Genomic DNA, 72,089 nt, shown 5'->3' with positions numbered 1-72,089 from the left:
GAAAACCGATTTTGAAAAATCCTTAGAATTTCTTGAGAAATCGATTTCTTGAGAATGAAGTTTTCTTGAGAAAATCTTGAGAAAATCAATGATTCTATGATGCAAATGACATAAGTGAATGAATGCACTTTGAAAAGATTTTCTAAGGGATTTGTTGGAAAATGTACATTAAGTCAAGATAAATCCTTCACATATCCTGACTGTGGCCATGAATATGTTCAGAATTTAGTTGATTTGATGCACATGATTTTGAAAACTTTGGAAATATGATGTGCATTTTAAGATAGCCTAAGAGTGTAGGCTCAATGTGACTAGTAGAAAGATGACGGATCTGGGTCTCGTCCATATTCCGACTAGGGCCGTAAATATGGATCCCACCGAGTCCATCAACTCCCTAAGAGTTGGTGTACGTGCCATTCGTGAACATCCATAGTGCTTTTGAAATAAAATGCATGAATCATATAATCAGGATATTGCATAAAATCAAACTATATGATATGCATCCTAGTCTAAGCAGGAAATTAAATCTCTTATTCCAAAATTTACATTATTACATCACTAAATGAAGGAAATAAAAGAAATTTTGCAGACTTCAGCTCCTTCTTTTGAATGTCCCTGCCAAACTTGAAATAAGGTTAGCTCAAATATGTGGGTTTTTCCAAAATTTTCCAATAATATTATGAAATTATTGGATTTAATTGGATATAAACCCTATTCTCATGCTTCCTTGATGTTTGAAATGATGAAAATGCAAGAAATTCAGTGGAAAACAGTTTGAAATTCGGAATTGGGGTCAAAATGACCAAAATACCCCTAAAATTAAAGTTACACCTTTAAAATCAGGGTTTTTTGAAGGAAAACTTAGTAAAATTGGGATTTCGAAATTCAAATTGAATTCAATGATGATGAAATGCAATATGACATGCTTCTAAACACATTAGTACTGTAAAATCAGAATTTGACATTTTGAAATTTAGCCAAAATAACGAATTTCGCTTGTTTTTCGCTTGGATCTGGGTCCTGCGGGACCCTGTTTTGGTATTATGGATGATCCGAACCTCAAATGGATTCCAAATTGCACCAAATTCGGTATGAAGCATCTACTTACTTTGATAAACAACCTAGAATGCTAAAAATCATGAAATGATATGATTTAAATGCCAAAATTCAAAGAAAGTCCTAAAATGATGGATTTTGCCTATGGATCCGAACCAAATGCAATGCCTAATATGATAATGCAAGATTTACACCATGGAAACTTCTGATATTTTGCAGACTGCTAAAAGACCCGAAATGGAACATTTTTGGTTTTTACAGCCTCGGGATTTGAGCCATGGTGAGTTCAATAACAGGGATTTAGTTCAGACAGAGGTAAAAATCACACTAATCTGATGTAAAATGCTAAAAAAATATCAAATAGCCATGGAAATTTATGCAATTAATCAAAGTTATGCATGACATCTACATGCACAACTTTCATGTTTATGACTTCGGCATTTGATCAACGTAAACACAGATAAAAATATACCTATTTCTGCCTAAACTAACAGAACAGACAAATGTAGCAAAACAGGGGGATGACAAGAAAAATCCGAAGCAGGGGTCAACACTATTCTAAAAATTACAGGCTTTTAGATGCAAACAGAGGACACCACGTACATAACTTTCACTTTTTACAGTTTCGGATTTGGAGCAACACACAAAGAGAAACCATAGACCTAAGTCGATCCAAGATCTCAGAGGCCCAAATTAGGCTCTGACACGTGTACCGACATCTCGGATTTTTTCAGACATTAAAAAAAATCAAAAAAATCTGATAAAATCATGTTAAAAACTAGACATTTTCCCGAGTTCAAAACATCTTTCGGATCGGAAATCGGATCTCCCATGAGGGATATCTCGATTTTACAAGTCGAAAAATGACTTTCAAAACGTATCCCGGGTAACAAAACCCGACTTGCCATTTTGAAAGTTTACCACAGTAAACAAATTCAAATGCCTTTGAATTTTTGGCAAAATTTCAGGGATACCTAAGGGCGCATTCCGTGATTTGTTTGGGATTTTTAATAAAAAACAAATGCATGAAATGACGTGTGGACTGACTGACAAAAACAGAGACCTACTGAAAATAAGCAGAATTGAAATAAAAGCTAAATTAATCCTAATTAATTCATGAAATATGCTAAATGAATGAAATAAAATGCAAATTAAACCTAGCTAACTATATGAATGTTAAAATCATCAAGGAAGCATAATGAAACATTTTTATATATGTCGTTTTATGAGAATAGCTCAATCCATCCCTCGGATGAGCTTTTTCTTCAAACGACTCCCGATTCGGATTATAGAATCACATCAAGGGGAAAAGAAGTGCACCTTGTTTCGTTACGCAGCGTAGGAGCTCTTGAAATGGGCAGCTATCACGAGCTTCCTTCGTCCTTCGCTCCAAGCTTCGGATGGTTCACAAAAATCGACCTCTGTTGGAATCGAATTCGCCACAGCACGAGCTCTACTCCACCTTTCTTCAATGAGCCAAAGGGGGGCACGATTTCCAAGGTTCAAAATCGGATTTTAGGAAGGCTAGGTCGGATTTTGCAGATTCACAAGAGCTAAAAAAAAATCCTCCCTAGGCTGGGCGTGAACCCTTGTTTTTATAATTTTTCTGAAAATTTTTGAAATTCAAACAGGTTCAATCTGAGCCCTCCATGTGGCGCCATCTCAGAGGGTGCTATCTGGGGGTTTTGAAATTCGAATTTGGCTTTTGCAGGGAGCCCTCAGGTGGCGCCACCTCAAAAGGCTATTTTGATTTTTTGAGAAAAATAAAAATGGAAATTTTGTGGGTGAGACACCTCAGCAGGGGGAATTTGGAATTTTTTAAAAGTTTGCTTGATTCTCTCTGCAGGGAGCTCCCAGAAGGCGCCACCTCAGAGGGTGCTCTCTTGGAATTTGAAATTCAAACTCACCTTTTGTAGGGAGTCCTCAGGTGGCGCCACCTCATGGTGGGCTACCTTTATTAAAAATAAAATAAAAATAAAAATGGAGCCAAGTGGAGTCCTGGAATGGTGCCACCTCAAAAGGTGTTTGACACATGTCAGAAGGACAGAGCAGTGGGCTCAGAAGGCGCCACCTCAGAGGAATTTGAATTTTGCTTTTTTTGGTGAAAGGAGATCTGGACATGTGGCAGTCTAGGATGGTTCCAAGTGTCAGCCTGCTGGAGAGGCTTTCTCAAATGGCGCCACCTCAGGGGGAAGTTTGAAATTCAAATGGAGGTTGGCCCTGGAGGAATGGAGGATGGACATGTGGCGCCACCTCAGGGTGGCTCCTACAATGCCATGTGGCAAGAGGGAGGAAAAAGAGGGCAATGACATGTGTCTCCTACTTTTCTAAAAAAAGTAGGGAGAGGACATGTGTCCTCTACTTTTTCTGAAGGAATGAGAAGGAGACATGTGTCACCTTCTTTTCCTGAAAGAAGTAGAAGATGACACGTGGCAGAGGGATGAGAAGGAGGGAAGGGACATGTGGCGCCCTCATAGGCCATCTGGAAAAATCAGAGCTCCGGATTTTTGCCACCTAGTGCCTTGTTTGAATTTTAAATGGTTTGCTTTTTCTGAAGAAGGCCAGGAGTGACATGTGTCTCCTACTTTTCTGAAAGAGGTAGGGAGAAGACATGTGTCCTCTACTTTTTCTGAAAGAAGCAGAGAATGACACGTGGCAGAGGGGAGAGAAGGTGGGCCAAGCCATGTGGCGCCATCTCAGACAGGATGAAAAAGGTAGGAGTTCTTGATCTTCGCCACCTATGAGGAGGTTTGAACTTTTGAATTCTAGTTTTTCTGAAGAAAGCAGGAAATGACACATGGCACTTGCCTTTTTCTGAGGAAATGAGGGCTTGCCACGTGTCCTCTGCAGGAGACACTCCAGATGGCGCCACCTCAGAGGAGACAAGCCTACCTTTTTTGTAGGAATTTAGGAGTGACACATGTCTTCTACTTTTTTGAGAAAAGTAGGAAGAGACATGTGTCAGGCCACTTTTCTAGAAGGAAGGAGGGGTTGACACGTGTCCCCTGCAGGAGACACTCCAGATGGCGCCACCTCAGAGGAGACAAACTCCATTTTTTCTAGACAGGACAACCTATGACACTTGGCATCTTCTGGTAGTCTTTGAAATGACACATGGCGCAGGATGGATAGGGTGACATGTGGCACCGACTCTAAGTGAACCCTATGCTGACACATGGCATGTAAATGGGAGGAGAGAGAAAGGACAAGTGGCACCAATCCAGGGGACAAGGCTCCTATATTTTTGGGTTTTTCAAAATTCAAATTTTCAAAAGAAAAGCTTGTGTGACACCACCTCAGTGTGGGTCCCACATTGCTTCTTTATTGGAATAAGGATAAAGCAACAACTTCTTTTTGGAATTTTCATAAAATCTGGACTAATGGGCAAAACAGGAATTTTGGAAAGAGTTGGCCATTGTGGGGCGATTTTGTAAAAAGGAGATATTTGAAATTGGTGAAAAGGGCAAAATCTGAGGTGAAGTGACTGAAATCCATATTGAAAACTATCCAGATGGTTTTCCTGAGGAAATATTTTGAAATTCAGAGTCCTGGGGGTAAAATGGGAAAAATTGATAATTTTGAAGACCCAGGGTTTTGAAATCAATTTTGAAAAGAGTTGAAATTCTAATCTGGATTGAAAATTTTGAAATCAAGAGTTCTGGACCTCGAAATGACATGCTGTGCAGTGTAGTGATTTGAAATGCTCATGCAATGATATGCAATGTCATGTCTTATGAAATGCAATCTTGAATCAAGACTTGGAGATGTCTGTCTCCTGTCAGGAGTAAAATTTTGAACATCTGAGCTAAAATTAGAGAAATTTTGAGAGTTTCAGATGAAATTTAGACTTTTGCAAGGTCCGGGTCAGAAAATGACCATTTTGCCCTCCAGCGATTTCAGAGGCTGGATGTTGATGCTTGGTGGAAATGTTGGGGAGGTGAGTGAAAATTTGGGGTGTTTATACTTTGTCAAAGTAACAACGCAATTGTCCCAATTCCAGTAATGATCCAATCCCAGGTAATGGAACATCCATTCAAAATTGCCAACCTAATCTCATCAGATTTTCCTCTTATCCTTTTCATTCAAATTGTTGTCCTCAATTATTTTTTCCATCCTGACCATCCCCTTTGTCCTACAGAGAGTATCAACATTATTGAATGGTTCAGACCAGATCAGGCAAGAAGACTGCACCATATCAGCGCGTCAGCGATATTAGCAGTGAGCAAGAAATGATGAGTTCCCCAAGTTCGGCCAGAGGACAGAGTCAACAAGATGGCGACGGCATCAATCCCGCCATATATACTTTATTCCAGAAAATGATGACCAAGATGCAATCAGAGCAAGCTGAGACTAGCTCAGGAAAGGCATCATCCAAGAAGAAGACTAAGGGCAAAACCATCAGGAAACACATCAAAATCACCTAGAAAAAGGTTCAACAGGACAGCGAGTCTGAAGGGGCAGATTCAGCGGAAGAAGATTCTGGAGAAGAACAGGAGTTGTTCATTCAAGAGACCAAATCTATTAACTAGTCGAAGAAGCAGACCCTAGAGGTCGATGATTCAATCCAGCTTCAGTTGAAGGAAGTGACCAGGATGGTCAAGGACCTACAGGCCCGAGATAAAAACAAGAAAGTCTACACTAGTGAAGACTTCTACGATGGCCTTGAAGGGGACGATGGTCTGGAAGATCTTCCCCGTAAATTTGTCAAATTCGATGGGACTGGTGATCCCAAGGCTCACTAGACCATGTTCTTTGCAGAATGCAATCGATTCAAGAGAGATAATCGGGCTTTGTTTAGATGCTTTCCGCGCAGCCTAGAGGGCACAACAACCAAGTGGTACTCTAAGCATATCAATCCAATCGAGCTGCGAGAGTTTGATAAGGTGGTCAACCTTTTTATCAAACGATTCCTATTCAATACTGACGCATTGCCCACATTGAACTATCTCTGCAGCCTGAGACAGAAAGAGGGCGAAAAGGCCAGAGATTTCATTCACAGTTGGAGATCCACTTGCAATCGGATGAGGGATCCGATATCAGAAGGGCATGCATTGTCAGTGATCCTAAATAATTTCTCTCAACCCTTGAAGGGCCTGATATCTACCTCCTCGGTACGATTCTTTGTCGAATTAATAGAACGAGCCGAATGGCTCCAAATGGGGATAAAAAATGGTGTATATGAGAGCCTCATGCTCTCGAAGAATAGCCTAGATGCCAAGGGAAAAGTACAAGCCTCTTGCGCAACCAACACCACGGGCCAAAACAATAGCATCGGCATAAAAAGCAAAAAGGGTAATGCCCTCAAGCATGATAACAAGTCTTCTGGCTCCCCGCAGAAACCAAGCACTCGAGAGAAGATAAAGCACGATGGTTGGGGTTATGACCGTAAATTCACCCCTTTAGAGCAACCGCTTGAGGAAGTTCTTGAATACCTGCTAAAAAAAGATATGATCAAACTTCCAAGGGTTGTTGATCCTCCAGTCACCCTAGAGAAATGGAAAGATCATTTCTGTAAGTTCTACCAAGCAATGGGGCATGATATTGAACACTGTTTTATCCTCAAGAACATCATTCAAGACTGTATCGACAAAAAGCTTCCTGTGGTAGATGAAGAAGAAGATCAGTCGACCCTCTTGACCAAGCCTTTCCTTGATCATTCAAAAAAGTGACAATGTCAATGCTCTCCCATCTTGCTTTTTTCGTTTTAAAGGGATGATGCAGTCTCATTTCTTTTCTTGATTTGTCATTCTTTCTTTAATGCATCAATAAAATTATCCATTTTTCTCATAACCTGACACCATCTTCTTTTTGCAAAATATCTTCTTGCGAGGAGTGCCCTCTTTCAGAGTACTTCCCAAGTCAATCAAGAAACACAATGTCAATCTTTCTCTTGTTATCTTTAGAGAGTGTTTGTCAAATACCAATTATTTATCCTTTTGTTCAATGTTTTATTCCCTAGTCACACTGAGGTATCTTTTGAAAAATTATTTTTACCTCAAAACGTCCTATATGCAGGCAGGATCAAACAAAATCTTTCATTGATCATTTGCATTTATTTGCATTCATTTACGTCTATTTGCATTCATCTGCATTTTGCATTTATTTGTATCCATTTGCATTTGCATTGAATTTTTACTCATTCAGGATAAGGGATAATCCTGAGGCTCCGGGCAGTTGTCCAAGTAATTGTGAGGCTGAAGATTGAAAATCTCCCATCATAATCAACAAGCACTTTTCAAAACACCAATCTTTTTCAAATTTGACCTTCGAGTCGAGTCTTTTATCAAAACCATTTTCGCCGGTCATACCAAAATCAACCTTCGAGTTAAGCCTATTCTCTAAATCTGGTTTTTACTGGTCAAACTTCCTAAATCTGGTTTTTACTGGTCAAACCCTCTAAATCCAGTTTTTACTGGTCGAACTCTCTAAATCCGGTTTTCACTGGTCGAACTTCCTAAACCCGATTTTTATTGGTCAATGTCTTCGAACTCAGTCCACACCCATCTAGTTTTCCTTTGAAGATTTGAGTCTTGACTCAAAATTTTCCTTCTTTTAAATTCCAGAATTGGTCTAGAAGATCCGAGTTTCGACTCACATTTTCTTCTAAATCCAATTCATCTGATTCTCTTTCCTTCAAAATTAAGAATTAGTCTAGAAAGTCTGAATTCCGACTCGAATTTTCTTCCAAATCCAATTCATCTAGCTTTCCTTTGAAAAATTGAATTTCTACTTAAACCTCCTTTTAAATTCAAGAATTGGTCTAGAAGATCCAAGTTCCGACTAGAATCTTCTTTCAAATCCAATTTGTCTAGTTTTTTTTTGAAGACTCGAGTTTTGACTCAAACATTCCTTCTAAACCCACCTTTACGTTGGTCCTTTCACCAACTCCAGTGTTCATGCTGGTACTTTTTTTTCAAAACCCAGTGCTCGTGCTGGTACTTTGTTTTTAAAAGATCAGTACTCGTGTTGGTACTTTATTTTCAAAACCCAGTGCTTGTGATGGTACTTTGTTTTCAAAACCTAGTGCGCGTGCTGGTACTTTATTTTCAAAACCCAGTGTTCGTGCTGGTACTTTTTCAAAACCCAGTGATGGTACTTTTTCAAAACCCAGTGCTCGTGTTGGTACTTTTTCAAAACCTAGTGCTCGTGCTGGTACTTTGTTTTCAAAACTCAGTGCTTGTGCTGGTACTTTGTCTTCAAAACCTAGTGCTTGTGTTGGTATTTTGTTCTCAAAACCCAGTGTTCGTGCTGGTACTTCTTCAAAACCTAGTGTTCGTGCTGGTGCTTCTTCAAAATCTGATTTTCATATTGGTCGCAATCTAAACACTAATCTTGCATTAGGATCCAGGCTCAATGCCAATCTTCAGATCTGTGAGCCAAACGATTTTTATCAGACCCTCGGGTCACTCCAGTCAATCATTTTTAGGCTTCTAGGTCATCAATTTATATCAAGCAAACCTTTGGGTTATCAATTCTATCAAAGTCAGTCGCGCTTTTCTGACCTTCGGGTCGCATCCGTCAATCATGGTCTTTCAAGATTCGACCTCTGTGTCGAACTCGTCTGTCAATTAGCTCAAAATCAACTATCAATCTTTTCTCTTGCCAGGGACCCTTTTTCCAAGGAGAGTTCGAGGAAGCTCGCTCCTTTCGCATGTCTTTATTATTCGTTTATTGAACCCCTTTTTTAGGAAGAGTTTGAAGGGACTCGTGCTTCATGAACAGTTTGCAAAACAATCTTTATTATCAGACAATGAACCCTTTTTCCAGGGAGAGTTTCGATAGAAGCTCGTTCCCCTTGTGACCTCAAATGTCTTTTGTTAGGCCATCTCGTCATCGAGGCCCCTTTTTTCTGGGAGAGTGTGATGGACTCGCTTCTCTATGATATCTTTCCCGACCTTTGTCATCAGCCACATTTTCATAAGAGAAGCCTAGAGATAGAGAGTTTTGACGAAAACTTTATTTCTCTTCGAAAGTTCGTTTTGCAAACACCTCCTCTTCAGGGAAGAGAGAAGGAAATGTTATATCCATGGTCAAATAGTTGAGAAACAGATAAGAGATTGAGATTTAATTTGAAAATATATCTAATTTGTGGAATATGAAATCCTTTTAAGTTTTAAGAAACTTTTTCAAAATTTTCTATTGCTTCGATTTCTAGTGATGTTCTATCAGTAGTAAAAACATTCAATCCTTTTGAGTTATGACATTCGGATAATATTTCAACATTTGGAGTCATGTAAAAAGAAGTGCCTGAGTCAAGAAGCCATAGAGTTTTACCTGGATCGGAGGTGCTCACGAAAGAGACTGTGGCTTGTGTAGATGAAGATGCTCCCTTGAGTAGAGGTCCAAGTGCTTCCACTAATTGAGCAAGAGACATACTTCTAATGAAGGTTTCACTAGATTCTTGTGGTGGTCCGACGGAGGTAACTTTTTTCTCTTAAGGCCTCTTTTGTTTTGGACAGTGAGTTTTCACATGTCCAGGTTCACGACAATAGTAGAAAATGATTTTCTTTTTATCAAAATCATCATTTCCTCTTCCATAGTTGGGAGGTTTTTAAGTCTTGAGAAAGTTTCCATGTTTTGAGACGGCTAGAACTGAGTCGTCATTGCCTTTAGCAATTCTACTTTTTAGTCTATTCTCTTCCATACTCAATTCATCTATTGTATCTTTAATTGAAGGTACTTTTCCACGATGGAGCAGAATAGACTTACTGGATTCAAATTCTGGTCTTAATTCACTAATAAAATGAAAAAAATGCTCTGTATTGATTTAGTTTTGGCGGATTTCAATATCTTATGGACAATGTCACTTTGGTTCAAGAAGAGCTAATTCTTCCCACAACTCTGACAAGTCATTATAATACTCTCTAATGCTCTTATCTCTTTGAACCATGTTTCTTACTTTAATTTGAAGATTGCACACATGTGCAATATCCTTAAGAGAATACATTCTCTTAAGATAGTCTCATGCTTCATTTGCATGCTCAAATTTTGCTAAACTTGAGTATTTTTTTTATATCAACACTTAAGATAAGCCAAGACATGATCTTGGCATGTCCCATACGCCATTTTTTTCACTTTTTCTCATAAGTGGATATGGCCTTAACTCTTTCTACTTTCGTGAGAGGTATTTCTCTTTCCTCTTCATCCTTTGTAAGAATTAGAGTAGGTTTCTCATCAGTTTCATCTACTAATCCCCACAAACCCTTCCCCCATATAAGATGTTTCATAATAGAAGCCCATGTGACATAGTTGGAATCATTTAGTTTGATGGGCTTAATGGTGACATTATCATTGTCATCCATTTACAAGTTTTGGGAAAAGAGGTAAGGGAAGAAAGAGAAGAGAAAAAAAAGAAGGATACTCTACCACAAATGGTGAGTATAAATATTTCTCCAAGCTTTTTACGCCTCCACATAATCACCACTTCAAGGGAAATCACTTTCTTACAAAAAAACCGTGTGGCATGTTTCCCAATGCACTGATAGAACTTGCTTCAACCTTGCTCTAATACCATGTAAGAAAATAGAACTTCAAACTAATCTCCAAAAGCAAGCTCACAAAAAGATTTCTTAATGAACACAATAGTTCACTCAATATACTCACAAAAAATACTCAAAAGAGTATATACACCAAAAGAAAAATATCTCATTCAAGTGGGAAAAATCCACACCAAAAAAGCATACTAATACATGGGGTATTGCCCCATATTTATACAAGTTAGAGAGAAGCTTAGAGAGAGTCGTTGGACTCTCCAACGGCTCTAATAGAGCCATTCGAGTGTCCAACGACTCTTTCTTTTGGCAATGCTTTTTGACTTGGTCAAAAAGCATAAGTCTAGAAATGTCTTAAGATGCTTTTGCTTTTTGACTTGGTCAAAAAGCATAAGCTTAAAACAAACCTAAAAGAAAAAGGATAAAACTAACCTATTGTAACTAGCTATCCTATTGTAACTAAACTAAAAAATACAAGATTATATATGATAGAGTATTTACATATGAGATTGTCTATGAGATTACAACTTTTAACACAAATTTGGGTCTAAGCTCATTAACAAATTGGTAGAAATGTTCCATTCTAATTTATTTTTCACGAAGTTCTACATCTTGCAAGCAATGTCATTTTGGCTCTAGAAGAGCCAATTCATCTTAAAGGAGAGAGATTGCATTGTAATATTCCCTAATGCTCATCTCTTATATAGTCATAGTCTTCACTTTGTTTTGCACATTACATATGCGAGCAATATCCTTGAGACTATACATATCTTTAAGATATTTTCATGTATCACTAGCGAAATCAAATTTCGCTAAGCTAACGCACTTATGGATGTCCACACTATTGATGAGTCATCCAATTATCTTGGAATAGCCCATCCTCCACTATTTTCATTTCTTTTCATAATCAGAGACAACCTTAGACATATCTTCTCCTTGAAGTGCTACTTCCTTTTCATTCTCAATTTTGGTAAGAATGAGTTTAGGCTCTCTTTCGGTACCATCAACCAAACCCCATAGACCCTTTTTTCATATTTTGTGCTTCACTATAGATGCCCACATCACATAGTTTGCATCATTGTGTCGCACGGGAATGGAGACAATTACTTCTCTTTCATTCTTCATGCTTTACAATAAGGAGAGGAGAGAGAGAGAAATAATGGAAGATAACACAAGATTTGTTGAGAAGCTCTTCGATAGTGTGCTTCCCGATGCAATGATCCATGAATCGATGCTTCATCAAGCTCACGATCATCTTCTTGATATTATATGAATAAATAATACCTCAAGAGCACCAAAGCTCTAATACCATGTAATGAAATGAAAGAAATATAAAAAGGTGTCACTTATGGACTTGCAAGAATACATCAAGCCACACCACCCACACAAGGGTCAAAAACTATTCTTGTATTGCATAGAAAATACTCTCTTAAAGAGTTAAAATTACATGGGCCTTAGAGCCCTATTTATAATAAAAGGGGTCTCAAGGGAGCAGTTCAACTAGTTGGGCTGTTTGTGACAGTTGGGAGCAGCTCCAACAGCTAGTTGGAGCTGCCCAATTACTTTATCAAAAAAGGTAAAAAGTACAAAAATAAAATAAATCAAAAATAGGATAGTCAACTCCTAATGGGCTGACACCAATTACAACTAAAATGATCGAAATACCTCTAATGGGTATTTCAGTTTATATATATATATATATATATATATATAGAGAGAGAGAGAGGATGTATATTTATTTTTTGAAGTCTGTTTGTTGCAGGTTTGGATAGGATGTAGGAAAAAGGGGTAGAGAGGATGTATATTTGTTTTTTGAAATGTGTTTGTTTTCAGTTTAGAGAGGATGTAAAGGAGGGGGTTGGAGAGGATGTATGTTTATTTTTTTAAGTGTATTTATTTTTTTTAATATGTGTTTATATTTGAATGTATGTTGAAGTTGAATGTTTGAGGGGGTTGGAGAGGATGAATGTTTGAAGAGGTTGGAGAAGTGTATGTTTATATTTGAATGTATGTTTCAGGATATATAAATACTAGTGTATGTTTATATTTGAAATGATGTTTGAAGTGTATGTTTATATTTGAATGAATGTATGTTTGAGGATGTTTGAATTGTATTTATCGTTTTGTTTAATGTAATGTAAAACAATTTAAAACTAATATAAAAAAATTATTTTTGTAGGTTTAAGGCCTATAATAGTGACATTCCTGTGTCACCGTTACCGGCCTTAACCCTATGTCAACGTTAAAACCTATAACGATAACTTAATTGTCACCTTCATAGCCTATAATGGTGACTTACTTCTTATCGTTATCGACTATAACGGCGAGTTAATTTTCCATGTTACATGTTATAAAGGCACGGCACAGAAATGTCATTGTTATAGGTATGGATCAACGCTATTGGTGTTCCTAGTTCCGGCAAGATTTTTTGCCGGTGTTGGGTCACACAATAATGGCAACCTATAAATGTCACCATTACTACTCAATTGAGGCCAAAAATTAGTGGCCATTTTTTGTCACTGTTATAGACCTATAGCAGTGATATATAGGGCAATAGCGGCAAAAAAAGTTACCGCTATTAACCCTCATCCATGTGGTGTGCTGCTGAAAATTTTCCTCTTCTGTCGTTCTAACCATGTTCCAGTCCCCTAACACAGGCCAAGGGACCTCTAATACAAGAGCAGCCAAATAATTCCATGAAGACCTTCTATTGATCTAAGCATAATTTGCAGCATAAATACCAGTGATCACAAAACAGCTCCTTAACTTGTTCCACCGAAATAGTCATCGCCTAATCCCAAGCCCACAAGAGTTCAACACTCACCCGTCTAGCATCCCATAAACAAATAATCAATATGACACAGATCACAGAACTCCATGTTACTAATAAAACTGTGCTTACCAAAACTTCTTTGAACTGCAGCTATAGAGGAGCGTTTAACTTTCACCTCAAGAAGGAAAACAACTTCAATACGATGAGAACTCAAAACACAATCTCTCTCTCTCTCTGCACCCAAGAGCAGTCCGAACATTCCATGAAAGAACTTTCATGGAGAATTGGTAGAACTGATGACATTGTCCAAGCCATGACAAGCATGACCCCTGTCAGAGTTAATTATAGCACTATGATTCTGATCATCACCAATAATACACCTGCACTAACCCAACCACCTTGTTCTCACTTCGATTTTGGTCCAATTCAAGTTGGAGAGCCCTCTAGGAGTTCACTGTCTTCTTTTTCCTTAGACCTGACCCAACTCTCATTTCTATAGGAACAACTCTTTGCAGTTCTTACGGAGTCTAATCTGACAGTTTCTCTTTGTGTTCGCTGCCTCAAGTTCCCTCATTCCTCTCACAATTTGAACTACATTGTTGGCCCAAAGCTTTCGCTATTAGGAATATTCAACTTTGAAAAGATCCATTGAACATTCCTCATTCGAGCATTGGAAAAGGTGAAAATGTTTTTGGCTAGTATCGTACTACCAAATTAAAAGTTTGATAAATATATACTAAAGGGGAATTTTTGCTACCCTCGTGGATAAGGAACTCTCTAGAGAAAATATAATTTTTTAGTTTTTTTAGATCTAACCCTCTAGATGTGATCTACATTTGGATCATGTTTTTCTTAGGTATATGTCAGATTTTACGATGGTTGAATAATCAACAGCCTACAATGTATCAAACATTCAAACATCCAAAAAAATTATTATGTCCAAAAACTATGATTCAAGAGTTGATTTCTACTATTTTGACAATGTTGAACACATCCATGATATCAAATTTGATCAGAACAACTTTCCCCTATGAGTTCTAACTAGGGGTTCCTTACCCAAGAGGTAGCAAATGTGATCCCTATATTAAAAAAGGTTACATAATAAAAGCAATTTCAAGACACAATTGGGTAAGCAAGCAAGAGGCTTCCTGAGGGTCGAGAGGGGCTCCCATGGAGTTTTATACGGGAGAGTGATTGTAGGTATGACCATCTGCTTTTAAAAGTTATATTTCAAAGATACACTTGGTCTTGAAAACTATTTGCTCTACCACCGCTTCCATCTCCGCCCCTTGCAACCACCCGCTTGTTCGCATCACTCGCTGAGCTCCTCACCAAGTGCACTGCCCCCAGCCCTCCTCCGTAGGAATGAGGGTGGACCAGGATGGGTGCGGGGGACAAGGTCTCTACCCTGACCATGTCTCAAAATTTTGCCCTCCATCCCCGGTCCATCCCCCATGGCGGGAGGTCTTTGGACCTCCAACCCTGCCTGGCTCAAAATAACTGTCCTAAACCCAGGCCCCATCCTTGTATGGATGACATAGGATAATTACTTACTGTAATTACCAATGACTTTTGCCATAAAATGCCAGAAAAACACATAATAAATGAAAAGTTTATATAAAATAAACAATTTTATGGTAGATTTGAAGGTTGAGAAGTAAAATTTATTAAGTTTTTAAGAGGAATAAGATAGAAACAAGAAGGATAGAGGAGAGAAAGGGTTTAGGCTCAAGAATATATATAAATGATTTTATAATATACATAAGAGGATATTTATATTAGTAATTTCATTGAGGATAGAGGATGGGGCATGGCGAGGCGGGGGAAAGAGTAAGTTCATCTTGCCTTCAAATTTCACCTTCATCCCCCCGATCCATTCCCCGTTTTGTGTCCTCCATCCCCCATCCCAACGGGGCAGGTTCTAACAAATCTCCATTTCCCCCCATCCACTATCATCCCTACTCCTCCGCCAGTCTGCGTCATTGTCTACACTCTATCAGTTGGGTGGGTGGTGGTAACTTAAAGGGATAGATGAGGAGATGAGCACTTGTGCTTATTGTTGCTTCTGTGGGCATCATTTAATGCAGATAAAACTGAATTAGAAAGTTGCCCAGAGAGTGGTGCAAAATCAAAGATGACTCAAAAGAAGTGTAACGACCCGATCCGGGGCCTCTCAAGCCTGGGTTCGTGGATGTTAGTTTCCAAAGAAAAAATACTCAATAATCTCAAATATAACTTCAAACCATGTCTGAATTATTTTTATTTAATAATTAAAGGTCCATACATCCATTTTTTTTCAATAACCATCCAAATGCATAAACAAAATAAAAGAGTAGAGGCAAACCATACTTTAATGTGGCTGATATGGCAGAGTCGTACTAAGTCCTGTGAGTGACGACAACAGTCCCTGAACCTACAGTTGCAACCAAAAGAAGGGGGTGAGTCTACAACCCAGTAAGATTCCATTTGCAAATAGACACGACCATTGTAACTGTAGTGATCTCTAAGCTCCTAGTCTTAGTTTAGTTTTCTACTTTACACACATGTTATTTATGAGTTTTACCACCCACCCACCCACCCCCCTTTACCGCACATCTACCATCATTGTCAGATACCTCTATTCTATTCGATTATTTTGGACATAGCCTTCTCGGGAATAGCAACCCATGTAGATAACTCAGAGTCTACGATGTTGGTCAGACATATGAACCACTCACAACAACATAGTCCAAACCGGCCTAGACTATGGACACAGGTGCTGCAGCAGCTCACCGATTGCAAGCCGGGAGCAAAGGAGCTCAAACGATAGCTGGCCGAAGAGCAAGGGTGGCTATACCTGCCCCCAAGGTGTCTCAAGGAGCTATACCTGCCCCCAAGGTGTTACAAGGAGCTATACCTGCTCCCAAGGTTTTTTGGTTCATGTTACATGCTACATGTGTCTAGTGGGCAATGTTTTAACCCCTAAGGGTCACCTAGAAACATCTGAGGTATTCTCAAGTTGCTCAAGAGGTACACACCTCAACATTGCCCCAGACCATGCCTCCTAGCAGAGTTTTCCATCATATTCTGTGTGGTCATCCTATACACAACTTTCTTTTAATATTCAATCTTGAAGTCAGTGCGTTATATAATTATCAATGTATGTCCACTAACTACTTTTTAACACATGTTCATATCTCTAAACTGTTAAGGATGGCAACCCACAATAGATTAATTCACGATACTTACAATGCCTCTCCTAAGGCATAAGCATGACATTCTCAAGGTAATACTTACCCCGAGACTCTGGAACTCTACCCTTAATTTTCATGAAACACATCAATCTCATACATGCAATCATGTCATGCTACATTTAGTTCATAACTTAAAAATTATGCATGATCAGGTTTAAGCATCACACTTGAATTTTATAGATTCCTAAGCATGCAAAATAGTGTCTATTCATAATAACAAAACTAGCATAATTGAAGCATTGAAATCATATTAAAGAATGCCCAAACTAGCTAGCATGTGTTTTAATTAACTGAAGATGAATTTGCAAATGTTCACTTACCTGGAACGCTTAAATTCTAAATTCTTAGTTTTACACAACCTTTGATCTAAAATCAATAAATACCTCATATTACCAAAATACCATTAGACTTAACCACCAAACTCTGATCCCATTCTTTCAGAGTTTGTCCTTACATCCCCTACTAATGGATTCTACTCAAGCAGTAGAATCCAAGGACTCCAGAATCATCTGAATCCAACTTTAGGGTACCAAATTATGTCTTGTCTATTATGTAGGCATACTAAGGGTAAAATGGTCTTTTTGTTCTTTTAACTATTCATAACGATATATTTTCATATTGGTGTTATGTCACCTTAAAATTCACATCCAAATTTTGATTTGGACCTTGTATCCGATATGCCTGATCCAAACATGTTTGTAATGGTTTGGCATAAGCATAGCATCTGTGATGGGCATTCATGGATTTTGGACTAACTTCACTAAGTCCACTTATTTTTTGATCAATTTGGGTATCCGTAGTCCAATTTGCATTTTGCAAGTTGGAACTAGTGCGTATTGGAAAAATCAAGGTCTTTAGACTCTTTACTATCTCGATTTTTCCACTGCACTTGCCCACTCATGCGAACCCACATTTATATATTCACACACATGTATATATATATATATATATATATATATATATATATATATATATATATATATACATACCAAAAATCAAATTTTGATTTGACTAACATCGAGGCCCGACTTGGTGTAGACCGCGTTGGTCTACCCTTAGTATCATTAGGGCTCAGTCTGTCTATATCGAATTATCAAGAAAACAAACCCTGACTCGGTCTGTCCAGACCGAGTTGGTCTACTATGGCCAAAAAGACTTGAACCGGTTCTAACAGACTGAGTCAGCCTATCATAGTATACAGACCCGACTCAGTCCGTTAAGACCGAATCGGTCTGTCAAAGCACTCATGGCTTAGTTTGTGCTGACCTGGCTCGGTCTGAGTCATGCCCAAACTGAGCAGTGTGGCCAACTTGGTCTGTAGGAAACGCAGGCCGAGTCTGCCCTGCACTTTTTCTACAACAGTTCTGGCAACACCATTGTTGTCGAACTATTGCAGTTTCTGCAGATGGGGTAGTGCCGCTGGCGATCCTCAATCGCATGCGGCTACTGTTCCCTCTTTTATTTTTTTTCTTTCTGGTGCCTATAGTGATGGGGGTAGTGGCCGGACCTACTGCCTCCTTGCAGCAGTCGGTCCTTCCTTCCCATTTGTGTCACCAGCGGGTGGCAATAACAGAGGGAAAACCCCTTTGTTGCCCCCTTTCTTCAATTGTAATGCAGAGATAGGGTTTTCTCTATCCTTATTTTGCTACAACTCGCTGACAACCGTGAGGTTGTCAGCAACCTCTGTATTAAAAACAACGAGAGGAAGAGGGGACTTATCTGTCGGTGACCGGCGGTGTGTCCTCTCTCGCTTCTCCCTTCTCGCTCCCTCTCTGCTCCTCTGGTGCTTGAGTTGGAAAAGGGGAGGAGGCCCCCCCATGGCTTTTATAGCCATGGGGTGTCGGTTCCCCCTCCTTCCAAATTAAATGGGGGCACCCCTCTTCCTTTCCCATGAATCAGATTCGTGGGAGAGGAAGGGGAATCATTTCCCCCTCCTTCCGTAACCCCCCCCCCACGATGGGGGGTGCATTACAATTCCACCCTCCTTACACAAAGATTCATCCTGAATCTTTCTAAAAAATAATTAGGGAAATTATGCGCGCATATCTGCCTCGTTCTTTCATGTAGCTTCATCCTTACTGTGATGCTTCCATCTTACCAGGACCATTGGGACAACCTTGTTTTTTAACTTGTGCTTCTTAAATTCAAATACCTTAAGTGGTTCTTCCCGAATACTAAAATCTTCTTGGATATCCAACACTGATTTCACTGTATCCAGTATACGTGAAGGATCTGACACGTACTTTCTTAAAATAGATACATGAAATACGTTATGTCTCCTAGAAAGCGATGGGGGTAATGCTAATTAATAAGTTGTAGAGCCTATTTTTTTCAAAATTTCGAATAGGCCGATATATCTTGGACTTAGTTTGCCCTTCTTTCCGAACCTCATTACCCCTTTAAACGATGATATCTTCAAGAAGACGTGATCACCTAACTCGAACTCTATCTCATGTCGCCTCTTATCTGCATAACTTTTCTGACGACTCTGAGCTGCTTGAAGTCTTTCACGAATGAATCTGATTCGCTCCTCCATTTGTCGAACCAACTCAGGTCATAAGGTTTTTCTTTCACTAACTTGATCCCAACATAGAGGCGTTTTACATCTCCCATATAAGGCTTCATAAGGAGTCATTCCAATACTAACTTGGAAGTTGTTATAGGGAAATTCAATTAGCAGTTGAATTTTGTGCCATGAGTTGCGATACTCCAATATACAGACTCGCAACATATCCTCCAGTGTCTGGATAGTTCTTTCTGACTGCCCATCCATTGGTGGGTGGAAAGCTGTGCTCATTTTCAACTGAGTTCTCATTGCTTCTTAAAAGCTTTGCCAAAACTTGGAGGTAAATTTTGAATCTCTATCAGAAACAATGGAGTCTGGCACTCTGTGCAATCTCACTATCTCTTTTATGAAAAGATGAGCCAACTGTTCAAAGGAACAGGTTGCCTTGCATGCGACAAAATGCGCAGACTTGGTCAATCTATCAATAATTACCCAAATTATATTTAATCCCTATCTTGTCTTAGGAAATCTTGTAACAAAATTCATCGTTATATCTGCCCACTTTCATACAGGAATAGGTAGTGGTTGCAATAGTCCACACAATCTCTGATATTCAATCTTTACTTGCTGACATATTAGGCACTTACTTACATACTCAGCAACATCCCTATTTATTCCATTCCACCAGAAATTATTCTTCAAATCCATGTACATCTTTGTACTTCCAGGGTGAATGGAATACCTAGAATAATGTGCCTCAGCAAGCAATTGTTTTCTATGTTCCTCATCCTTAGGAATATATACCCGATCCTGAAATCTCAGCATACCTTGGTTGTCTACTTTGAAATTTGGATCTTCACCATTATTTGTTGTTGACCTGATTCCTTCTAACTCTTGATCTAAGAGTTGTTTTTCTTTTATTTTGTTCCAAATTTTTTACTCTAAGGTCATCTGGACAAACATCAGCCGACCCAGAAGACATTGCACTTCTACTATTTGTTCTATAATACTCACCAATAGACTTGATATGGATAGTCTCATGACTGATTCTGCTTTTCGACTGAGTGTGTCAGCTACTACATTAGCTTTCCCTGGGTGATACTTCAGTTCAAAGTCATAATCTTTGAGTAATTCCAGCAATCGTCTATGTCTCATATTTAATTTCTTTTGAGAGAACAAATATTTTAAACTTTGATGGTCAGTGAATACCTTAAATTATTCTCCATATTAGTGTCGCCATATTTTGAGTGTGAACACTACTGCAGCCAATTCTAGGTCATGAGTTGGATAATTTATCTCATGCACCTTTAGCTGTCGTGTTGCATCAAGACGCAACCCAATCTTTTATGTGACACATCGCTATAAATGGTAAAACCCCTAGTGCTTGAAGGCAAAATTAACACTGGTGCAATGGTTAATCGCTTCTTAATCTCTTGGAAGCTTTTCTCGCACTTTTCATTTCATTCAAACTTCATATATTTCTTTGTCAGCTTAGTCATGGAAACTGCCAATATAGAAAATATATCCACAAAGCGCCTATAATAACCAGCTCACCCCAAGAAACTTTTAATTTCTGTGGCATTCTTGGGTATAGGCCAGTTGGTTATCGCTTCAACTTTTGTTGTATCCACCATCACCCCTTCTTTACTAATGATGTGTTCCAAAAATGAGACCTGATCAAGCCAGAACTCACACTTAGAGAACTTAGCATATAGCTTATGATTTTAAGTATTTGCAAAATGATTCTCAGGTGTTCTACATGTTCCTTACTGGTCGAATATATGAGGATGTCGTCTACAAACACCACCACAAACTTATCCAAGAATGGTTTGAACACTCAGTTCATTAAATCCATGAATGCAGCCGGTGTAAAGCCCACAATCTTTCTGAGATAATGGAATATGATGTGTTTCAGTTAATGAAATTACAAGAAATTTTCAAAAATTACATATATATGATATACGAGGCCTTAAATCGGGTAAGTGAGATGAACATAGCAATCAAAGGCAATCCATGACGAATTAACTTCTGCGAATTCTAAGATGAATTCATAATATATAGATTTAATTAATCCCCAAATTTGAGGCCCAAACGAGGAAAAAACCTTGTTATTTTATGTGAATTACTGGAAACATGTATCGATAGAACGAAAGTCATAACGAGAGCAAATTTTGTGAGAGATGAAATTTTTCTTGAGATAAGCTTGAGGATTTGATTGTAATTGGGAATTTAAAATAAAAATATATCATGATATTTTAATTATAATTGATTACTTAAATAAAAAATTTAATTATGAAGCATTACCTCGTTTTAGCCAAAGGTTCGACTAAAGGGTTGACCCAAGCCCATGGTCGACAACTCTTGGCAAAATTGGATGTCTCTAGCCACGAAGACCAGCTGGTCAAGTTGACCAGCTAAAACAATGGCAATCTTATAAGGGATGGAGTGTGATCAAAAGGGAGGACCATGATTGGCCCTACCCATAAGAACGACCTCATAATGATGTAAGGAGCATCATCATGAGGGTAGGGCACCCCTCCAAGCATTAGCATGGGGCTACGCCCCATGAGATTTTTGAAATCCCATCTTGGATCTTTCCAAGAAGGAGCAATGGTGAGTAGGGAAGCTCTCATTGGGTGCATGGGACGGCAGCCCCATGGCACCCTTGTAAATTTTATTAGATTTTTTTAAATCCTAAGGGGAGAGTGGGGGATGTTGGGTGGCTATGCGGGGGCGTGTTTGACCCCAACCATTAGATCTCTCGAGGAGATCATGGCCCTTCATTCCTCATATAAGGCACATTTAGCCTTTTGAGAAACAGGAGGGAGCCAAAAGTGATGACTTTTGGGCTCTCTTCTCTCTCTTTCACTCTCTCACTCTTACCCTCATTCTCTCTCACTCTCAATCCCCCTCTAGCCATATGGTGTGAGTTAGCCACCACTTAAGTGGAGCCCTTGCAACCGAGCGTCACCTTCAACCAAATCAAGGTGAAGCTTCAACTCACTATTTTTGGTTTCTCAAAAAAAAAAAATTGTACAAGGTATGAACATGAAGCCATGGAGTCGGTCGCATCCATGGATGTGTGACTCTTGGAGGATTAGCTACTCTAGTGGATGTGTTTAGTTGTTTGAGCACCCTCCCTTTTCGTTTCATGGAACAGGAAGGGGCTCAAGACCACCGACTTCATACTCGGTTTGAAGGCTTTGTTTCATTTCATTTTGTTTTTTTTTGTTGTTGTTTCAAAAAAAGAAATCTGTAGAATCGCCTTATGCCTTCTAGTTTCATAAAATATTTTTGGTTGGAATGCATCTTGAACTTTGTTTTTTCTTTTTTTGTGTTGTTTCTATTCAATAAGGCTGGATGTTGCATTTTCTTTTATGGCACGCATGAAAATGTGTGGTTCTTGCTATTCAGTTGGGGTTCGTATAAGTTTTTTTTTCTCTCTTCTTATGTGCGCTTGAGTTAATGAGTCTTCAGCCCCTCCAACTATCATGAGGAGGTTGGGACCATCCTTGAGCCTCCGTGATGGCTGAAGCTTTGGATTGGACATGGGTGTAGTCCATTCCAGCCATGGCTACTCCTTCCCATTTTGCTTTCCTTCTCGCTCAAACCCCCTTTCCAGCAGTTTTTCTTTATTGTTATTTTCTTTTTTTTATTACAGGGAGTTCGGTTGGCCTGTCCCCTACTAAGACAGACCCAGCTGGGTGCACTCTGGTCTGAGCAGGGCTAGGCCAGGTACACCTAGTTACCTTGGTCATTGAGGTCTTTTTCTCTCTTGACACGTATGGCAAGCCATCGGGTGCCAACAGCACCCGGGTAGCCCTGTCGCCTTGGGGCGCTGGGTTTAGACCCCTGTCCCAAGGTTAGGTCTGGTCTGAACTCTGGGCTTCAGACCAAGGCCACGTCTTGGCTAAGGTCTGGTCCAGAGGACCAGACTCGTGGCCCTCTTTTTCCTACATCTTTTCTTTTTCTTTTTGTCTAAGCGCTTTGGTTGTAGCCGGGTGCTAGTTGGACCTGGGCCTCTTGCCCCGGGCTTGCTGCTACTTGGCAACCCAGTCTGAACCTCTAGGTTCAGACCAGAGTTAGTCCTCAACTGAGGTCTGGTCGAGAGGACCAGACCCCCATTCCCCACGTCCTTTTTTTTTCTATAGCCCTTGTTAGGGTGCGGGTTTTGGCAACGGGTGCTGGAGCACCCGGGTGGTCTAGCAGGCCCTGCTGGGCACTAGCCGGACTGCACACCAAGTGTTGTGCCTGGAGTGAACCCTTAGGTTCAGTCCAGTGCCTCTTGTGACCCCTCAGGTTGGGTCTTGTTTTGAGTTGGAACACCCGGACTGCACCAGTCCGGGGAGTTCCAATCTACCCACTCTTGTTGCACCACTTCCGGTGGTCGGATCTAGGCAAGGGTGAGCTAGCGGGGTCTGGTCCCATCTGGACCAGATTAGGTTGAACTACTGCTGCTCTCTTTATGAGGGCCGCCACCATCCCCTCATTGCCGCAAGCTCACAAAGTGATCCATTAAAATAATAAAACACACACACACACACACACACACACACACACACACACACACACACATATATATATATATATATATATATATATATATATATATGATGAAAGAAAGAATTTAAGTTGACCACAACCAAGTAGAGGTTGAAATGTGTGGGTCCGCCGTTCAGCAGACCCAGTTGGACACTTGGCACATTTTGTGCCGTGTTCAAGTATATGATCTGTGACCCTACGGGTCCCAATTAGTGTTTTGGACATGTCGGTGCTTCGTACCTCATTTTTGACATTTGGGTACCCAAATGAGTGTCAGATCTGGAATAAACCCTGTGTTTTCTCATTGTCCCATCCTGGCAGCATTAGTATGAGTTGTTGGTTGAGCTTTATGCTGCCCACACATAGGTAAAGATCTTCATTTGTTTTAAGTTTTTTACAATTTCATCAAAACCATCATTGTAGCATCTTTGAGTTTCGCAAGCACGGAAACCATCCGTGGTAATGCTAATGTAATTCCCATAAGTTAGAAATATTCTAGACTTCATTCTCGACACGTAAGTGTGTCGAATTCATGAATCCTCTTATGGAATTTGTTCTGCGTTGTTAGCATTGAAGCAGAGTGTTTGGGGAACATTATGTAACCCATTGATATATATATATATATATATATATGTCCTTCGTATCGTATTTGCATCATTTTTTTCCGTAAGTGCGGCGACCAATCATGGAAATGCGAATGTAATTCTCATACAAATGGGAATATTCTATATTTCAACCTTAACAACACGTGAGTGTGTTGAGAATCATAGAAATGGTCCTGCTAAATGGAAATGGTCAAGGTATGACACTTAGAAATCCTGAGCTTGGAAAATTGTAATTTGGTTTGCGATATTTGTTATAACTTAATGTTCACATATTTCTGATATTGTCCTGCTATCAGAATTGCTTATTTCTCTGGAATGCGAACTGGTATACTCACTCGCACATTGTCACTTGCTAGAATAATTATGCACATGTAGCTTTGTGAACACCCCAAATTTTTCAAAATGTTGTAAATATCCCCTTTTCTGCCCTTTGTCCCCATTTTCGGGGTAATTGAGTCAGTTTTAAATCTAAATCCCCTTTTGTTTCTCAAAATTTGGTTGAAATTAAATTCATTTTCCATACCTGACTCAATTTCGGATCCGGATCCATTATCAAAATCAAAATCTGAGCTTCATTATCCAATTTTAAATTAAATTCTCAAAATTACCAAAATAATCTTTTGAAAAGCTCAGACACTTCATCCAGTATCCGTTTGGATCCATCGAGTTGTATTTCTCGATTCGAGGTTTAAAACTCGAACATTTCCTCAAAACCTGGGTCCAAAACCCCTTTTTCTGAAGAAATTTTCCCCAAGATGGCCCGAAATTCTTGAGAAAAACATCTTTTTAATATTTCTTAGAAAAGTACAAAAATTTAGTGTTTAAACTTTAAATCTTAGTTTTTCTATTACAAAAATACAAAAAAAAAAAAGGAAAAATCATGCAAAAAAAAAAAACCCAAAAAAAATTAGAAAGACTGCGTGGATTTCAAAGATTTTTGTCGAAAAACTCATCTTTAACCATCTTTTTAGAAAAACTTGAAAAGAAGGTTTTCTTTTGGAAAAACTAACTTTTTAAGATTTAAAGGTCGAGTTAGGGTTTTTGAAAACCCTAACTCGCCTTCCTCTCTCGCCCCCCTCACTTTCTCTCTCTCTCCCTCCATGGCCGACCACCCCCATGTGCATCCTTCATCCTCCAGCCATCCGATTTCCGCCATTTTTTCCTCAGCCCTAGATCCCCGTTGATCTCCAGAGGCTTCCAGGGCCAACGGCCTCGCACGCCTTCCTTCGATCACCACGGCTCTTGGTCTGAGCCCTCCATCACCAACAGCTTGCCGCACCTCCCTCACCTGCCCTTCATCTTCAACTTCCCCCCCCCACCTTCACGAAGCTTCCTTCGGCAGCCCCATGTGCAACCTTCCTCAACCCTCGATCGCCAACCATCGCCTAGCTTCGAGTTATTTCGATTCCTCTCTATAAAAAGGGCAAAAGGAGGAAAAGGAAGAGGATCTATCTCCTGTCGAGCTATCCATTTTTCGCATCTGATCATCCGCCTGGTCATCTTCTCCAGACCGCCCTTTTAAGGAAAAGACCTTCAGCTCCCAGCAAAGGCAGCAGAAGATCATCCATTCCTCAGTTTTCTTCTCTTAAAGTCTCCCTGGAAGAAGAAAAGCCCCTTTCCCACCGTGCGGTATAAAGTGATCTGTAAAAAGATCAACCATCCCTGCAGAATCTTCGATGAGTCTCCGCACCTCCTCTATCCTCGGTTGTCCTCTTATTTTTCTTTTTCTTTTTCTTTAGATTTCTCCTGTTTTATCGCCTCATTGACGCACTATGAAAAGGGTTGATTTGCCTATAGCAATATCAACCCTTCCTTGTATGCAATATCAATGGAACGAGTGGTTCCAACACTTTGATTTCAAATTTATGATTACTCTTATCATATTTGTTCAGTTTAGATGAATACAAGTCTCTTTAAAACTTATGCTCCTTTTTGCAATCTGCAGTATTTTTTTCCCTATTTCATTTTTTTTTTCTTTTTCTTTTTCTGTTCCTTTCTTTCTTTTCGTTTTTGCTTTGTTTTGTTTGTTTTCCTTCCCTTCCTCTTCGATCTTTTCTTCCCCATCCTATTTATCTTCCCGCATTACTCTCTGTTATATGTTTCTCTACTTCTGTAAATTCGCAATGTGAAGCGATTAACCTCATTTTAACGAAAGGCATTCTCTGAAGTTATATTTTTGCAATTAATGACAGAAAGATATCGCTCATTCTAGCGATTTCATCTTCTGAGAACATATTTTGCAAATGACAGATTCAGAAGTACCTTCTCCTTAGTTTGTTATTTCCTTTCCATCTCATCTCCGGTTGGTGGTTGTATCTATATTTTATGCCCATTATGTTGATTCATCACCTATATATTTTATTCAGGAGTTTTTAATTTAATCATCCTCGTTTTAAATCTCCTGCATTAAGTATTCAAGTAGATATATCAGCATTGCGTTCACCCTGTATCTGTATTTGAGTATTTGTGCATTAAGGATATCATTTGTCTGTTCCCTCTCATTTTTTTCTCAATACTGGGAATTATTGTTTTAATGTAATCTGGGAATTGGATCAGCAATGCAAAAGCCCCAGGTATGGCTCAAACTCTGCCAAATTCCCTATTTGTTATTTGCTGTGGAGCTCCCTAACTCATTAACACCCTCAGGTTTGATCTCTCGTTTGAGTAAAGCATCACTCATCACCAGCAATCATCCGAATCGGTAAGTCCCATGGAAGTCATTCCATCTCACGTTATTTGGAATTATCTGAGTAGTCTCTGATTCATGTTTTTTTGCAACATAGACAAATCTCAGATTTTAGTTCATTTTGAATATTATGTTAGATGATCATAATTGACATTTCATAAGATAGGCATTTCGGATGTAGTATTACTCCCGTATGCTCCTTTTCTCCGCAGCTTATTCCCATTTCAGCATCTCCATCCGTCCCTTATGTTGGGGTCAGTATCACTGTAGATGGTATCGTGGTGAGTCTTGCATATAATCATTCATTTGCCTATTGTCTTTCATATCATTACATCATACTTACAGCAAAGATCCATGATCATAGTGTGTTCAAAGCAAACTGTTGGAGTATCGACTGTTAGGGAAACTCACATGACTAAGCCAGTACCACCTTATGGCTCAAAAGGCAGAAAAGATGGTTAAGCTACTCAGCCTGACCAGTGCTGATAGCGTGAGCCTGGGAAATTTGTGAAGAAGCCACGTCCTGAAGTTTCTATTGAACCCAAAACCCCTTTAAGCAAATCTTCTTTTAAGGTTGCTCTGAACCATATGGGAAATTTGTCCCATAACGTCTGCATATGCCCATCTACAGGGCTCAATTCATATGAATAATACCCAGGATCATTCATTATATGACCCGTATCGTTCGGGCCATTTTTTTTTTAGCAAAAGAATGACCCACACCTCTCTGTTTCTACCATGTAATATTACCTGAGAAATCTTCACATAGCATGTTCTGTGTTCATTGTAAGGCCAAGGGCAACAATTCCATTCAACCTATCTTTTCACCTCTAGTTTATGAACAGCAAAATGCCTCTAGTGACATGAAATAAATTTTTTTTTTCTTTCTTTCCTACAGAAACTAATCTCTTCAAATAGAGATCTTGATGAAAGCCTTGACTTCATAGCTACTATTGGTATAAGTTTGGTTCCACTCGATTATGCCAGGGGATAAACAGAAATAAGAATGGGGCAGTAAAAAAAAAAATCGTAATGTATACAGCAGTGCTTAGCACTGCTGTAAGTCGTTTGCATATACACAGCGGTGCCTAGCATCGCTGTAAGCTGTTTGCTTATACACAGCAGTGCCCAGCACTGCTGTAAGCTGTTCGCAGGAACACAACAATGCCTGACACTGCTGTAAGTATTTGCATATTTGCAGCAGTGCCCGACACTGTTGTAAGCCTTTTTTTTTTTTCACAGTGTTCGGCACTGCTGTGATTGGCATACAGCTATAACAGTGCCCACACACTGTCATGGTCCTCCCATCTTCCCATGTATCTTCAACAAATTCCCTCATTTTCACCATTTGTGCATTTAAAACATTTCTCTGTACAATACCCATGTACCTTTTTGCTACATTAAATCATTTTTTGGTTATATTCTACTCTGTATATACATTTTGTAGTAAATGGTGATTTGGTTCAATATTACCTGTACAATAACATGCCTTCAACAGTGTCTTCATTTCATCATTTTTTTTTCCCTAAACATATCAGCTATCATAAACATTCGTTTGATTTGCTTATGGCTTCTCATTCATAGCATATACCCGATGATTAGTCTGTGTATAACAATGATATATTTCTCCCATTTTGCTGACATGTTAGACCTTATCATGATCTTGCATATATTCCATTCTCCCAAGTATATATGCATATCCCATTGTATTTTTATCATATCATGCTAATTCATCTTCTTTGTAGGAAATTTATAAGAATTGTTATTCTCTTTGCTTAGAATCAATAACTCTTGTAATCTTGAGTCAAACTCAAAACATTGTAATAGTTAGATATCCATGAGAAAGTTATATTCTTGCTTTAGATAGAATGAATGAGCATTGTAGATATCATGAATTACTTGTTCTTCATGCATTTTTCCTTTATTCCTCAAAATCTCACAATGGTGAAACACGGATGGCACGTGCACCATTTCGTAAGAGGTAAATTAATCCTAAGTTGATGATCCATATCAATGGCCATAGTCAGGGTATGGACAAAACTTAGGATTTTTATCTTTTACGAAATAACACTGGACCCATACTGGATCCGTTTTCAAAATTCATCATATTTTCCTTAAATATCTTCTTCTTTTATTAGAATTTAACTTAAAATTAATTCAAAATATATACCAATGGCCATAGTCAGGGTATATTGAGAGTTAATTTCATTTTAAATTCTATAAAAACACCAAATGTGTTTTATTCTTCACCTGAATTTAAATATAGATTATTATATAATACATTCAATGACCATAGTCGAGAATGTATTATATCTTCAATCTTATTTTAATTCATTTGAAGAATGAAATAGCTTTTCGAAATCTAATTTCGAAAATTTTAATTCATTCATCATTTAGATAGAACTGCATCATATTTCAAAATTACTTTTTCAAAACTCCAAGTGATGTAAATATCTTCTTCAATCAAATCTTCAAATCCTGTTCATCTTTTTCAAATTCTATTTCATTTTCCATCTCAGAGTCCAATTTAACTTTGAGATTTCAATTTCATTCCATATTCAAAAATCCCAAATCATTTTCAAAGTTCAATTTTACTTTGAAAATTCAAATTCTTTTTCAAAAGCTCCAATCAAAAGGTTCAATCTTAAACTTTGAGATTCTTGATTCATTTCAAACTTCAAATCCCAGGACTAAATTGACTTAGGATTCATCTGTATATTCAACATTCAACTTCTAAAAATTCCCTTTTCCCAAATTCAAGTCAGACTTAGAAATTCTTGAATTAACTCCAAGTCTATTTTTTTCTAAAATTCAGCACTCATATTGGATCTCAGACTTCAGATCCAATTTCTCTTTAGGATCCAGAATTCAATCACACTTTGGATCTCAGATTTCAGATCCAGTTCTCCTTCAGAATCTAGACTCCGATTTCACTTTGGATCTTAGACTTCTGGTCCAAATTCCATCTTAGGGTCTAGAACCCAACTCTACTTTGGATCCCAGACTTCATATCCAAATCCATTCTAGGATCCAGAACCCAATTCTATGGTGGATCTCAGATTTCAGATCCAATTCCATCTTAGGATCCAGGATCCAATTCTACTTTGGATCTCAAACTTCAGATCCAATTCCATATTAGGATCCAGAGTCCAACTCTATTTTCATATCCAAAAACCATCTTGGATTCAAAACCTTGAATCCAATTCCATTCCAAAAATTCCAGATTCAAATCCCATCTTGAATCCCATATTTTAAATCAACTTCTCAAACCAATTCCACTTCATTCAGATTTCAAGATCAAGTTCCCATTTCGGATCCTAAATCCAAAAATTCAACTTTGAACCTTATCTTAGACTCAAATTTCATCTTGAAAATCCAACTTTTAAAACAATTCCTTCTGATTCAATTCCATTTTTTTTCTAATTCAAAGTCCATTTATGACTTTGAAAATTCCTTTTATCTCAAAACTTCAAAATCAATTTCAAAATTCCAGATTCATATTCCAAGCTCTTGAATATTCTAAAACTTAGAACTTTAATCTTAAGTTCTAAGTTAGGAATTATTTCTTCACTTTATCAATTTCACTTGGAAATTCTTCAAAACATTTTCAAAAGGAGCATACATCTTTGCATTTGCACAAGCATGATTCATTGTGCATCTAGACTTAGGATAAACACTTAGATAATTTCTTAGCAAAGCAAAAAGGCATTAATTCGACCCTTGGTTCGATTACCCCTGGTAAAGGCGCCAGGAACGGCCGAACCTCGTACCGACGAGCGAATCCCGTCTCCCGATTTTCCCGCAAATATTTCAAAAACGGAGGCGAGTTATTTCAAAATACTTTCAAAATTAAGGTCAAGTGAGACCGCGCAAAATAGTTCATCTTCTCTCTTTCTTTCTTTCTTTTCTCTTCTCTTTCTCTTTTCTTTCTTTTATTCTTCTCCCTTCAAAAAGGAGGAGAATAGAGGTTAGAAAAGGAAAAGAGAAGGAAGAGAGAGAAACCACAAGAGAATAGGAAAAATTTTGCGATGATCACAGGTTTGGCGACCGTGATGGGACTCGTCTTCGTCCGGTTGGATCTATGCCTTTGCTTTGCTTTAATATTTTCTAAGTCTTTATTCTAACATATGTCAGCTACTTTTTTTATGCAAACCTTAGAAAGCCTAGATTTTGTCCTAAGCTGACATCATTGCATATAGGATCTAAGTATGGTTTGGTAGGACCTTATTGAGGAGGTTATTCCATGTTCACATTAGACTTAGGTCTTAAATACAACTCTCCTCAATTTTAGGGATTGAATGTAAACAATGTATGCAAATGTATGCTTCTTTTTATTTAAATCTATCTCTTTAGGACTTGCATTAGAGCCTTCTGATTTTATTGCATGTTAAATCATATTTTTGAAAACATCCATACCTATATTGTCCCGGTCTTCACGTTGCTGGGCTGTCTCACTGAACCATAGTTTGGGAGAGAGCCTCACAACTGGACCACTTATTTGGGTTCGCGCCCCCCTACCACGTACCTAAGGGCCATAGTCCGAGGTATATCGGTAGGTGCTCAAGGATGTTGGGAAGCCTTTACCTTAGAACCGGAGTAAATACTTTATATGCCACGTACTTCGAGCTTCGGCTTGAGTATATCGGCACACCTTGATTGGAATCAGATGATCGAAACCATAGAGTTAGGATTAAGGTCCTACAAGCTATTTTCAAATATTGCATATAGAGTCAGACTTTAGGGAGTGCTGTGTGTGCATCCTTGTTTGTGCAGCTATGATTATGCGATATTTTTCTTGTGTTCTCCTATATCGACCTCTTTTAAAAAACCTGGGTGTACTATTTAAAACTTCCTCTATTTTTCAAAAACCACAGGTGCATATTCTTCCCTTTACCTATATTTCTCTTTTTCCCTTTTGTATGTCAAAATTTTTCTTAAAAACCCTGGAAAGTCTTTTTCGAATCTCCTGTTCTTTTCAAAATTTCCAGGATTAATGTTTGTCCCTTTCTTTCATCGAAAAGTCTATCCGTAAGTCCTGCATTCTATCTGACTCTCTTCCTTTTGCTACAGTATTACTCCGATGGCATCAGAATCTCCTGATGCTATCTTTCCTTGGGATCATGTCTTCTATCAAATAAGGGATGGAACCCCAGATCATCGGGTCATCCAGTCTTGTACCTTCTTCCCTCGGTGGTACTATTCTTGGTTCACCGCCTTCTCGCGTATGTTCCCAGACCACTTGGATGATTGTGGATTGGAGATGGCATCGGCAGTTGGCAAGCGAACCATCAACGACAGTATGATTCAAGCTATGGCAGAGCGATGGAACCCGCGTACCTGCACGTTTTGGTTTCCGTGGGGAGAGATGACTATGCTAATGGACGAGTTCAATGATATCATGGGATTTCCAGAACTAGCTGGTCAGCCAAATGATCCCGTCGAGCAGCAATTTTTGATCAATGTCAAAGGGGTAGATGTTCGAGAAGCATTGGCAAGAGCTACAGGGAGCAGATTCTGGCCTCTCACAGAGATCAGCGGAAATCAGTTCATCGACCTATTCGACCTCTACAACAAATATGGGGCCTACGAAGAAGTCGATACCTTATCTCGGACAGCGAAAGAAAGGATCCAGCATGCCATGGTCCTATGCACAGTGGGGATGGCATTCTTTCAGGATGGTCAGAATTTCATCGATATCAGAGTTGCCCAACTTTTTCGAAGATGGGGAAGCAAGCAGACCCGTCAGCTTTCAATATCCATGGCAGCTCTAGCTTTTCTCTACAGAGGATTAGCGCGTTTCGCCCTCGGAGAGACCATTCTGGTGGAAGGATGCACGTATGCCTTGCAGTCATGGTTCCTGCGACATGTGCCAACAAAAGCCAGTTCTTTCAGATTCAGCAGCAAGCAGCCGAAGTCACCCATTCAGTGCCGAGTTTTGATCGAAAAATTGCATCAGGAGGAAATCGTTTGGGACTTCTTCGACAGAAGAGAGACCATTCCTTGCTACACCTATGCTCGTGACAAGCGCTACAAACTGCTCAGCCCGTTCTTTTGCGTAGACTATCAGCCAGAGAGATGCCTCAGACAGTTTTCGCAGCGGCAGGTTCGTGCCAACACTCGCTTCCCGACAGGCCGCATGCCAGAGTTCGATCTACGGTCAGATCAGTGGTCTGGAGCATACCACGTCGCCAAATACACTTGGGACTCCTTTATTCCTTTGTCTATATTTTCTGGTCCTAATGTATCATCAGAGCATCAAGAATGGTGGCAAACTGTCTGCCCACTTTCTCTTTGTATTTAAAATTTCATCATCAATGAAAATGCAAGCTTTTATTCTGATAAAAAGCCTTTTTGCCGAATCTTATTTTATGTTATATGGTTATGGATTCATCCCCAACAATGAGATTCCTTTTTTTCTATTCTCGCCTGGGTCATAAGGTGCATTTTGTCACCATAAAAGGATAATGCAATCATTAATTTGCTAATTCCTTCCCTCATGCTTTTTTTTTAAAAATCACATTTTCAAAAATTTCCTCCGAACCCTAAGTATTCTTTTCACCTTCACAGGAAATCACTAGCATTTGCATTATGGTTGTAACAAGGGTAGGAAAAGAAACAGTCCCTCAACACAGCGACAGCGAGGCCGAAAGGATGGATTCTCCCAAATCGGTCAGAGGACAGAATCAAACAGATGATATCGATCCAGCCATGTATAATCTGTTTAAAAGAATGATGACCAAAATGATGGCTGAACAGGCCGAGGCCAGTCAGAAAGAAGCTGTTCCAAAGAGCAAGCCAAAGAAGAAGGCTGTAAAGAAGCCAGTCAGGATTGTTAGAAAGCAAGTACAGCCCGACACCGCTTCTGGAGAAGCAGAATCAGTTGAGGAATCGGAAGAGGAAGAGCAGCTTGTCTATCAGAATCCTCCACCGCAGTTTGCAAAGACCGCTGCAGAGCCCGAATCAATCAACAAGCCCGTTCCGGTTAATGATCTGATGCAAGAGCAGATGAAAGAAATGAATAGGGCCATCAAGAATATTCAGGCTAAAAGTAAAGGCAAGCAGACCTACTCCGGTGAAGATTTTTACCATGGTCTGGACGGGGATGACAATCTAGAGAATCTCCCTCAAAAGTTTCTTAAATTCGATGGAACCAGTAACCCCAAGGCTCATTTGGCCACCTTTTATGCTGAGTGCGGCCGCTTCAGAAAAGATAATCGGGCGTTATTCATATGCTTTCCTCGCAGCCTTGAAGGGGTAGCGTCCAGGTGGTATGTAGTCCACATTAATCCTATCGAACTACGAGAGTTCAATAAAGTTGTCAACTTATTCATTGAGTGCTTCATGTTCAATGTTGAAGCCTCACCAACCCTCAATCATCTGTACAATTTAAAACAGATGGAGAATGAGAAAGCCAGTGAGTTCATCCACAGGTGGAGGAGCACCTGTAACAGAATGAAGGTCCCCATCCCGGAGGAGCACGCCCTGCAGATTATTCTGAATAATTTCGCTCAGCCTTTGAGGAACCTCATTTCCACTTCACCTGCCAAGTCATTCATCAAATTAATTGAAAGAGCCGAGTGGCTCGAGACCGGCCTGAACAATGGTCTATACGAAGGATATCCTTTTGTCAGAGGAAATCCTGATCAAAAGAGAAAGGCGCACGTCGCCTATACCGCAGAATTGACAGATCAGGGCAGCAGTAATTCCGGCAGAAAGAAGAACAAGAAGGGCCGCAACAAGAATTCAGGACATCTCAGTGCCGAAAGGGCAAACTCGGCAGCCCAGAAAGGAAAATTTGTTAAGCCCATCCAACCAGCGCCCCAGCCAGAAGCGAAGCAGCCAGAAAAGCCGAAGCACGAAGGTTGGAGTTATGATCGGGAATTTTCAGCATTAGAGCAGTCCCGCAAAGACATCTTAGAATATATGATGTCGAAAGGAATGATCAAACTTCCCAAGGTGGCCGATCCTCCTGTCGCTATGGGTAAATGGACTGATAAATTTTGCAAATTCCATCGGACTGTCGGACATGACACCGAGCACTGTTTTGTCCTCAAAAACATCATTCAAGATTGTATTGACAAGAACATGTTAATTGAGGACGAGGATGAGCAGCAGCCAGAAGTCTTGTCCAAACCGTTCCCTAAGCATTCAACTTCGGTCATCCTAGAGCAAGCATTCTCTTTGCAAGACAGTATCCAACCATGTTCTAGGCAGGACATTCAGGATCAACATCAGGTCCTAGTCCTTCGCCAGGCACATTCATCCGTCAAGAGGGCGGATGTCACCCCATTTTCCAATGAATCAACAAAGGCAGCAACAGGAACTGCCAAAGTAGTCCCCAGGATCCCGAAGCGCTTTATCAAGGCAGCTTCGAAGAGAGAAGAGGCTTCAGGGTCAGTTCAGAAGCCGATTACTGCATTATCCAACATCTCTATCCTGGACCTGACTCACGCTTCATCTGAGCACCAACAAGTGCTAGAAGATCTTCTTAGAAAGATCAAAGTCAAGCCTAGCACAACCCCGCAAGATATGGCTCAGATCGTCAATAAGGCCATGACGAATGCACCAATCACTTTTTCTGATGAGGATTTGCCAAAGCCTCATTCGTTTCACAACAATGCCCTATACATAGTAGTGCGGACCAGGGGCATGACAGTCCCTCATGTGCTCGTTGATGGAGGCAGCAGCCTCAATATCTGTCCAGAGATGACAGCCAAGGCATTGGGCCTAAAGGAAGAGGAATACACCCCAGATCCGATCACTATCTACGGTTTTGATAACCACGGGCAGACAGCCAAGGGGAAGATATTTCTCGAGATTTTCATCAACTATTCAGTGCATACTGTACTCTTCCATGTGGTCAATGTACCACCAACATACAATCTGCTCCTCGGACGCACTTGGATTCACAATGCCAATGCAGTCCCATCAACCCTGCACCAGTGTATCAAGTGGTCGAAGGGAGGCATGATCACCACGGTCCTAGGAGAGGATCCAGAAGAACGACTCCCGCAGCCGATGATTCCCCGTCCCACTTTCACTGCCGACATCCCGAGCATCCGGGAAGCCAAAGAGATTGATCTGAGTGAAAGCCTGGATATGCTGAATCTGAAGGAAATCCAGCCAACAGAAAATGTCACCGCAGTTGTTCAGTGGCAGGGACCTCGCTTCTTCAAGCTAGGAGGACGCCTCGATTGCACCTCATTTAGAGATCATCCTCTGTTTCCTCGATTCTCCAAATCAAGGAAAGGATTTGACCTCCTAATGAAGCACGGATATCAGCCTTTCAGGGGCCTAGGCAAAGATGAAGACGGCATCCTGGAGCCGATCATCCCTATTCAGCATGTCACCGGCACGGGCTTGGGTTTCACAGGTCAGTCATCTGGCAGAAAGACCATCTTCGTCAAGGGAGCTCAGTAATGAAGACAATGTCAGTGTTTTCTGTTCGCTTTCCTTTTTGTCATCTTGTAAGGGCAAGATCCGCCCCAATTTCTTTCCTTGTCTCAAACAGTCGCTTGTAAATATCAAAGTCTACTTAATCTATGAAAAGTTTGTTTGCTCTGTTCATCTTGGTGTACACAAATTCTCTGCTTATACCCTTATCTATGTTGACATTCTCTATCCCTGTACAAAAGGCTATTTTTCAGATATTTCCCCTTTTTCTCAAAAACCTCCTTTTTACTTACAGGACTGCCGTGATCATGGCTCCTAAATCATTCAAAAAGCTCGTTATCAATGCCAACCTTTTTCAAAATAAACCATCCAAAGCGTGCAAAGCGAAGGCAAGGGCAGAAGTCAGCATAATGACAGAGCGGATTGAGGGGTTGGCAGAATTCGACTCAACGATTCAAGATTTGCCAGAATTTGCCAGCATTCAGAAGCAGGATGAACCATCGCCATTGGTTCAGGATCCAACAGAGGATGTCAATATTGGTTCAGAAGGTGATCCAAGAATCCTCAAAATTGGTTCCAGTCTAAGTTTTGATGAGAAGGAAAGGCTCATCTACTTCCTCAAACAGCATCAGGAAGTCTTCGCTTGGACTTATGAGGATATGCCAGGTTTAGACTCCAAGTTAGTCGAGCATCGCCTTGTGTTAAAGCCAGATTGCAAACCAATCAAGCAAAAACTAAGAAAAATGGATCCTCGAGTGGCACCACAAGTTAAAGAAGGGCTTGAAGAGTTATTAAAAGCAGGGTTCATTCGGACCATCGAATACCCAGATTGGTTGGCGAACATTGTGGCAGTCCCCAAAAATAATGGCAAAGTTCGAATCTGCATCGATTTCCGAGATCTGAACAAAGCAACCCCAAAAGATGATTATCCACTCCCCAACATCGATCTTCTGATCGATAGCACGGCAGGCCATGCCATGTTCTCCTTCATGGATGGATACTCGGGCTACAATCAAATCAAATTGGCTGCTCGTGACCAATCCAAAACTTCTTTTACCACGCCTTGGGGCACCTTTTGCTATACAGTCATGCCGTTTGGACTCAAGAATGCCGGGGCAACCTATCAGAGAGCAATGGCAGTTATCTTTCATGACCAGATGCACAAGAACATGGATGCCTACATGGATGACATCCTGGTCAAATCTAAAGAAGGCGAGGATCATCTTGATGCTCTTGGCCAAGTCTTCGAAAGACTTATTCTCTACAAGTTGAGACTCAATCCGCAGAAATGTGTCTTCGGGGTAGAGTCAGGCAAGCTGCTTGGCTACATGATCAGCTAGAAAGGCATAGAAGTGGATCCTGCCAAGGCAAAGGCGATCATTGACATGCTGCCTCCCACCAATCTCAAAGAATTAAGGAGCCTTCAGGGGCGCATTCAGTCTATTCGACATTTCATCTCAAATTTGGCCATGAGATGCGAGCCCTTCAATCACTTGCTAAGAAAAGAAGTGAAATTTGAATGGGGACCAGAATGTCAGCTCTCATTTGAGCGCATAAAACAGTATCTTCTCAATCCACCAGTTCTAAAGCCACCCGAACTTGGAAAGCCGTTGCTCTTATATATTTCTGTCAACCACAATGCTTGTGGCGGATTTCTTGCGCAGTATGAGGAAGGCAGCCGGATAGAGCATGCCATCTACTACATCAGCAAGACCTTCATCGATTACGAGAAGAGATATTCTCAGATGGAAAAGACATGTCTAGCCTTAGTGTGGATGTGTCAGAAGCTCAGACATTATCTAATGGCATCAGAAATCAAGATCCTGTCAAGACTCAACCCTCTCAAATACATCCTTGAGCAACCTTTTCTTATAGGACGGATTGCAAAATGGCAAGTCCTCCTGATGCAGTATGATTTGGAGTACGTTTCTCGGAAATCGGTCAAGGGTCAGTCCATCGCAGATCAGTTAGCAGATTTCCCGTTGACAGAAGAAATCAAAGCAGAAGATGATTTTCCTGACGATCGCATCTACAGTATTCAGGAATCTCCACTCTGGACTCTATTCTTTGATGGAGCCAGAAATATATCTGGTATAGGAATTGGGATCTTGTTAATCACTCCTGAAAAGGAGATGCTCCCTTATTCCCTCAAGCTCAATTTCCAATGTACTCACAACATGGCTGAGTATGAAGCTCTAATACAAGGCCTCAAAATTTTGCAAAGCTTTGATGTCAAAAGAGTACACGCCTTCGGCGACTGATTACTTGTTATCAGCCAAGTTAATGCTGAATGGCAAGTCAAGGATTCAAAGTTAATCCCTTATTAGAAGATTGCCTTAGCTCTCATAGGCAACTTTGAAGAATTTCAGCTCAATCATGTCAAGAGGGAATACAATCACATAGCCGATGGTTTAGCCTGCTTGGGCTCTATTTTGTCTTTCAAAGACAGTGAATCCTGTCGTTTCTTCGAAATCGGCGGACTTGATCAACCTGCCTACATTCCAGTTGAGCAAGTGAATCAGGCCGCTCAGAAGGAAAAGCCTTGGTATCAAGGCATCAAAAGCTTTATTGAAACCGGTGAGTTTCCAGCAGAAATGCCAAGAAAGGAGCAATATGCGATTTAACGCATGTCAGTCTGCTATTTTATCCTTGCCAATACTCTCTACCGTCGTGGGTTCAGTTCTGAGTATGCCATATGCTTAGACAAAGACGAAGCCATGGAAGTTATCCAAGAGGCACACGAAGGAATTTGTGGTGGCCACGTCGGCTACCAAACACTCGTCAAGCAAATTATCCGCGCAGGATATTATTGGAAAACCATGCAGCAAGATTGCCATCAATTTGTAAGGAAATGCGTCAAGTGTCAGATGCACGCGCCTTCCATTCATGCGCCCGCTGCATACTTGCAATCCGTGGTCTCTCCTTGGCCCTTTTCGATGTGGGCCTTCGACGTAGTTGGTCCGATCACTCCTTCTGCATCAAATGGCCACAAATACTTTCTCGCGGCTACAGAATACTTCACCAAATGGGTCAAGGTTGTGACTCTGCGAACAGTAGAAGGCCGGCATGTGGTTTCATTTATTCATAAAAATCTTCTTTGTCGCTTCGGCGTCCCACATGATATTGTGTCGGACAATGGCAGTCATTTCAAGAATGAGAAGATAAAATCCTTCTGCTCGAAATTCGGGATTCATCATCACTTCTCGGCTCCTTACTATCCCCAAGGGAATGGCCAGGCTGAGGCCACCAACAAGATTTTGATCCGCATTCTGGAAAGAACGGTGGAAACGGGCCGTGTTTGGCACAAGAAGATATACGACGCACTCTGGGCATACCGAACCACCATTCGGACCCCAACCAATGCTACGCCTTCAGAGCTTGTTTATGGGACGGAGGTAGTGTTACCTCTACATGTTCAGAAGCCCGCACTCAAGTTTGCGTCGCTCATTGAACTTCCACTTGATCAGTATCAACAGCAGAGGATGATACAGCTTGATCTACTAGACGAGAAAAGACTCAAGGCAGCAGAGCACGCTCAGGCCTATCGTCAGAGGATAGCTAGGCACTATGCAAAATCCGTTATTGAGAGAAGATTTCGAGTCAATGATCTTGTGCTCAGATCAACAGCTCATCTCAAGCATCGGCCAAAGGGCAAGTGGTCAGCCAATTGGGAAGGCCCTTATGTGGTTAAGGAAGCATTGCCCCGTAATTCCTATCGTCTGATCAATGCAGACGGAGCGGAATTGTCAGATCCTATTAATGCTTTACATTTAAAGAGATTTTACACTTAAATTCCTAGCCTTTTGTACTTTTCAAAAAAATCTCTCTCAATAAAGCGACGATTTTTCTATTAAATTCTCATATCTTCTCCCTGATACTGGGGCATTTTTATTTTTGATCTATACGCATCTTCCTTCGTCATATGCAGGCAGGATTAGATGAACTCTTTTTCTGAAAAACTTGTCAATTTTTCAGTTGATCTATTTTTATTTGGCATCTATTTCATTATCCAATTTAATTGAATTTTCATCCATTTGTTCATTTTGTCAAGTTTTTATCAAGTTTTTATCAAACTTTTAAATTTTATCGATCTTTTATTTTACATCCCTTTCAGGTTAAGGGATAAAACCTAAACTACTTCCCATAAACTCTTCAATCCATATCAATCTTTTATTCATTCTTCCCCAGGATAAGGGAAAATCCTGAAGTAATCAAAGTTCAGACCATCTTGGGTCAAGAGTCTTGAATAAATCTTTGTAATCGGCGAGATCTATTCATGCTTTTTGTCAATCCTTTCAAATTCGACTCTTGGGTAGGAATTATCTCCTTCTCATCTGGGTTCCGACTCGGATTTTTCTTTTTTGTATATTCTTATTTTTGAAGTCTCAAGTTCCGACTTGAACTTCCTTTTGAATCCAACGCTCGTGTTGGATAATTCTTTGTTTTCAGAATTCGAGTTTTCGAACCCGATTCTCACTTTCTGTCTTGTATTTAAAAACCGGGTTCCGACTCGAATTTTCCCTTTTGTATATTCTTATTTTTGAAGTCTCAAGTTCCGACTTGAACTTCCTTTTGAATCCAACACTCGTGTTGGATAATTCTTTGTTTTGATAATTCGAGTTTTCGAACCCGATTCTCACTTTCTTTCTTGTATTTAAAAACCGGGTTCTGACTCGGATTTTCCTTTTTGTATATTCTTATTTTTGAAGTCTCAAGTTCCGACTTGAACTTCCTTTTGAATCCAACACTCGTGTTGGATAATTCTTTGTTTTGAGAATTCGAGTTTTCGAACCCGATTCTCACTTTCTTTCTTGTATATAAAAACCGGGTTCCGACTCGGATTTTCCTTTTTGTATATTCTTGTTTTTGAAGTCTCAAGTTCCGACTTGAACTTCCTTTTGAATCCAACGCTCGTGTTGGATAACTCTTTGTTTTGAGAATTCGAGTCTTCGAACCCGATTCTCACTTTCTGTCTTGTATTTAAAAACCGGGTTCCGACTCGGATTTTCCCTTTTTGTATATTCTTATTTTTGAAGTCTCAAGTCCTGACTTGAACTTCCCTTTGAATCCGATGCTCGTGTTGAGAATTCGAGTTTTCAAACTCAATTCTCACTCATTTCTTATATTTGAAAAAACCGAGTTCCGACTAAGATTTTTCATTTCCCCTAAATTTGCATTAAAATGTCCATTCTATTTCCCCTTCAGGATAAGGGATAATCCTGAAACACCGACAATCATTCTCGCTTAATTCTCAAGTATCTTTGAATGTCGGTCTCATTTTCAAATTCTCCTATTAAACCATCCAGTGCTCATACTGGTGTGCGTTTTTCAAAACCCAGCACTCGTACTGGGGCTTTCTTTTTGAAATCCAGTGCTCGTGCTGGTACATCTAGCGCTCGTGCTAGTGTTGGGCTAACTAATCAGTCAGCCATCCAGGTTCAGCCTTTGTGCTAACCAAACATCATCATTTCAAACTATAAATTTTCAATTTCAACCTTCGGGTTATCATTTCATCAAAAATCAATCTTTTCTTGCGAAGGACCCTCTTCAGGGAGAGTTCGAGGGAGCTCGTTCTTTTCGCATGCAACCATCTTTCGTTCGCAAGGACCCTCTTCCAGGGAGAGTTTGAAGGGACTCGTTTTCTTCGCGAACAGTTTGCAAAACGACAACCAACTTTACACAATAGAACCCTTTTTCCAGGGAGAGCTTCGACGGAAGCTCGTTTCTTTTGTGGCCCCTGTTTTTATCATCTTTGGCCAACCTCTTCACAGAGGACCCTCTTCTAGGGAGAGTGTGATGGACTCGTTCCTCTGTGATACTTTCTCAACTTTGTTTTCGGCCGCCTTTCCATAAGAGAAGCCTAGAGATAGGGAGTTTTGACGAAAACTTAATTTCTCTTCGAAAGTTCCGTTTTGCAAACACCTCCTCTTTCAGGGAAGAGAGGAGTATTTCCAACTTCCCATTCAGGTAAGGGCTTAAGCCTGAGTCTCTCTTTTTGGGGAAAAAGAGAGGAGAATTTTGTCATGGATGTGTCGACTCGATATCAAGCGACCTTCGTCAAGGATTTATAGAATACGTTGCCGATTTGCTATCAAAAGTCATTGTTGATCTCAAAATTTTTATCGCACAAAGAATTATCTCAAGCTACCTTCAGTATCATTTTCAAAAGAGCAAGACTCTTGCAAAATAAGAGCTAAATTCAAGCTTATTCTGTTGGTCAACCTAGAGGATGAAGAAAAATCTTCGATATGATCGGCAGAGGAAAATTCAATGATGATGAAAAGCCATGAGTGAGCTGATATTGATCATAGCTATGGTGCATGCTTAAAGAGTATTCTTTTGCAGTAAGACAGTGGAAATATCCTGGGCAGTAAAAAGAACCTACCCAATCCATATATCCTCAGTCATCCAGGTTAAGCTGCAATCAAATATCCGCAAAAGGGATCTCTCAATTGTCGTCAAGATGAAGGCGAATTAAGCGAGTGGACCCCTGGGGCCAAAGAAGATTTGAAACATCTCCAAGATGACGGAGTTTGCGACAGATCCTTCCAGGGAAAGTTCGGATCACCGTCGAGATGAAGGCGGATGCGATGGACCTACCGACAAACCCTAAAAGATATTTGATTTCTGCTATCATTTAGAGATTTCAACCCAAGGACCAATGTCAAAATTCCTGAGAAAGAAAAAAGAAGGATCGGAACATCTCCAAGATGAAGGAGTTTGTGACGTACCCTTCCTCGAAAAAGAGAGAAAAGTCAGGACATCTCCAAAATGAAAGAGGACTTAAAAGAACCCAGAAAAGATCCATGGTTCAAAAAGAGTGCAAACAGATCATCATGGGAAATGCCCAGGATATCAAACTGCCCGAAACTGTCAAGAATCATCTTTATCTATGTGAAATTCTTTATCAATGTCTTTTCACTTAATTGCTTTTATGAAGCTAAAAATGTTTCCTCTTCTTTTCATATTAGGGAAATTGATATCTTCCTTGAGGAAACTCAACAGCAACAAATTTGAATTTTAGATCTCAAAATCTACAGAGTTAGCCCAATTGAAACTAATACTCTAGGTAGAAAGAGGTGATATCTTCACACATGAGCACAATTCAATCATTCTGAATCAACTACAATTTTTGGCATTTTATTGGCAATATTTTCTAATTATCCCAACATGAAGTGTGAACTTGAGATCGTTTTGACGTATCCTGACATCATCCCTCCTTAGGACTGAAAAGTCCTTTCCTTTCGTCTGATCTGAGCGCTCTCAGATTCGCACACTTCCCTGTGCTCCCCACTGTCCCGCCATAGACAGTTCCCGCTCAGGATAAGGGTTAAACCTGAACTTTTTGCAAAAGATCTGTTATTGTCAAAAGCTATTTTCAGTCTCAGCAATGAGGCGCCCAAGAACAACCCCTTTTCAAGCTTTAGGGACCCTCATTTTCATTCTTTTGCAAAAACCCCTCGTGGACTTGTTGTGCAAAAGTCTAGAGGCCCATCACAGTTTCCCTCGCTCCTCGAGGATTCTATGTCCATTCAGGCTAAGGATTAAACCTGTTACCTCGCCCCTCGAGGTACAAACCCAAACCTTCTGCGAGAGGTCGTCTGTTTTTGAAAGCTGATTTTAGTCTCAGCAATGAGGCGCCCAAGATCATCCCTTTTCCAAGCTTTAGGGAATCCCTTGATTTTCTCTTCTCGCAGACCCCTTTCGGATTTGTTCATCCAAATTCTGAAGGTCCCATCATGGTTTCTTCATCCGAGGATTCCGTATGATCATCCCTTTCAGGTTAAGGGTTAAGCCTGAACCTCACTTCACGAGGTACCTTCCGTTCAGGTTAGGGTTAAGCTTGAGTCCCATTTCCGACTAGATATCTTTTCTAGTCCCACCACGGTTTCTCCATTCGAAGATTCCGCGTCATCTCCCACTGAGGTCAAGGGTTAAACCTGAATCTCGCTTCGGCAATGCATTTGTTGTCCCATCACGGTTTCTTCACTCGAAGATTCTGTATGGTCGTCCCTCTCAGGATAAGGGTGAAGCCTGAACCTCGCTTCGCGAGGTACCTTCCTTTCAGGTTTGGGTTAAACCTGCGCCTCGTTTAGACGAGGTAAGCCTTCCCATCCCATCATAGTTTTCCCCACAAAGGAATTTGTGCTCTTTGTACATCCATCCAGGAAAGGATCGTCCTTGAGTTTCGTCGCATGAGGCATTTCTCTCATAAATGTCCCATCAAAGTCCTCATATATTCCTTTCCCCATCCAAATTATCTTGATCTATCTTTACCCCATCCAGGTTAAGGGCTAAAACCTGAGTTATTCCAAAGGGCTGATCTTGTCTCACCCATGAGACCTGATCAAAATTCTTATCTCTCACCCTCCCTGGAATTTTTCACCCAAAGTCCCATCACGATTTCCTCATTTCTATCATTCAGTCGTATCATTGTCGAGGATTTTATCCTCCCAGGACCATTCAAGGTAAGGTTTCCAGCCCAAAGAACCATGTTTTCAAAATAAGTCTCCCACACCCAGCTCGGATCAGCTGACTGGGGCATTTTTCAAAATTTGGAGTGTTTCTTTGCCACTAAGCTCGGCTTTCAACCGGCTTAGTAGCAAAGAGGGGCATCTGTGAACACCCCAAATTTTTCAAAATGTTGTAAATATCCCCTTTTCTACCCTTTGTCCCCATTTTTGGGGTAATTGAGTCAGTTTTAAATCTAAATCCCCTTTTGTTTCTCAAAATTTGGTTGAAATTAAATTCATTTTCCATACCTGACTCAATTTCGGATCCGGATCCATTATCAAAATCAAAATCTGAGCTTCATTATCCAATTTTAAATTAAATTCTCAAAATTACCAAAATAATCTTTTGAAAAGCTCAGACACTTCGTCCAGTATCCGTTTGGATCCATCGAGTTGTATTTCTCAATTTGAGGTTTAAAACTCGAACATTTCCTCAAAACCTGGGTCCAAAACCCCTTTTTCTGAAGAAATTTTCCCCAAGATGGCCCGAAATTCTTGAGAAAAACATCTTTTTAATATTTCTTAGAAAAGTACAAAAATTTAGTGTTTAAACTTTAAATCTTAGTTTTTCTATTACAAAAATACAAAAAAAAAAAAGGAAAAATCATGCAAAAAAAAAAAACCCAAAAAAAATTAGAAAGACTGCGTGGATTTCAAAGATTTTTGTCGAAAAACTCATCTTTAACCATCTTTTTAGAAAAACTTGAAAAGAAGGTTTTCTTTTGGAAAAACTAACTTTTTAAGATTTAAAGGTCGAGTTAGGGTTTTTGAAAACCCTAACTCGCCTTCCTCTCTCGCCCCCCTCACTTTCTCTCTCTCTCCCTCCATGGCCGACCACCCCCATGTGCATCCTTCATCCTCCAGCCATCCGATTTCCGCCATCTTTTTCCTCAGCCCTAGATCCCCGTTGATCTCCAGAGGCTTCCAGGGCCAACGGCCTCGCACGCCTTCCTTCGATCACCACGGCTCTTGGTCTGAGCCCTCCATCACCAACAGCTTGCCGCACCTCCCTCACCTGCCCTTCATCTTCAACTTCCCCCCCCCCCACCTTCACGAAGCTTCCTTCGGCAGCCCCATGTGCAACCTTCCTCAACCCTCGATCGCCAACCATCGCCTAGCTTCGAGTTATTTCGATTCCTCTCTATAAAAAGGGCAAAAGGAGGAAAAGGAAGAGGATCTATCTCCCGTCGAGCTATCCATTTTTCGCATCCGATCATCCGCCTGGTCATCTTCTCCAGACCGCCCTTTTAAGGAAAAGACCTTCAGCTCCCAGCAAAGGCAGCAGAAGATCATCCATTCCTCAGTTTTCTCCTTCTCTTAAAGTCTCCCTGGAAGAAGAAAAGCCCCTTTCCCACCGTGCGGTATAAAGTGATCTGTAAAAAGATCAACCATCCCTGCAGAATCTTCGGTGAGTCTCCGCACCTCCTCTATACTCGGTTGTCCTCTTATTTTTCTTTTTCTTTTTCTTTAGATTTCTCCTGTTTTATCGCCTCATTGACGCACTATGAAAAGGGTTGATTTACCTATAGCAATATCAACCCTTCCTTGTATGCAATATCAATGGAAGGAGTGGTTCCAACACTTTGATTTCAAATTTATGATTACTCTTATCATATTTGTTCAGTTTAGATGAATACAAGTCTCTTTAAAACTTATGCTCCTTTTTGCAATCTGCAGTATTTTTTTCCCTATTTCATTTTTTTTTTCTTTTTCATTTTCTGTTCCTTTCTTTCTTTTCGTTTTTGCTTTGTTTTGTTTGTTTTCCTTCCCTTCCTCTTCGATCTTTTCTTCCCCATCCTGTTTATCTTCCCGCATTACTCTCTGTTATATGTTTCTCTACTTCTGTAAATTCGCAATGTGAAGCGATTAACCTCATTTTAACGAAAGGCATTCTCTGAAGTTATATTTTTGCAATTAATGACAGAAAGATATCGCTCATTCTAGCGATTTCATCTTCTGAGAACATATTTTGCAAATGACAGATTCAGAAGTACCTTCTCCTTAGTTTGTTATTTCCTTTCCATCTCATCTCCGGTTGGTGGTTGTATCTATATTTTATGCCCATTATGTTGATTCATCACCTATATATTTTATTCAGGAGTTTTTAATTTAATCATCCTCGTTTTAAATCTCCTGCATTAAGTATTCAAGTAGATATATCAGCATTGCGTTCACCCTGTATCTGTATTTGAGTATTTGTGCATTAAGGATATCATTTGTCTGTTCCCTCTCATTTTTTTCTCAATACTGGGAATTATTGTTTTAATGTAATCTGGGAATTGGATCAGCAATGCAAAAGCCCCAGGTATGGCTCAAACTCTGCCAAATTCCTTATTTGTTATTTGTTGTGGAGCTCCCTAACTCATTAACACCCTCAGGTTTGATCTCTCGTTTGAGTAAAGCATCACTCATCACCAGCAATCATCCGAATCGGTAAGTCCCATGGAAGTCATTCCATCTCACGTTATTTGGAATTATCTGAGTAGTCTCTGATTCATGTTTTTCTGCAACATAGACAAATCTCAGATTTTAGTTCATTTTGAATATTATGTTAGATGATCATAATTGACATTTCATAAGATAGGCATTTCGGATGTAGTATTACTCCCGTATGCTCCTTTTCTCCGCAGCTTATTCCCATTTCAGCATCTCCATCCGTCCCTTATGTTGGGGTCAGTATCACTGTAGATGGTATCGTGGTGAGTCTTGCATATAATCATTCATTTGCCTATTGTCTTTCATATCATTACATCATACTTACAGCAAAGATCCATGATCATAGTGTGTTCAAAGCAAACTGTTGGAGTATCGACTGTTAGGGAAACTCACATGACTAAGCCAGTACCACCTTATGGCTCAAAAGGCAGAAAAGATGGTTAAGCTACTCAGCCTGACCAGTGCTGATAGCGTGAGCCTGGGAAATTTGTGAAGAAGCCACGTCCTGAAGTTTCTATTGAACCCAAAACCCCTTTAAGCAAATCTTCTTTTAAGGTTGCTCTGAACCATATGGGAAATTTGTCCCATAACGTCTGCATATGCCCATCTACAGGGCTCAATTCATATGAATAATACCCAGGATCATTCATTATATGACCCGTATCGTTCGGGCCATTTTTTTTTTAGCAAAAGAATGACCCACACCTCTCTGTTTCTACCATGTAATATTACCTGAGAAATCTTCACATAGCATGTTCTGTGTTCATTGTAAGGCCAAGGGCAACAATTCCATTCAACCTATCTTTTCACCTCTAGTTTATGAACAGCAAAATGCCTCTAGTGACATGAAATAAATTTTTTTTTTCTTTCTTTCCTACAGAAACTAATCTCTTCAAATAGAGATCTTGATGAAAGCCTTGACTTCATAGCTACTATTGGTATAAGTTTGGTTCCACTCGATTATGCCAGGGGATAAACAGAAATAAGAATGGGGCAGTAAAAAAAAAAATCGTAATGTATACAGCAGTGCTTAGCACTGCTGTAAGTCGTTTGCATATACACAGCGGTGCCTAGCATCGCTGTAAGCTGTTTGCTTATACACAGCAGTGCCCAGCACTGCTGTAAGCTGTTCGCAGGAACACAACAATGCCTGACACTGCTGTAAGTATTTGCATATTTGCAGCAGTGCCCGACACTGTTGTAAGCCTTTTTTTTTTTTCACAGTGTTCGGCACTGCTGTGATTGGCATACAGCTATAACAGTGCCCACACACTGTCATGGTCCTCCCATCTTCCCATGTATCTTCAACAAATTCCCTCATTTTCACCATTTGTGCATTTAAAACATTTCTCTGTACAATACCCATGTACCTTTTTGCTACATTAAATCATTTTTTGGTTATATTCTACTCTGTATATACATTTTGTAGTAAATGGTGATTTGGTTCAATATTACCTGTACAATAACATGCCTTCAACAGTGTCTTCATTTCATCATTTTTTTTTCCCTAAACATATCAGCTATCATAAACATTCGTTTGATTTGCTTATGGCTTCTCATTCATAGCATATACCCGATGATTAGTCTGTGTATAACAATGATATATTTCTCCCATTTTGCTGACATGTTAGACCTTATCATGATCTTGCATATATTCCATTCTCCCAAGTATATATGCATATCCCATTGTATTTTTATCATATCATGCTAATTCATCTTCTTTGTAGGAAATTTATAAGAATTGTTATTCTCTTTGCTTAGAATCAATAACTCTTGTAATCTTGAGTCAAACTCAAAACATTGTAATAGTTAGATATCCATGAGAAAGTTATATTCTTGCTTTAGATAGAATGAATGAGCATTGTAGATATCATGAATTACTTGTTCTTCATGCATTTTTCCTTTATTCCTCAAAATCTCACAATGGTGAAACACGGATGGCACGTGCACCATTTCGTAAGAGGTAAATTAATCCTAAGTTGATGATCCATATCAATGGCCATAGTCAGGGTATGGACAAAACTTAGGATTTTTATCTTTTACGAAATAACACTGGACCCATACTGGATCCGTTTTCAAAATTCATCATATTTTCCTTAAATATCTTCTTCTTTTATTAGAATTTAACTTAAAATTAATTCAAAATATATACCAATGGCCATAGTCAGGGTATATTGAGAGTTAATTTCATTTTAAATTCTATAAAAACACCAAATGTGTTTTATTCTTCACCTGAATTTAAATATAGATTATTATATAATACATTCAATGACCATAGTCGAGAATGTATTATATCTTCAATCTTATTTTAATTCATTTGAAGAATGAAATAGCTTTTCGAAATCTAATTTCGAAAATTTTAATTCATTCATCATTTAGATAGAACTGCATCATATTTCAAAATTACTTTTTCAAAACTCCAAGTGATGTAAATATCTTCTTCAATCAAATCTTCAAATCCTGTTCATCTTTTTCAAATTCTATTTCATTTTCCATCTCAGAGTCCAATTTAACTTTGAGATTTCAATTTCATTCCATATTCAAAAATCCCAAATCATTTTCAAAGTTCAATTTTACTTTGAAAATTCAAATTCTTTTTCAAAAGCTCCAATCAAAAGGTTCAATCTTAAACTTTGAGATTCTTGATTCATTTCAAACTTCAAATCCCAGGACTAAATTGACTTAGGATTCATCTGTATATTCAACATTCAACTTCTAAAAATTCCCTTTTCCCAAATTCAAGTCAGACTTAGAAATTCTTGAATTAACTCCAAGTCTATTTTTTTCTAAAATTCAGCACTCATATTGGATCTCAGACTTCAGATCCAATTTCTCTTTAGGATCCAGAATTCAATCACACTTTGGATCTCAGATTTCAGATCCAGTTCTCCTTCAGAATCTAGACTCCGATTTCACTTTGGATCTTAGACTTCTGGTCCAAATTCCATCTTAGGGTCTAGAACCCAACTCTACTTTGGATCCCAGACTTCATATCCAAATCCATTCTAGGATCCAGAACCCAATTCTATGGTGGATCTCAGATTTCAGATCCAATTCCATCTTAGGATCCAGGATCCAATTCTACTTTGGATCTCAAACTTCAGATCCAATTCCATATTAGGATCCAGAGTCCAACTCTATTTTCATATCCAAAAACCATCTTGGATTCAAAACCTTGAATCCAATTCCATTCCAAAAATTCCAGATTCAAATCCCATCTTGAATCCCATATTTTAAATCAACTTCTCAAACCAATTCCACTTCATTCAGATTTCAAGATCAAGTTCCCATTTCGGATCCTAAATCCAAAAATTCAACTTTGAACCTTATCTTAGACTCAAATTTCATCTTGAAAATCCAACTTTTAAAACAATTCCTTCTGATTCAATTCCATTTTTTTTCTAATTCAAAGTCCATTTATGACTTTGAAAATTCCTTTTATCTCAAAACTTCAAAATCAATTTCAAAATTCCAGATTCATATTCCAAGCATGATGTTGATGTAGCCAATCCATACCCAATATAATATCAAAATCTGACATGTCTAATAGAATTGGGTCAGCAGGTAAATTTTGTCCTTCAATATATACTTCTAGATTTGGCAAGTATAACCCACAAAAAGATTTACATCCTACTGGGTTGACTATTTCCAGAGCACAGTTCAAAGACTTGATAGGCATATTAAGTAAAGTAGTAAACTTCTTGATAATAAAAGAATGAGTTGAACCGCAATCAAATAGAGTAAAAGCAGCATGTCCAGCTATAGATAAAGTACCTTGAATCAGGTCACCCTTAGGTAGTTGATCAATATTGGCGGCATAAATGCGACCTGGTACTTTTTTATTCTGCGGTCGTTGTTGTTGTTGTGGTTGTTGTTGTTGTTGCTGTTGTTGTTGTTGCTGGTACGGATACTGGGGTTGTTGCTGAGGGCGAGGTCTAATAAGGCCTCGAGCATGTTCATCCATTTCCTTTTTATAGTAGTCTTTAATGAAATGGCCAGACTTACCACAATATAAACAACCACCAGTTGTTCGGGGGCAGGGTTGTCCTGGATGGGATCGATAGCAATTCTGACACGATCTAGCTGGTAGTTGTGTAGCTGGTGGTTGATTGACTTGAAACTGCTGTCGTGGCCTCTTTGCTGGAGGGATGAACCTTCTTCCTTCAAAATTTCTTTTAGGCCAACTCCTTTGGCCTCTGAATTGAGAAACAGTTCTGCCAGATTGATTCTTCTGTATTTCTTCCCAATCTTCTTGTATCAATGTAGCTATTTCCACCGCCTTGTCTAAAGTTTCTGGCCTACTAGTGAGGACTTTGGTTCGTAGAACTGGTTTCAATCCTCTAGTAAATTTCATTGCCCTTTCGTCTTCCGTATTATAGACATTTGGGCAATACTTCTCTAAATTTCTGAATTTAGTAATGTATTCAGATAAAGAGAGTCCTCCTTGTAGTAATTCAAGGAATTCCCTCATCTTACGACTTCTTTCATGCTTGGGGAAATATGCAGCATAGAAAACTTCAATAAATTGCTCCCAAGTAACAGATCCATTGCTAAATTTAATTTCTAAGGTGGATGCCCACCACCTTTCTGCATCTCCCTTTAATCTGTATGCTGCATAGTTCACCTTACGATCTTCAGGTACGGTCAGAACACGAAAAATCTTTTCTATTTCTCGGATCCAAACCTCTGCAGCTTCTGGATCCATCTTTCCTGAAAATGTAGGTGGATCTAATTTGAGAAACTTCTCATAAGATACTTCATTATGGTTTTGACAGGATTTTGAAGATGTAGCTGAGTCTTGCCTATTCTGATTCTGATCTCTTATAACAGCTGCCAAATTATTTAATGTTTCCATAATGAATTCTTGTTGTCCATTATGCTCCTTGGATTGCTTCTTTGATGCTTGACGAGGCATCCTTGATAAATAATGATCAGACTTAGATTAAAGTAGAAAGAACATTTATTCATATGAACATATATATACATCAAAACTCAAATTTACAAGAATTTACATATTTAACAAAAGTTAATAAAAGATATCCTATGGAAGCTTGAGGAATTTTCCCAAATAATTCCTCTTGTTCCTAATCCGCCCTGGTGGATGAGAAGGTCCTGCAACATTTGGATCTATATTATAAATTTTTTTATCTGGATTTCCTAAATATAAGCTAAGATCATCCGTAGGTTCTCTTGGGGTATATATAGGATCAGGGGGTTGGACTGAAAATACAAAGTTCAAAGGAGTTAAAGTGGGTGCAGAAGCAGGTACTATGGGTGAGTCAGATGAAATGACAATAGGTTCCATTGGAGGAGGAGGAGCAAGAATAACCACACGAGATTGTTGATCTGGTAGGTTTTCAGCGGCTTGCTGTCTTTTAATGCAACCCATCTTCACTTGGCATTCTTTTTCTATATGCCCAACTTCTTCACAAAATAAACATTCTTCCAATTCCAGTGGGCAAGGTTGTGATAAATGGGTCTGTAAACACCTATGACATTTTTCTAAGTTTTCTTTTTCTTTTGTGAGACTTCGAACTTGATTTTCTAAATTATCCACCACCCATTTTTGTACTGTCTGTGATTCTTCTAGCTTTTGAACATCCTTGACAAGTTCTTTAATGATATTGACCAGATCTTGAGGAGTCATCTATAAGAAGAATAATGATTCAACAATAATAATAAAATAAAATTTTAAAGTACATACTTACAGTGTAATGTATGAACAAGGTGGATCTCGAACCAGATTTCCCAAAACTCTGCTCTGATACCAACTGTAACGCCTCAGGGTTTTAAAACCTTTAAAAATGCAGATTTTTTTTTTTTAAACAGCGGAAATAATTTTTTTGATTTTCGGTTTCCTAAACCTCAGGCACGTCACATTCCAATTAACAACAAAAACAACAATAATTTATATCAACATTATATACATAGTCTTTTCACAAGATTCAAAAATGAAAACATTTAGGATTAAATTTAAAATAAATCCTAAATTAATCTCAGGATCTTGGGAATCTGGATTCTTCGATGCCGCACTTGTCCAACATCCACTGTAAGATCTCCTATTCCATATCTGAACCTGAAATCCCCATAAAACGGGGTTAGACTTATGATAGCCAAGTAAGTCATTAATCAAAACCATATAATTCAAATATTAAGCATGATTTCAATAATTTATAAATTGAAATGCATTCATTTAAGAACAATTATGCAATTAAAAATAAAGCAATTAAAAACAATTTAAAACATGATTATGTGTTATATCAACAATGCATAATCTCAGATCAAATTCTGTGAAAGAAAAAGGTCATTGTTTCGATATTAACGCCCTCCTGGTACGGTGGAGAGTACTCCGATCTCAAACTAAGTATTCCGGGGGTATATTATTCTATTGTGGATTACCCCGATACCTGAGTGAAACGGGCTTCCATGCGAGCGGTCAACGACCGGGAAGATTCTCAGCAATGGCGAGCAAACAAGGAGAGTTGGATGCATCCACTGGCATGCGGCGGCCTTGAGACCCGTTGTCTCGACCTCCTCAACCCGAGTGACAGGAGGTCCAGGGAATCTATCGCTCCCAACAATCATCATCTTCACAATGTCACTCCTGGTTATACCACTACCCCTTCCAGGGTAGGCTAAACCTAGATGGGCTTGAAGGATTCTTTTATAGGACTTTTCATCTTTTCAAAAACTAGGCTCAATAGCCAAATCATTCCTTTCAAATAAACACGGTTCATATGTATCCAGCCCCTCCAGAATTTTGCTCTATCACAACGAGCATTCGCCTATGAAGGCGAGAATTAAGTTTGTATAGACATGACTCCCGCAACAATAAAATCTTTCGAAAATCAACATGCTATACAAAATTCTTTTATCAAAATCAAAGTTTTGATCATAGTATCCATCCAAATTTTATTCAAATCATAAGATTGAAAATCTTGTCATTCAAAACAAATATTTATTCATGCGGATATTAAAATATGCATTTGATCAAGAATCAAATTTAGATAATCATGCATGAATTAAAAACATGAATCAAAAGCATGTCTAATATAAAATTATAAGATTTTGATAGAATAACTTACTTGGATTTCGATAGGATAAAGCGCTCGTGCTTTGATTTAATCTGATAGAATTCATTATATTAGTTAATATTTTTATATCAAATTTTGAGTAGTATTTGCCCTATGATTTAAAGAAGTATCTTTTAAAGAAATTATTAAAAATCTAAAAATTTATTTGTAATTGACTTTAAAACTTTTATAAGAATTTTCACAGAGTTTCCTCTGTAATAACTCAAATGTTCGAAAAAGGGTTTGAACTTGAATTCGAGTTGTAAGAATTCGAACATGACTTTGCATCACAAATATTTTTATAAAGGTTTTTCAAAAAAATTGATTTAAATATTTAAAAGGATTTTTAAAATTTTTAACAGAATTTCCTTTATAAAAATCGATTTTTTTCTGAAATAGTTATAAAAATTTTGATATAACTTCTACTAAATAAACTGAAAATTTCTAAACTATCTGAAAAACTTTTGCCAAAATTCTGATTAAAATAATTAATCTTTAGAAATTATTTAAAAATTTGGTCAGAATTACTACTATACTAATTCTACTTTTTTCAAAAATCTTTAAATCATTTTGACAGAACTCCTGCTATAAAAACTCAATTTTTCAAAAGTCTTTTATAAAATTTTGCCAGAACTACTGCTAAAGTAGTTCGGAATACTTAAAAATATTTAGAAAAATTTGAATAGAGCTTCCCCTATGTAAAGGCTGGGTTGGATTAAATTTTGGCAAAATTGCCAAAATTTAAATCCAAAAGAAATAGAGTTGGGGTTCAGAAAGAGAATAGGGAAGCTCAGAAAGTATAAATTCAAATTTAGAAGAGGGTTTCTAAATACTAACCTTGTTTAGTTGATTTGAGCAGCGCTTTCGCTATCCAAATCCGACCTTTCTGCTAAGTTTAGCAGAACTCCTGCAGGCAGCGCTTCCGAGGCTGTTTCTGATCTGACGAAGCTTCTTGCAGAAGAACGAACTTCGCTTAAGGGAAGAGGAAAAGGGATAGAATAGGTTTCTCAGAAAAAATCTGAGATTCTACGGAGTTTTTAAACTAAAATCTAGAGAGAGAAATTCAAAGGTAGAGAGAGAAAGTAGGAGAGAGAGAGATCTTACAGAGAGAAGGAGTCTTGGACTTGGGTAGAGAGAGAGGGGGTGAGGGGTATTTATAGGAGAGAGAGGAGGTGTCGCCCCCCCCCTATGGGTCCATTTTGGTGACATTTGTCACCTAATTTAATTAAAATATTAATTTATTTTGACACTTGTCATTTTTTTAATATTTTATTCATTTTTTTTACATGTGTCAGAGAGAGAAAAGGGATGGGTGTCACCTCCTCATTGTGAGGTGACACTTGTCAGCTCATGGTTTTGGAAAAACCATGGCTGCCCTTGGTTTTGGGCCAGTGGTTTTCCAAAACCATGGTCTCTTGAATATTTTAATATAAAATATTATATTTTATTTGATTGCTAATTTTTTTATACCTTTTATAACCTAATTCAAATCCCATCTTTCAGAACTGCCATAAGGGAATTTAAAATTACTTGAGTGTCCTTCTGTAGTTCAATAAATTACATAGCCTGCCATTGAGAATGGTAAATTACCATTTTCGTCCCTGACAATTTTATTAATTCCCTGAAAATATCCTAAAAGAAAGATTACTATTTTGACGTTATATAGTTAGGTATTTTACCGAAAAATGCCACGAAATTGGCAAATTACTAAGCTACCCTTTGACAATTTGATTAATGACTAAAATGTCCCTGAATTCTGATTTTCGAACAAGCCTCAACAAAATTTTGTCTGGATTTTAAATATATATTCAGATCTTTACTTTGAACAATACTAACCATAAAAATAAGGGTTTTAATACTATAATTCACATTCAGAATAAATAAAAATTAAAACTTGAATTTTCTTCAGAATTTATAAATCATTAAAAATTTTGGGTATTACAATCATAGTGTGTTCAAAGCAAACTGTTGGAGTATCGACTGTTAGGGAAACTCACATGACTAAGCCAGTACCACCTTATGGCTCAAAAGGCAGAAAAGATGGTTAAGCTACTCAGCCTGACCAGTGCTGATAGCGTGAGCCTGGGAAATTTGTGAAGAAGCCACGTCCTGAAGTTTCTATTGAACCCAAAACCCCTTTAAGCAAATCTTCTTTTAAGGTTGCTCTGAACCATATGGGAAATTTGTCCCATAACGTCTGCATATGCCCATCTACAGGGCTCAATTCATATGAATAATACCCAGGATCATTCATTATATGACCCGTATCGTTCGGGCCATTTTTTTTTTAGCAAAAGAATGACCCACACCTCTCTGTTTCTACCATGTAATATTACCTGAGAAATCTTCACATAGCATGTTCTGTGTTCATTGTAAGGCCAAGGGCAACAATTCCATTCAACCTATCTTTTCACCTCTAGTTTATGAACAGCAAAATGCCTCTAGTGACATGAAATAAATTTTTTTTTCTTTCTTTCCTACAGAAACTAATCTCTTCAAATAGAGATCTTGATGAAAGCCTTGACTTCATAGCTACTATTGGTATAAGTTTGGTTCCACTCGATTATGCCAGGGGATAAACAGAAATAAGAATGGGGCAGTAAAAAAAAAAATCGTAATGTATACAGCAGTGCCTAGCACTGCTGTAAGTCGTTTGCATATACACAGCGGTGCCTAGCATCGCTGTAAGCTGTTTGCTTATACACAGCAGTGCCCAGCACTGCTGTAAGCTGTTCGCAGGAACACAACAGTGCCTGACACTACTGTAAGTATTTGCATATTTGCAGCAGTGCCCGACACTGTTGTAAGCCTTTTTTTATTTTTATTTTTTTTTACAGTGTTCGGCACTGCTGTGATTGGCATACAGCTATAACAGTGCCCACACACTGTCATGGTCCTCCCATCTTCCCATGTATCTTCAACAAATTCCCTCATTTTCACCATTTGTGCATTTAAAACATTTCTCTGTACAATACCCATGTACCTTTTTGCTACATTAAATCATTTTTTGGTTATATTCTACTCTGTATATACATTTTGTAGTAAATGGTGATTTGGTTCAATATTACCTGTACAATAACATGCCTTCAACAGTGTCTTCATTTCATCATTTTTTTTCCCTAAACATATCAGCTATCATAAACATTCGTTTGATTTGCTGATGGCTTCTCATTCATAGCATATACCCGATGATTAGTCTGTGTATAACAATGATATATTTCTCCCATTTTGCTGACATGTTAGACCTTATCATGATCTTGCATATATTCCATTCTCCCAAGTATATATGCATATCCCATTGTATTTTTATCATATCATGCTAATTCATCTTCTTTGTAGGAAATTTATAAGAATTGTTATTCTCTTTGCTTAGAATCAATAACTCTTGTAATCTTGAGTCAAACTCAAAACATTGTAATAGTTAGATATCCATGAGAAAGTTATATTCCTGCTTTAGATAGAATGAATGAGCATTGTAGATATCATGAATTACTTGTTCTTCATGCATTTTTCCTTTATTCCTCAAAATCTCACAATGGTGAAACACGGATGGCACGTGCACCATTTCGTAAGAGGTAAATTAATCCTAAGTTGATGATCCATATCAATGGCCATAGTCAGGGTATGGACAAAACTTAGGATTTTTATCTTTTACGAAATAACACTGGACCCATACTGGATCCGTTTTCAAAATTCATCATATTTTCCTTAAATATCTTCTTCTTTTATTAGAATTTAACTTAAAATTAATTCAAAATATATACCAATGGCCATAGTCAGGGTATATTGAGAGTTAATTTCATTTTAAATTCTATAAAAGCACCAAATGTGTTTTATTCTTCACCTGAATTTAAATATAGATTATTATATAATACATTCAATGACCATAGTCGAGAATGTATTATATCTTCAATCTTATTTTAATTCATTTGAAGAATGAAATAGCTTTTCGAAATCTAATTTCGAAAATTTTAATTCATTCATCATTTAGATAGAACTGCATCATATTTCAAAATTACTTTTTCAAAACTCCAAGTGATGTAAATATCTTCTTCAATCAAATCTTCAAATCCTGTTCATCTTTTTCAAATTCTATTTCATTTTCCATCTCAGAGTCCAATTTAACTTTGAGATTTCAATTTCATTCCATATTCAAAAATCCCAAATCATTTTCAAAGTTCAATTTTACTTTGAAAATTCAAATTCTTTTTCAAAAGCTCCAATCAAAAGGTTCAATCTTAAACTTTGAGATTCTTGATTCATTTCAAACTTCAAATCCCAGGACTAAATTGACTTAGGATTCATCTGTATATTCAACATTCAACTTCTAAAAATTCCCTTTTCCCAAATTCAAGTCAGACTTAGAAATTCTTGAATTAACTCCAAGTCTATTTTTTTCTAAAATTCAGCACTCATATTGGATCTCAGACTTCAGATCCAATTTCTCATTAGGATCCAGAATTCAATCACACTTTGGATCTCAGATTTCAGATCCAGTTCTCCTTCAGAATCTAGACTCCGATTTCACTTTGGATCTTAGACTTCTGGTCCAAATTCCATCTTAGGGTCTAGAACCCAACTCTACTTTGGATCTCAGACTTCAGATCCAAATCCATTCTAGGATCCAGAACCCAATTCTATGGTGGATCTCAGATTTCAGATCCAATTCCATCTTAGGATCCAGGATCCAATTCTACTTTGGATCTCAAACTTCAGATCCAATTCCATATTAGGATCCAGAGTCCAACTCTATTTTCATATCCAAAAACCATCTTGGATTCAAAACCTTGAATCCAATTCCATTCCAAAAATTCCAGATTCAAATCCCATCTTGAATCCCATATTTTAAATCAACTTCTCAAACCAATTCCACTTCATTCAGATTTCAAGATCAAGTTCCCATTTCGGATCCTAAATCCAAAAATTCAACTTTGAACCTTATCTTAGACTCAAATTTCATCTTGAAAATCCAACTTTTAAAACAATTCCTTCTGATTCAATTCCATTTTTTTTCTAATTCAAAGTCCATTTATGACTTTGAAAATTCCTTTTATCTCAAAACTTCAAAATCAATTTCAAAATTCCAGATTCATATTCCAAGCTCTTGAATATTCTAAAACTTAGAACTTTAATCTTAAGTTCTAAGTTAGGAATTATTTCTTCACTTTATCAATTTCACTTGGAAATTCTTCAAAACATTTTCAAAAGGAGCATACATCTTTGCATTTGCACAAGCATGATTCATTGTGCATCTAGACTTAGGATAAACACTTAGATAATTTCTTAGCAAAGCAAAAAGGCATTAATTCGACCCTTGGTTCGATTACCCCTGGTAAAGGCGCCAGGAACGGCCGAACCTCGTACCGACGAGCGGATCCCGTCTCCCGATTTTCCCGCAAATATTTCAAAAATGGAGGTGAGTTATTTCAAAATACTTTCAAAATTAAGGTCAAGTGAGACCGCGCAAAATAGTTCCTCTTCTCTCTTTCTTTCTTTCTTTTCTCTTCTCTTTCTCTTTTCTTTCTTTTATTCTTCTCCCTTCAAAAAGGAGGAGAATAGAGGTTAGAAAAGGAAAAGAGAAGGAAGAGAGAGAAACCACAAGAGAATAGGAAAAATGTTGCGATGATCACAAGCTTGCCTCTGGTTTATTACTTGTGTGAATGACTTGAGGAAGTGTGACTTTAGTTTCATACATGCACGTAGCACAACTTGACACTAGTATTTCTTAGTACGTACCTCGAGAGGTACACCTTGGTCTCTTGCTTGAGGCATTGATCAGTGCATAAAGTGCACATTATGCATGCGATATAAAGAATGATGTGGACTTGAACACCATAAGGTATGAGCAATACATTGTTCTGGTTTTTAGACTCAGTTGGAGTCTTTGGGCGATGGCCCCTTGTTCGTGAGTGATCTCACGTATGTCTATACCCTAGATATGAAAATAATAAAATGATGTTATGATCGCTTTCACAAACAATGTGCTCTTGTTAGCCATGTGAGGCTGGGCACGTGAATGGGCAGGCCAAGTCCTCGTTTGCGTACCCCACGGGGACCACGAGGCGTAAATACCTCGAAAGGAGGGATGACTTGATAAATGAGGCAAAGAAAGATAAACCCATCGTGCCCCATTCACAAAACGGTTCACCTTAAAGAGGGTGGATGGTACAACCCTGAGTGACTAGTCGTTACTACGACATGTGTTTTGACAGGAGTTGTAACGTCCTTTGACCTTTAGTCACTCAGAGTTAGGGAGGTTGAGATGATCTTTTAAGATACCTCACTACTGCAGTAATATGGATTGCAGTCTGTATCATCTTCGGTTACCACATTAGAATTTGAATAACATACACCAGGTGCATGGCTCACAGGATGCGAGGTTTCTTCGCGTACCCGAAGGAGTAATCAGAAGAACTTAAATACTAACCAATCACAACTGACTTACTTTGGTAATTCTTTACTTGCTACTTTGTTATTGTTGCTTTCATTCTGATTTCCTTTATTGTTCTTAGCTACTTGTGTATAGTAGTTGCGTAGTCTCATTTACTGCTTTAGCTTGTTTGCACTTGTTATACATGCACTTACTTGACACAGGCACATGCATCTATTATTTCACATGTTCGTGCTATGTATGTGTTGTTCCCTTGAGAAATATGTATATGATGTTGATTCTTCACCACCTCGCAAGAGTGCTGACCCTGTTTCATGGGGATGCAGGTGATGAATAGGTACAGTGGCGATGCGACGGCACACGGTGGAGGCTTGGGGACCCACACTTAGCTGCAGATCCTGGTTCCTCGTTGGTTTTGGGGTTTTGAGGGGATATTCCTTTTGTTTTTTAGAGACTGTGAGAATTAATGTACTTGTCTCATTTTGTATTTAATACTTTGGGTTGTATATTTTGGACTTGATGGATTTGTATCAGTTGCTTGTGGTTTGCTCAGACTTGCGGCCTTTTTTCCTTGTTTACCCCATTTTCTTTAGATGTTTTCCGCAGTTTGTTATAAAAACCATTTCAAAAAAAAAGTTTCTTCAAAAAATCAAAGGATTTTTCCAAGGTCGGGGTTTGGGGTGCCACAGAGATTGGTATCAGAGCAGCTTTAAGTGTGGTCCAAGACTTCAGCGTGCATCGTCCATCGCACTGTAAGTATGTTTAAATTTGAATTTATGTTACTTAAATGTTTTTTACTTCTTAGTTAGCAATGTATGCTTAATTGAATGTGCATGGGTTAAATGTCGACAAACCCAAATTACGAGAAGATTCTGAAAGCTCTCCAAGACTTGTTTTGAGGCAAAGAATCCTTGGGCCGAGCTGTTCAACACCTTACTCGAGGTGTTCACATGATGGCACAATAGGCACCTCCATGTGCCAGGTGTCTTGTGAATCACGCGGGATAGATCTGTCCCCGTGAGTTGTGTGATTGCCCCTATTTTGGTCTTAGAGGGCATATCGAAGCAGAATGTCAGGCAAAGTTTTGCGATGAACTTTAGCGGAGTAACGCAAATGATATTGATGACATATCATCGGTCACTGGACCAAAAGTGATGGAAGTCGACAACCAAGAAGGAGATAGGCGTGGTTTGCCGAACTCTCCTCAGTACTCACCGGAATCCTATCCGTATGCAGTTTTTTCAGAATTTATGCTCGATCCTTTTGTTCCTCTAGTACTGATGGAAGTTCAAGAGATATCAGATACACCCCTGAGAACTCGTGTTTCTCCTCCTTGTGTCAGGTCGCGTCGATGTGGAACTCGGAAGGATTACCGGGACTTTTACACCAGCAAGTTGTGATGATGTTCTGTTTTTTGTTGAAAACACTGAGTCAGTGTTTCATTTTTGGGTTTTCTTATGTGTTTGTATGTGGTTTTGTAACCCTGTCTTTGATGAAGGGTATTTTTGTCATGTAATGCATGAACTTCTTTATTGAAGAAATGAAAAATTTCTTTTGAAAAATTGTCTTGTTGCTTATACGATGTTTGTTTGTTTAAAGATGGCGTGACATGCTCATTGTGATGATATGATGGCATCGCTCAACAACCTCACAAAGGTGGTTGGCCGTCAAGTGGAGACCATGCGAAACATGGGTGGCCATATTCAATAGGCCACTCAAGGTCAAGAGACACCAGCTCCAACACCAGTTTCTGTTATTATGGTTCCCTATAATAGTTTATGGGTATGAATTCTCCTTTTGACGAGAGATCGACACCAGAAGCAGCAGAGGACTGTATACGAGAGATTGAGCGAATATTTTTTGTCTTACAAGTGAACGATGACCAGAAGGTTGATTTTGGGACATACCATCTGAGAGGTGGTGGGCTACCACCTGGGAGATCAAATTCGAGAACCAGCCTATCACTTGGGAACAGTTTGTAGAGACTTTTTATTCGACATATTTCCCAGCGCATGAAAAGAGTAAGAAAATGCAAGAGTTCCTTGATCTATAGCAAGGAAACTCTACCTTGGCAGAGTATGTTACTCATTTTCGTAGTCTCAAGCGATACTATCCTAACCTGTATGCCACGAAGAAGGACCAGGCATTGAAGTTCGCTCGAGGATTGAAACTCGTTCTAGAAACGAAGGTATACACTCGTGCTCTGACGACAGTTGATGAGGCGTTAGAGAGAGCTTCATTGTTAGAACAAGATTGGTCTGAGTCCCAAAGCACGCAATCTTACACAGGTCAACAACAATAACAACAACAAGGACAAAAGAGTTGGCCTAAAAAACGACAATTCCAGAAGCACCAATATGGAAAGAAATTCCATCCACCGACAAAAAAGAACCGATTCAACAATGTTATCATCGCAAAAGTTTACTTTTGCAAATCAAACTGACCCTTGAAAAAGATTTTTGAAAATAACTCACCTCCGTTTTTAAAATGCGGGAAAATTCCGTAGAATGGGACTCGCCTGTCGGTACGAGGTTCAACCGTTCCTGCCACCTTTAACAGGGGTAATCGAACCAAAGATCAATCTACTGCTCTGCTCTATTCAACTTGTCTAAATCATATTCTAATTTCTAAATGCACATAGAATCAGGCATGTGCTATGAATTTTCAGAAAATGCACATTTTGAAAACATGATGTTTGCTTTGAATGATTGAAATATTTAGAATAGGTATCACATGGAAAATCGTGAATTGGGATTTGAAATATACTTCTGAGGGAAATAAAAATCGATTTTGAGGAATCCTTGACATTTGGTGAAAATCGATTCTGAGATACTTGGTTTCTCTGAATTCAAACTTTGAAATTGAAATTCTAACTTAGAAAATTTGAATTTGGAACTTGGGAATTACTTGAAATATCCTTTGAAATTCAATGTCCTTGGGAAAATTGATTTTGCTATAAGACTTAGGAGATTTTGAGAAAATGAACTTCTTTGAATTGAAATTTGAATTGGAATTGGCAAATGCATGAAATGAATGAATATGATTTTGAGGAATTGAGAAATACTTTTTGTATTTTTGAGAAATGCAGTGCATTTTTTTAAGTTAGCCTAAGAGTGTAGGCTGAATGTGGCCAATTTGAAGATCATAAATTTAAGTATCATTCGTATTCTGACTATGGCCATAAATACAAATTCCACCAAGTTTATAAACTTCATAGAAGCTAGTGCATGTGCCATTCGTGTAGACCATGGTGAATTTGTAAAAATATGCATGAATCATCATCCATCACACATTAAAATTATAAAAATAAACTATATGCAATGCAACCTAAGCTAAGCAGGAAATGTAAATTCTTATTCCAAAGTTTAATTACAAATTACATCACTATTGAAATTTAAATACATGAAAAATAGAGTCTTCAATGTACCTGCAAAACTAGAAAACTTGTTAATGAATATATGTTGGATTTTCTAGATTTATCCAACAATATCAAGAAATTGTTGGATTTTGCTAGATATAAGCCTTTTTGCCATGATTCCCTTAAATCAAAAAGATAAAATATGAAGAAATAATAAAGGTAAAATATGAAATTTCGAAATTGGGGTCAAAATGACCAAAATACTCCTAATAACAAGACTATGTCCTTGAAATTAGGGTTTTTAGAAAGATATTTTGATAAAATGCAAGTTTTGAAATTTGAATGGAATAAATTAAGCTAAATATGATGTGACATGCTTAAAAATATGAAAATTAGGGTTAGGGATTTCGAAATTTAGGTCAAATGACCAAATTGCCCCTGATAGCAAGACTATGGCCTTGAAATCAGGGTTTTTAGAAATAGATTTTGGTAAAAACTTAGGTTTTATGCACTAAATGAAATCAAATGAGCACAAAATTAAACCTAAAGCATCCTAATATGATTATGAACATGATTAAACCCTAAAAATATATGCTTATGCACGAAAATCCAAGAATATCACAAATTTTGTGATTTTTGCAGTGTTTTGGAATTCTTCGGGTGCCCTGTTTTGCAATTATATTAATTCAGACATCAAATGGATTCCAAAATTCATCAAATTCGGTACCTGTACTTGTTATAACCCTAATATCAAATTAGAATTATAAAAATATTTTTTTGACATTAAATTAATCCGAAAATTGCATTAAACCCTAAAAATATGCTATTTTTGACCTAGTTCACCAACCAGTCTCAATCTAAGACCTGAACCAGGGGTCAAATCTCCATGGAACTTTATTAAATTTTACAGAGACTAACTAGGAAGGAAAACAGAGATTTCCCAATTTACAGATCGGAAAAAGCATCTTCGGTTAGGGAGAAACCCTTTCGGCAATCTGAGCTAAAATATATCACTTTTAACAGGGATTAAAACGGCTATTTCAGATTTAAAATACAGTCATAAATAGCAATTCTAAACAAAAATCTCTAAAATTTTAGTGGTGAATAGTAGACAGAAAAATAACAATACTCACTTTTTACAGATAATGAATCGGATCTGTGGTTTGGGATTTATGGCTAACGCAAGTCTGATTAGGGTTTTGGTAAACCCTAATGAGTTCTAAATTTAAAAACAGATTCTCTGAGAGGGGAAAAATACTAAACAGTGATAAAAAAAGCCACAAATTTTACATCAGACAGATCTACTCAATGTGAATCCATAGCACTTTACAGATCTAAAATCAGATATAAGATGAGAGAAATATCATCACATCAAGTTACCTTATTGATTTTAACCACGATTTTAAAGCTTTAAAAACCTGATTTGATGTCTGATTTTTTTGACAGAGTTCCCGAGATTCAAAACCTCTGATTTTTCTACAGTAACTCAATAACTCATGCATGCATCACATATAAAAAAATCAGAAATAAACAATGAGTACTTCAATCCGAAATAACATTATCTTTACTGTTCTAAACCTAAAACACACAGAAATTTAAGAAACTTGAAAAACCATGCACTAACTAATGTAAATCAATAAAATAAACCATAAAACAGCAAATAAAAATTATTTCTATGCTGTAGAACGTAAAACAAACATGAATAAACCATGAAAACAAAATAAAAACAGGGAATCAATGGCTGGAATTTGATATCACCTTTAAAACATAGATTTAACCCATTAAAAGGGTAAATCATATATTTTATTGGTTAATATTGTAAAGAATCATATTAAAATCAATTCTAATGGATTAAAATCCCTGTAAATCAATAAAAAAAGGGTTAGATCACCTTCTTGGATTGTTCTTGCTGATTCTTGATGGTTCTTGAGGTGAAACCATGGTTGATCTTCCATAAGGAGGGGTATCTAAGCCTAGATCTAGGTTTAAAACATTAAAATCATTAAATAAAATATAAAAAAAAAACAAAGGAATTCATACATTGGAGTTGCAGCAATGGAGGAAGGGCTGAAGAGGAGAGAGAAGCTCCAAGAATTGAAGGTAAGTGAATAATAAAAATCGTCCCCCCCTATGCTCCCTTTTATAATAAAAAAATTAGGTTTAGTCTTGGATTTTCAAATTACTTTTTTGCCCTTTTTAAATCCTATCCAAAGTCATTAAGGGGGGCGATTTTTTTAGAGACTCCTAATCCTAATTAACATCTAATGACACCCCTAATTAACCCTAGAGACTCCAAATGTGGTGCCACTTGGCACTTTCCACATTTCATTTTTAAAATCTTAACTAAAACCTTTAAAAACAATAGTTTGAAATCAAGTTTTAAAAATGGGTTTTCAAAATGGATTTTGACTCTTCTAAATTTCTAAAACTAACCAAGACATCAACTAACCCTAGTCTAGCCCTGACTGACTCGAATATGGCGCCACCCCGAGTGGGCCCTACTTGGGTTTTTCAAAAAGCGATTTTAAAACTTGAAATTGAAGGAGTTTTCAAAAGATTTTCAAAAGATTTTCAAAAGTAGACCTGAAATTAAAAGTTTTGAAATGGCACAGAGTTCCAGTTGAGTTAGAATTCCTCTGGATATGGTGCCAACTGAGTGGGCCCACATCGAGTTTTGGAAATTTTGAAATAAACACTGAAAATGGCTTTGAAAAGGGGTTAAAATCGATATTTGAAATTCAAGATCTTTGAAAATAGGGTCTCAAGCGAACTGAAACTCCGAGTTAGAGTCCTGAACTCTTAGGACTCTGAGATTTTAGATTTTAAAAGCCAAATGAAAGAATTTTCAAAAGATTTTATCAAGAAATGACGAAATAAGTCAGAAAACACAGTCAGGGTTAGACTCCTAACTCAACCGAACTCTAAAATAGAATCCTGAACTAACTGGACTATGTAAAATGACCTAAATTTTGAAAATAATCGAAAAAGACTGAAAATGAAAGTAAAACAGACTTAAAAACCAGACTCCTGACTGGATTAGGACTCTGAGACAGAGTCCTGATCGGAGTGAAACTTTCAAAAATTTGAGAAATTTGATGAATAGAGGAATTCAGAAGCGACACCACCTCAATGGGTCTCATCTGTGAATTGAAATCGATTAAAATTTGAATTTGAAATGAATCCAGATTGTTTTCTGAGAAAATATTTCGAAATATAAAGTCCTGGGGTTGGAAAATGACAGAGTATTGAATAAAAACCCAGGTTTTGAAATTGATTTTGAAATAAAGCTTTAAAATTCAAATCTGGATTGAATGTTTTGAAATAGGAGTGCTGGATCTCGAAAATGAGATGCAATGACATGCAATGCTATGCAATGACATGCAATGCTATGCAATGACATGCAATGCTATGCAGAATACATGCAATGACATGCAATGATCTGTAATGACTTATGAAATGGACAAACACTGGATGAGGGTGGAAATTTGGGGTGTTTACAAATGCCCCTCTTTGCTGCTAAGCCGGTTGAAAGCCGAGCTTAGTGGCAAAGAAAACACACCAAATTTGGATTATAAAAATGCCCCAGTTGGATGAATCTGACTGGGTATGAAAGAATTAGTTCAAGTGATGATGATAGATATGAAATAAAGAATAAGGAGAAAATTTTACTTCGAAAAGAAATGAGATTCAGGTTTTGCCCTTAACCTGGATGGGACAAAAAATACCTCGTGTAGAAACGAAGCTCAGGTTTGACCCTTAACCTGACCGGGAAATAAAATACCTCATCAAAGTGAAGCTCAGGTTTAACCCTTAACCTGATCGGGCGGAAAATGAAATACCTCATCAAAGGAGGCCCAGGTTTATACCCTTAACCTGATTGGGCAGAAAATGAAATACCTCATCAAAGGAGGCCCAGGTTTATACCCTTAACCTGATTGGGCAGAAAATGAAATATCTCATCAAAGGAGGCCCAGGTTTATACCCTTAACCTGATTGGGCAATGAAATACCTCATCAAAGGAGGCTCAGGTTTATACCCTTAACCTGATCGGGCATAAAATGAAATACCTCATCAAAGGAGGCCCAGGTTTGTACCCTTATCCTGATTGGGCATAAAATGAAATACCTCATCAAAGGAGGCCCAGGTTTATACCCTTAACCTGATTGGGCAGAAAATGGAATACCTCATCAAATGAGGCTCAGGTTTATACCCTTAACCTGATTGGGCAGAAAATGGAATACCTCATCAAAGGAGGCTCAGGTTTATACCCTTAACCTGATTGGGCAGAAAATGGAATACCTCATCAAAGGAGGCTCAGGTTTATACCCTTAACCTGATTGGGCAGAAAATGGAATACCTCATCAAAGGAGGCTCAGGTTTATACCCTTAACCTGATTGGGCAGAAAATGAACGGAATCCTCGAAAGAAGAGACCGTGATGAAACCTTCGGATTTCCGCACAATGAATCCGATAAGGGTTTTGCAAAAGGAAGGAAAATGGGGTCCCTAAAGTTTGAAAAGGGATTGATTTTGGGTGCCTCATTGCTGAGACTAATTAACTTTTGAAATTGCCTTTTGCTGAAATTGGTGGCTTAACCTCAAGCCGAAATTGGATTGTCTATGGTGGGACAGTGGGGACACAGGGAAGTGTGCGAATCTGAGAGCCCGTGCGCTCAGATTATACCAAAGAAGGGAAGGAATCTTGAAAACTCCCGTAATCAAGTCCTAAAAAGGGATAACAACTGATGTCAGGATGCGCCAAAGATGAACCTCAAGCTCTCGCTTCATGCCAGGATAGCTAGAAAATATTGTCAAAATGTTGAAAATTATTGTTGATTCAAAATAATTGAAAATGATGCACTTTGTTTTGAAAGTATTCCCTCTTTTCTACCTGAAGTATTACCTCCGACTGAGCTTAACTCTGTAGAATCAAGATTCGAATTCAAATTGCTTGCGATTGACTTTCTTTCAAGGAGGCTATCAATTTCCTTGATATGGACGGGAAAGAAAGTATTCTTGATATTGCGAGAGCTATTAGTGAAAGAATATTGATAAAAGAATTTCACAAAATTAAAGAAGATTCTTGGTAGATTTGGCAGTCTGATATCCTGGGATTCTTTTCTCATGATGATCTTTCTGCACTCTTTTTTTAGCAGATTGGAGCTCTCTTAGATTTTTCGGGAATTACATCATCCTTCATTTTGGAGATGTCCTGACTTGTCTCTCTCTTTTTTTTTGGAAGGGTACATCACAAACTCCTTCATCTCAGAGATGTTCCGATCCTTTTTTTCTCTCAGGGATTATCTTGATAGTTATTGGCTCTTTGGTAGGAAGTCTCTTGATGATAGCTGGAATTAAATATCTTTTAGGGTTTGTCGGTAGGCTCATCACACTCACCTTCATCTCGACGGTGATCTGAACTTTCCCTGGAAGGATCCGTCACAAACTCCGTCATCTTGGAGATGATCCAAATCTTCTTTGGCCCCGGGGGTCGACTCGCTTAATTCGCCTTCATCTTGGTGACAATTGAGAGATCCCTTTTGCAGATATTTAATTGCAGCTTAGGTGATTGAGGAGATATGAAAATTGAGTGGATTTTTCTATATCACCCAGGATATTTCAACTGCTTTATTTTTCAAGAATGGTCTTTAAAAATGTGCCATTGACTGCGATCAATATCAATCACTCATGGCTTTGCAACAACATTGAATTCTCTTTGCTGGCCATATCGCGGATTTATTCTTCATCCTTTTGGTTGGCCAATAAAAAGATTTTGAACTTTGAATCCTTTTTCGCGAAAGCTTTGTCCTTTCGGAAGTAATACTGAGGGTATTCTGAGGTAATAATTTTGTGCAATAAAGATTTTTGAAATCAACAAATATTTAATGACAAATTGGCAAAACTTTCTTGAAATCCTTTTGTGAAAGCGAGCATTTGAAGCACAACGCAACACATCCATGACATAGATTCTCTTCTCCTTTCCCCAAAGGAGAAGATTCAGAAATTAAAATTGGGAATTACTCCTCTCTTCCCTGAAGAGGAGGTGTTTGCAAAACGAACTTTCGAAGAGAAATTAAGCTTTCTTCAAAACTTCCTAACATTAGGCTTCTCTTATGGAAAGGGGGCCGGAATTGGTGAGGTTGGTAAATTGGTCATGAAGGAACGAGTTCATCACACTCTCCCTGAAAAGAGGGTCCTTCATGATGAAATGGCCTAGTCTGAAATTATGGGGCCACAAGGAAAGCAAGTCTCCGTCGAGTCTCTCCCTATAAAAAGGGTTCCTTGTTTGAAATTTGGAATTTTGTTTTGCAAACGGTTCACAAGACACGAGTCCCTTCAAACTCTCCCTGAAAAGGGGCTAAGTGAACGAATTGGATAGCATGCGAAAAGAGCGAGCTCCCTCGAACTCTCCCTATACAAAGGGTCTCTCGCAAGAGAAAATTTTTTGAAATTGGGTATTAGGTGACCAAAAGGTCGAAATTTGGAAATTGGAATTTTGAAATTTGATATTTGAAATTGGAAATTTGGAAATTGATATTTGGAAATTGGAAATTAGAAATTGATTGGCTAAAAAGGTCGAAATTGTGAATTGGTTTACTGAGAATGACATGAGTTCTATTGAGAACGGCATTGGTTCCGCAGGGGTTCGACCTACGAATTATCAATTCCATAGGAATTCAACCTAAGGATCATAGCTTAAGAAGGAATGATTCCAACTTGTGAGCTTTGAATAGACCAGGTGCTAAACTGGGTTTTTGAGGGAAGATTCAAATCAGAATTCAACTCTTCAAGGAAAACTAGATGAATTGGATTTTGAAAGAGAATTCGAGTCGGAACTTGAATCTTCTAGACCAGTTCTGAATTGGATTTAGAAGAAGATTCAAGTCGGGACTCGGATCTTCTAGACCAACTCTGAAGGAAAGGAAAACTCGGATCGGAACCCGAATCTTTGAAGGAAAACTAGATCCATCCTGGAAGGAGAAGAAATTCGAGTCAGAACTCGAATCCTGAAGGAAAGGTAGATCAATTTGGAAGGAGAAGAAATTCGAGTCGGAACCCGAATCCCAAAGGCAAACTGGATCAACTAGAAGGAAAGAAGATTCGAATCGGAATTCAACTCTTCAAGGAAAACTAAACCGGTTAGAAGGAAAAGAAATTCGAGTCGGAACTCGGATTCCGGAGGAAAACTAGATTAACTAGAAGGAAAGAAGATTCGAGTCGGAACTCGATACCCGAAGGAAAACTAGACCGGTTGGAAGGAAAGGAAATTCGAGTCGGAACTCGAATTTCGGAGGAAAACTAGGTTAACCAAAAGGAAAGAGGATTCGAGTCGGAACTCGAATCCCGAAGGAAAACTAGGTTAACCAGAAGGAAATAAGATTCGAGTCGGAACTCGAATCTCAAAGGAAAACTAGGTTAATCAGAAGGAAAGAAGATTCGAGTCGGAACTCGAATCCCAAAGGCAAACTTAAACCGGTGTGGAAGGAAAGGAAATTCGAGTCGGAACTCGAATCTCAAAGGAAAACTAGGTTAACCAGAAGGAAAGAAGATTCGAGTCGGAACTCGAATCCCAAAGGCAACTTAAACCGGTGTGGAAGGAAAGGAAATTCGAGTCGGAACTCGAATCTCAAAGGAAAACTAGGTTAACCAGAAGGAAAGAAGATTCGAGTCGGAACTCGAATCCCAAAGGCAACTTAAACCGGTGTGGAAGGAAAGGAAATTCGAGTCAGAACTCGAATCTCAAAGAAAAACTAGGTTAACCAGAAGGAAAGAAGATTCGAGTCGGAACTCGAATCCCAAAGGCAACTTAAACCGGTGTGGAAGGAAAGGAAATTCGAGTTGGAACTCGAATCTCAAAGGAAAACTAGGTTAACCAGAAGGAAAGAAGATTCGAGTCGGAACTCGAATCCCAAAGGCAAACTAAATTAGTGGCCACTGAATTTTAAAGTGTACCAGTGCAAACACCGGATTTTGAAAATGTGCCAATACAAGCATTATGTTTTGAAAAATTACCAGTACGAATACCGGGTTTTG

Source organism: Nuphar pumila, chromosome 11 (genome assembly GCF_984573655.1).
Source record: "Nuphar pumila chromosome 11, dmNupPumi1.hap1.1, whole genome shotgun sequence".
Classification (NCBI taxonomy): Eukaryota; Viridiplantae; Streptophyta; class Magnoliopsida; order Nymphaeales; family Nymphaeaceae; genus Nuphar; species Nuphar pumila.
This window is presented reverse-complemented; position numbering follows the sequence as displayed.